The sequence below is a fragment of the Acomys russatus genome, chromosome 27 (genome assembly GCF_903995435.1).
Source record: "Acomys russatus chromosome 27, mAcoRus1.1, whole genome shotgun sequence".
In the NCBI taxonomy this organism is placed as follows: Eukaryota; Metazoa; Chordata; class Mammalia; order Rodentia; family Muridae; genus Acomys; species Acomys russatus.
This window is the reverse complement of record NC_067163.1, coordinates 13,475,739-13,547,827: the sequence shown is the minus strand read 5'-3', so window position 1 is coordinate 13,547,827 and position 72,089 is coordinate 13,475,739. Positions and strand designations below refer to the sequence as shown.

Below are 72,089 nucleotides of genomic sequence, written 5' to 3'. Positions count from 1 at the left end.
GAGTGCTTGTGGCGCTTGTGTGGTGGTTCAATTCCCAGCGCCCAGATGGTGGCGTAAAAACACCCGTAACTTCAGTTTCAGGGGATGTGATGCCCTTTTTATGACTTTCACAGGAACCAGGCACACACATGATGCATATACATACATGCAGGAAATACACTCATACAGATACAATGAATAAATTTAAAATATTTTAAAAGTCAATACCAAACCAACACCCGTGAAATGTAATTGTATATTTGTGAGGATATTTTTATATCATCATGCTAAGGGTTAAGAATGGAAATGCTTGGGAACAGCTCTGAGATAGTTTTGGTATGTGTGTATGTGTGTGTATACATGTGTGTGGACCCATGCCTGCATATGTGCCTGTAGAAGTCAGACTCTGACATGAGCTGTCTTCTTCAATGGCTTTCCACCATATTAAAAAAAAAAAAAACCCTCTTTATTGTAATTATTTATTTTATGTATGTAAGTGTTTTGTCTGTGCACCAATTGTATGCCTGGTACCCAGGGAGGCCAGAAGAGGGCCCTGGATACCCTGGGACTGGAGCTACAGATGGTTATGAGCCACTACATGGGTGCTGGGAATTGAGTCCAGGTCCTCTGGAAAACTAGCCTATGCTATTAACCACAGGACCATTTCTACACACACACACACACACACACACACACACACACACACACACACACACACTCACACACAATTTTTTTTTTTAATTCACTGGATCTGAAGCTCACTGATTGGCCAGCCCCTGGAATCCCTCTTTCTTAGCCTCCTTGGATTACAGATGTATGCCTCCCTGCCTAGCATTTCTCCTGAGTCTGGGGACCAGACTTAGATTCTCATGTTTCTACAGCTAGTGCTTTGCTCACTGGGACATCTCCTCAGGCCCCCAAACTGTCTTTAAAACAGCGTATTTACAAACATGCAAAGCAGTCTGGCGGAACAAAGGAGCCTGAAGAATATCCTGACAGAAGCAGATCAAGAATAGAAGGGAGAGAGGAAAAGTTAGGACTATTTAGCCAAATGCAAGACCAGACTCAGGCACAGGGAACACAGAGACAGAAGCAAGAAGATGGAATGTTTCCTTGGTGGGAGCCAAGAATATGAATAGCCTAAGGATGAAGATGAAAGATGGCACCTGGCACTGAAGGTTGAACTCTGCAGGAGGATGGAAGGGACAGTTTGCTGACATTTTGCCACTTTTCTCTCTCAGGCTGTAAAAGGGAACATGTCTCTCTTCTGTGGAGAGGGGAAAGAACACAGGACCTGCTGGCAGGACTCCACCCCCATTCCTGTCTAGTTAGCCACTAGTTACCCCACTCTGGCAAGTCATCTCAGAGACCAGCTGAGAAACAGGAAGATGGTGCTTAACTACTGACTGTATGCAAAGGGGAAGCCATGCAGGGCAGGGCAACTGTTAGCATCGTTAGCAGGTAACACCTGGGGGCCATGGAAAGTTAGGCCTGATCCTACTTGGTTTGGTAATGGCAAGGGGCCTTGGCTGACTCATATTCATGTTCTAAAGCAGTTTGGTCTTCTATAAAATGTGGATCGTGGTAGTAATGTTCATGTCTCATACAAAAATTAGTGTGCGGCTAACTCTAATGATATGAAGAATGCATTTTGTAACTGTGCTGTGCTTCAAGTACCTTGAAGGAACTGGCTTCACTAAGGGCAAAGGGAAAATATAAGGCTACAAACCCTTCTAGCAACATCTTTCTCACTGAGTGACTCTCTATGCCCTGCCCCAGCCCTGTGGGAGCCCTGTGGTTATATGAAGGTTCCAAATCCTAGAAAACCTTCCTCTTGCGGTCCCAAACCATGGTTCTTCCTTGGTTAAAGAGTGGCACATACACTCTAAGGGACAGGGACTTCCTGGGGTTGTGGTGGGGTGAAGGGAAGTAAAGGGAGATACTAAAAAACATGGAAAAGCTGAAAAGCCTTAAGGAAAACAAATTACTCAAAATGGTAAAGCTGTAGCTGGGGCATAGTTCCAGGACAGCCAGCCAGGGATATACACTGAGACCCTATCTCAAAAACAGAAAGAAAAGAAAAAGTAAAGCCACACTGGTAGACAGTTTGGCAGTTCCTTACATAGCAAAGCTGATCCAACAATCCAGTTTGACTCATTTTAAGAGACACTTACCTGAAGGGCATGAGGACACTTGCATACCCAGGAACTATTTAGTTTAATTTTTAAGTATGGTAGCAGTTATGTTACTGCATTTTTTTCAGAATTCATGAAAGTATATACTTAAAACTTTATTGTAGACCAATTAAAACTAACCCAATCCAGATCACACAAAGCAGTAGTCACTTTTGATAGTTTTTTCTTTCCCGTACTGTAGGTATTATCCACTCCCAATTCCTCTATGTTAAACAAAACAGAAACAGACATTCTTTCTATTTATTTATTTAAAAGAAGATATATATATATATATCGACACCGTAACACTGGCCAGTTAGGGATGGGGAGATAGACAGTGCATGAGGACCTGTGCTTTGATTTCCACACATGAGTAAAAAGCTGGGCATGGCAACTCATGCTTACAACCCCAGCACTGGGGAGGTGGAGAGACAGTGGGCTTCCAGAGGCTAGCCACTACAGCCTGATTGGTGAGCTCAGGTTCCAGGGCTAGACCCTGTTGTAAACACTAAGGTGAACAGGGCATGGCAGCATTGAGAAGGCAGAGGCAAGAGCAGTATCTGTGAGGCAAGGCAGCCTGGTCTACACAGCAAGTTCCAGAGTAGCCAGGCCAACACAGTGAGATCCTATCTAAAAGCACAAAAACTTTAAAAGACAAAGATTGACGACTTCTGAGGCAAGGACACACACACACACACACACACACACACACACACACACACACACACACACAACCAGCACAACAAAAAGTAAATAAAACGATCTAGCTCAGCCACCAAGAATCATGTTTGAAGCAGTGGCATGAGGAGGCAGAGAACACACCAACTGGAGGGTGTGTTAACACTGTATGAAAGCCCCTTCCCAAGGGAGGGAGGGGACAGCTGCTGGGTCAGGCCTGGACTTCCTCCCAGCCAAGGACTCTGTCCTATACTACTGTGTTTGCTGTGACAGAACACCATGGCCACATGTAACTTATGAGAGAAGAGCCTATTCTAGCCTAGGATTCCCCGAGGGATGAGAGTCTGATTTGGTGTCGGGGGTTGCGGGGCGGGGGGTGAAGGTGTAGAAACAGAGCAGGAAACTGAGAAATCACATCTTTTAGCACAGGAAACGGGGCAAGGCTATGCATGCTCCAAGCCCGCCACCATGCCTGGCTCTTTCCAGCCTGGCTGCATCTCCTATGTATGTCCTCACACAGCATCATCAGCCAGGGCCCAACTGTTCAAATGCTTGAAGCTACAGGAGACATTTCTCACTCAAACTACTACAACGTCTGTGGGGAAATAGCTGGGCCTTTCTGTGAAGGTAAATACACTCACTGCTTGTGTGACTGCTGAAGGGGCAGCCCCAGCCACTGGCACATGTAGCAGGAAGCCCTCCTCCTGTGGTACAACAGATGGAAGCTATTTTAAATCTGGGCTGTGACTCCTTACTGCAAGAGTTATGAGGAAGTCATTTAGGAGTTTGAGAATGAGCAGATAATAAAAGTGTCACGCTGATGCCAACTCCAGTATCAGTTCTGTGAAGTTTACCTATCGTATGCCTGTGGTGTAACGCGGTGTTCTGTAATGTTGTCACCCAGAATTCCCATCAGAAATGGTTCAGAAAGTTCCACGAAATAACACTCATTTATTTACTTTGCTTGGGGTGGTCAGAAGAAGAGCTTTAAAAAAAAAATATCGCATTTTTATTACTCTTTTAAGAAATTCACATATGTATAGAATGTATTTTGGTCATATCCACCCTCCGCTTCTCCCTATAACTCTTCTCAGACCCACCACCACCCACCCAAGGGGAGTTGTAGAGGAATGTTAACTCAGAACATGGCTGTTCTGGCAAGAGATCACACCCATAGACATTCTGGGTCAGTGTGATCCAGCTGGAATACAAACACGCCTTTAATCCAGGAAACAGAGGCAAACGGATCTGAGTTCAAGGCCAGCCTGGTATAGAGCGAGCAAGTATCAGGTAAAGAAAAGCTTGGATCCAGGCGTAGTGGTACATGCCTTTAATCACAAACAAAGGCAAAGTTTATTTGTAGAAGGAAGGACCCATGTTTGAAAGTGATATCTAATTGAGTGGAAAAAAGCTGACAAATCAGAGATTTGACAGAATAGGATACATTCAACTCTCACAAGAAGAGAGAGGGAAGGGAAGCGACTTGAGAGGCAGTTTTTCAGAGAGAGGAGGTTGTTTTACCAGAATAGTAACAGAGAGATGGGTTGCAGAGAGAGAACTCAGGTGAAGACAGAATGAGCCAGAAAATGAGAAGGAGCCAGAAGATTAGAGCAGACTGCTGAGTTAGTTTGAGGCCAAGCAGAGCGATTCAGAGGCCGAGAGAAGCCAGATTAAATAAATCAGCTGGGAGAAGAGTTTGAGCCAGAACAGCCGAGCTGAACCAGCCTGCCCAGAGCTCAGAAAGAACAAGTAAGGGTGAGCTCATTAAGGAATAAGTCTCAGAGGCTGAAAACATTCTAGGCCTAGGTTAGATTGTATGGAAGCTAGAAGCTTCCAGGACTAGGCCTAGGTTAGCAGAAGGAGGCAGGAGAATAAAAGTTACATTTACACTTTACAGTCTTTCTGTCCCCTCTTCCTCCCTAGTCTGTGAGCCTTGGAGGGGTTGGGGAAGGAATATGACACAGATGTTCCCTCTATGGCTGAGCACTCCATAGACACTTTTTCTCTGCATTCTGACTGACTGCAAATTTTTGTTACCCACTATCTGGTATACAAAGGAATTTTTCTGATGAAGGGCGAGAGCCATAGTAATGTCTATGGGTATAGACTACTTGATACTATGTCCAGATTGCAAAAGACTGGTGGTGACATCACCTCTGGGGCCATGAGAACCCCAGCAATGGGCTCTTGGCCATGTTGACAGCACTAGGCATGGGCTTCCTCCTGTGGGTCGTCCTCACAGCACTTACTTTCATGTAGGAAATGGTTGTCATGAACTTGCCAGGCTGGGCCAGATGCATGGCAATTTCAGCACTCTATTTTGAATGAAAACTACCCAGGTATTTATGCTGCTAGCTTCTAATGTTTTAGAATTTAGCTAATCTATGAGAAAAAATATTGACTGACCAAGGGTCATTTATTATAAACATGGAAAAGAGGACTATCTAATGTCCTTAGATAAGGGGGCCTTCTGAGAAAATATTGGCAGCTTCTGGAGGTGAAATAGTAATGTAGTCACTAAAATGATGGAACTGGAGTTTTTCATGACACTGGCACCTGTGAGCTCTCAGTGAACCAGTGGACACAATGGTTGTAGCCATCTGAATTTAATTGGTGGTAAGGCTGAAGCAGCTCACCTGCCGGCAGTAGTGAGCTCTCTAGGTGGTGGTTGATCTTCCCACCCCTACCCCACTCCAGTACTTCTCGAGCCCTGGGTGAGTGTCCTACTCCAGCCCTTCTTAACCCTGACCCCTTTTCACAGTAGGGAAGTTTCTACTGTAAGCAGTTATAATCACCAGAAGACTCAAAATATCACAAGGCAGTTGGATTTTTTGAGGAACGTACCTGGTGGTACACCAGCATGCACTTGTTTCTCTTTAACAGACCAAGTGAATTTACCGTGATGGTAGGAATTGTTTAGGGGTGCTCAGTTTGGTCTCAGGCTAACGACCTACAAGTACAAGAGGTAAAACTTCTTCTATTTCTTCATGCACTTGTGCTTTACTTTTAAGGGTGTCTGTCATCCTGGTAGCTGAGGTTCCCCTAGTCTTGAAGTCTCTTCCTAGGCGCCACTGTAGGACTTGTCTCTCAGTGACACTGGACCCTTCTCCCAGATCCTTCCTTTATCTTCCGTATGCTTCTTTTGACGTTTGTCCATCCAGGTTGAACTGAATAAAATGTCCTCCCAGGTGCTGCTCACTGAAATAGTACTTGATAATGTTTATGTGGGAGAGCTTATAACCACTCATTTATTCCTGTCCTGGCTCACAGAGCTAGAGAGTCTCAGGACTCTGGGATCCGAGGGAACTTTAGAAGCCACCTAATCCAGCTTTTTGCAACTGTGAAGATATGACTGACACAGGAGAAAGGGATTTTAAAGAGCAAGCCCCTAAGCACAAGCCAGTACTCAGTCAGCAAGCATCACAGCAGGATAAACTCAATAAACAATACAAAGAACCTAGGAGTGGACTTCCTGGTTTGACACTCATCAAGCCTTCTTGGTGACAGTAATTCCATCTGGGGCACTGATGGTCCCTGTGGTCCTAGAGGGGGGAGAGCTGGGGGTGAGGAGAGGACAAGGAAGAACAGGGACTACAGAGAATGCTGCCAAGGCTTTGTCCTTAGAAGCTGTCAAGGTTACTTGATCTCTCCAAGGCTTGTTCAACTCTATAATTCTACATCAACCAGAGACCACAGGATTGGGAAGAGGCCGCTTTGCCTAGAACTGGGAACCACAAGATTGTTTTGTGGGATGAGGTGGGTGGAGACTTCAGACCCATTCCCAAGCAGGACAAGGCAGAGTCTGTCTGATTTTATAGAACACGAACCAACTTACTTTTGCTCCATCTAAAGTTTCCACTTCAGAGCCTGAAGCTCTGGCTTTCCCCACTCTTTCTTCCCCAGGCCCCATCCCTCCTCCCCCCCGGCCCTTTCTCAACAGGGTCTCACTACATAGATGAGAGTGGTTCTGAACTCAGATCCACCTGTCTTTGCCCTTCCTCAGTGCTGGGATTAAAGACATGTGCCATCATGCCTAACCAAATAATTAAGGGATAAATACCAAATAAATAGCAAAGACAATTAAAATGGGATAAAAATCAAGGAGTCAAGGTGAAATGGCTGAAAAAGAAAGCATTTAGAAGGTACTGTGTGAGTCCCATGGAGACTATTTTTAAGAGTTAAAAGAAAGGGTAGTAGGTGTTTCTTTACAGATAACCAAACAGAATGGGAATGACTGTGTGGTGGGTTATTATAAATAAGCTTTTATTTTGTATTTTCACTTTGAATTTATAGCTCAGTGAATTATAAAGAAGATATTACAAGGAAAGAGGCGTCATCAATGCAGTCTGAGGAGACTGTATCAATGCAGTCTGAGGAGACTGTAGTGCACGGAAGCAGCAGTCTTTCATCTAACAAAGACTACAGTTGGGCAGGTGGCAAACATTCTGAGTGGGTGCTGTTTACCCTGAAACCAACTCCCACTGAAGATGTGGAATTATCTGTAGTGAAGGTTCACAGATTGAGTCTCACTGTGGCACAGTAGTCCAGGCACAGTGTTGTTTGAAAACAAAGGACAAAAACAAATGGCAGAGCCTCTTCATTCCCATTTTAAGGTAGAAAAAAGGTCTAAGCAGTTCTCCCTTCATACTTTCTGTACGTACTGGAGACAGAACCCCCAGGGCCTGTATGTAGACACACACACACACACACACACACACACACACACACACACACACACACACACACACACACACACTCACACACTCAGGAGCAAATAAACCACTTATCACATGAAACTTTTACCAACTAGGAGACCTGGGATGGCTTGTTCTAATTCTGTGCCTGAACTGTTGGACCACTGGCCAAGTTCCAAGAACTATATTAAGGAAGTACTGTCCTCCCAGCTGCAGTTTAAAATGGAACCTTGTGTATAAATAGATATCTTGGCTCTTACATATATGTATTTGCTAATTCTGCCCTGACAGGCTGAGGGGGTTCAATAAAAATCCGGATGGTCCTCATCTAATCTGGCTTTTGGGTTGTTGGGGAGGAGGATCAGTGCCTAAGAGTCCTTACTGCTTTGGCAGAAAACTGGTATTAGATTCCAGCACCCACATCGGGGAGCTTGTGGATGCCTGTAATTTCAGCTTCTGCTTCTAGCCCCTGTGAGTTCCCGCCATACTCTTGATTCCTGAGACACTATGGACTTTTTCTACTAATTCAACACAATGTAAACAGAATTGACAAATGGTTCTCTTTATTTCATGTTCAATTTATAGCTCCCTGTTTCTTGCTCTCACTCCTAAGATGTTTTTCCTTTTTAAATGTTTTTTTTTTTCCCTTTTCTTTTCTTTTGTTACATGTATGGGTGTTTTATCTGGATGTGTGTTTGTGCACTATGTGCCTACAGAGGCCAGAAGAGGGCACTGGACCTGGAGTTACAGATGGTAGTGAGGCATCATGTGGGTGATGGGAACTGAACTCAGGCCCTCTAGAAGAGAAGCCAGTGCTCTTAACCACTGTGTCATCTCTCCAGCCTCCTCCTGCGATTCTTGAGCACAGGTTGCTAGGCAGCAGAACAGGAAGTGAGGACAATTATGATATGGATTTAGGCACCATCTTCCTTTTTAGTATGGAGAAGCATCTGGCTGAGTTTCAGATGTACTTCATTAGAAGTCTGCAGTTTTCATCAAATGTTAGCGATAATGAGCCGAAGTGGGGACAGCATAACCAAGACAATAACTTTGTGATATTGATTGAGGAGTCAGGGGCAAATTCAGCAGCTCTTCATTTCTTTCATGGAGAGAACCCAAACTGAAATCCTTTTACTAAATTAAGAAACCGTAAGAACTTGTTTGATAGTACCTTCAAAGAAACATGGGCCTAACACAACAGCTGAAAACATAAAAGGATCAGACAATTTATAAGAAGTTTTTGAAGACCAATTCTCCACTTTGAGAGGATGCCGGCACTTGAAGCATGATCAAGACTAGCTCCCTGGCTTCAACTTCCCTTTGACTGACTTGGAGAAGGGAGGATGCTCTGTTGAAAATGTAATTAGGAAGTTACCAGAAACAACATTTCCATGACATTGTATGTAAGTTCAAAAAAGAAAGAAAATGATATATTTTTGTGTGTGTGTGTGTGTGTGTGTGTGTGTGTGTGTGTGTGTGTGTGATTTTTATGTTTTATCATTGCCTATGCCAGAGCATTTGTGCAAGCCTGAGCAGGGAGATTCAAATACCTGTGCAGGGTCACTTTTTTAGCCCGAAATACTTCACTATTTCTTGAGGGGCAAATGTGCCAGCATAAATTCTCTCTGTGTGTATTATTTGGACACTTTATTTTGCCCTTATTACTTTTGAAGGACAGTTTTGCTGGCTGGGGATCCTTTCTACCATCTTGCTGCCTGCCTTTTGGCTTTGGTGTTTTTTAAAACATGACCAGTGAGCCTCACTGCAGTTCCACTGTCTGCAATGCTGCTTTTCTCTTGGTGCTGTCAAGATGTTCTCCATTGTCTTTCAGGGATTAGATCTCTTTGTGTTGTCCATATTGGAGTTTGTTAAGCTTCTTGGATGTATAGGTGAGTAGTTTTCATAAAATGTGAGACGTTAAACTATTTTCAATCATCATTAGTTATTTTTGCAAATTTTTAAAGTTTTTTTCTGCCCCTCTACTTTGTATGTTTATGGAGGTATGCATGTACTATGTGTGTGTGTGTGTGTGCTGGGGGGTGGTCAGAGGGCAACGTGAAGTGCTCTTCCCCAGGTACGGCCACCTGAGTTTCAGACAGTGTCTCTCTGTTTGCGCTAGTGCTTTGCCAGGCAGGCAGGGATCTGCGTGCCAGCCCTTCCCGCTGTGCCATCCACTGGGACTTCAAGCACATGCCACCACACCTGGCTTTTCATGTGAGATCTGAATTAGGGAGGTCATGTTTGCAAGGCTTTAATAACTGAGACCTTTTCTTCTACTTTTTATGTTACTATCCATGTATTTCTGAGTGGCTCGCATTTCTCAACAGTTCTGTTCATTTTTCTTCATTCTTTTTATTCTGCATAAATTGCCAAATTCACTGAATAATCTGTCAACTTAAGTTCCATTTAGTTACTGTCCTTTTCAACTCCTGAATTGTGGCTGATTACATACACCATTTAATCTACTGACTTAATAATGTTTAAGCACACGACTCAATAGTATGTGCAACTATCATTGCTACTCACACAAGTCTGCATTGGTAAAACTAAAATCCTATACTCCTTCAACAACCCTCAGCTCTGCTCCCCCTCAGTCCTTTGCAATCAACACCTCACATTTTGCCCCTGTGAACCTGACCCAAGAGTCTCACATGAGGAGTCACAGGGCAAGCTCTTCTGTTCCTGACCACTGAGCTATGCCCTTGGTCTAAGGCCAACAGTATTTACCTGTCACCGTAATGTCATCAAACCTCATCCATGTTGTAGTACACGGCCGAGTTTCCTTCCTAAGACTGAATAGTATTTCCTTGTTTGTGTATACCAATTTTATTTTTCTATTCACCTACCAAGAGACGTAGGGTTGCTTTGCCTTTGGGCGATTATGAATATTAGTGCTATTAAAATGGGTATACAAATACTTGTTTGATACCAGGCTATCTTATACCTAGAAGGGAACTGCTGGGTTATCTTACAGTTCTATTTTTAACTTTTTGAGAAACTGCCAAAGTATTTTCTAGCAGCCTCATGCCAACCATACCAATTTCTCCAGATCCTCGCTAGTGTTGGCTATTTTTCTGCCCATTTCTTTTTTATATATACATACATATCCTAATAGGCTGGTTAGATATATCACTGTGGTTTTAATTTTCACTTCCTCAACGATCAGGGATATTGAACAGTTTTCAAGTGTTTGGTGGCCATCTGTTTACTTGGAGAGATGTCTATTCAAGACCTTTGCCTATTTTAAAATCAAGCCCTTTTATTTTTTTAATTGTTGAATTGTATTTTTTTTTTTTTTCTGGTTTTTCGAGACAGGGTCTCTCTGTGTTAGCCTTGGCTGTCCTGGACTCACTTTGTAGACCAGGTTGGCCTCGAACTTACAGCAATCTACCTGCCTCTGCCTCCCAAGTGCTGGGATTAAAAGCATGTGCCACCACACCCGGCATGTTGAGTTATATTTTTAAAATAATATATTCTGAATACTAACCTCATTATCAGATACATGATTGGCAATACTCTCTCCAATTCTATAGGGTGTCTCCTTACTGTGTCCTTTGATATGTAGAAGCGTTTAATTTTTATGTAGTCTAACAATAATGTCACCTGTGCTCTTAGTTTCCTATCTCTATTTGGTTTATATGTGTATATATACTGGATATATAGACATTTGGCCCTGTGGTTTGAACGAGAGCACTCTACCCCTATAGAAACTCTTGCTCCCCTGTTGGTGGTCCAGTTTGGGTAAGTTTAGGAGCTTAGCTTTGCTGGAGGAAGCATGCCACTGGGGGTGGCTTTGAGGTTTCAAAGCCATGAGTCATCCCTAGTCCATTCTCTCTGCTTCCTACTGTGGTTTAAGATGTGAGCTCTGTTTCCAGTTCCAGCCAACCTGCCTTGGCCCTGCCACTGTGAACACTCTATGCCCTGGAATTCTAAGCCCTCCCTCAACACACACACTTCTAAAAATTGCTTTGGTGGTGGTGTTTTATCACAGTAATAGAAAAGCAATTAACTAACACAGGTATATATCCTGTGTGTGCTCTGTGTGTGTGTGTGTGTGTGTGTGTGTGTGTGTGTGTGTGTGTGTGTGTAAGTATGTGGTTTCTAGCTAGCCTGAGCATGGCAAGCATGGCTCTGGCGGGCCTTGCCCTTCCCCCCATTCCCTCCGCATTATTCTAATGCTTAGCAGTGAGTACAAAAGTCTAACTCATGCCTGATTGTATGTTAGGCTCTGGGTCATTTTCTTTAAGTGAAATTCTAGGCTTATCTGTTACTTGCAAAACTAGCAGATTGCTGTGACTTAAGGAATAAGGAAATCCCGAAGAAATGTAATAAACAGAGGAGATGGCCAGAACAGGCCTGGCAGAAAAAGGCACTTGGCTGGATGCTCTTCCTTCTCAGACCTGACTGCCCAGCAGGCCAAGGCAGAAAAGCAGCACAGCAGTCACTTTAATTCCAGGTCAGGTCTACAGTGACACTGTTGTAAAACCTTTGTACTAGCTGAGCCCCACTGGAACTCCTGACTACACACGTGTGCTAACTGCGCTCATAGCTCTTCTGCTTTAAGTCTTCAGAGCGAGGCCAAACCAAACCGAACTCAAATGAACAGATAAAAAAGAAAGAAAGAAAGGCCAGACTGAGACCCATTTCCTCCTCTTCCTCCTCCAAAGCCATCCTTTTTCACTTAGCAGATACTGAAGAGGTAACATGTTTTCTCTTCCTTCTTTCCTTCCTTCCTCCCTTTTCATTTTTCTTTACTTTGCTTTGAGCTACTAAACTTACAAACACTTCTCTTATCAAATTCCAAACACCTGTTTTCTGCATGTCAATGTAGCACTTCATCCAGCTGTGTTCACCAACACAGGAGGGCTTTAGAGCTGTCTGTGCGGATGTTCACCAACACAGGGGGGCTTTAGAACTGTCTGTGCGGATGTTCACCAACACAGGGGGGCTTTAGAACTGTCTGTGCGGATGTTCACCAACACAGGAGGGCTTTAGAACTGCCTGTGCGGATGTTCACCAACACAGGAGGGCTTTAGAACTGCCTGTGCGGATGTTCACCAACACAGGGGGGCTTTAGAACTGTCTGTGCGGATGTTCCCAGCACAGGGGGATTGGGGGGAATAGTGCTCCCTGAAAGTGCTGTTGCCGCAGGTCAACACTGGCAAGATGTGCTGACAGAGGACTTACCATGTTGGAAATAGTGGTTAGGTGGCTCACTCCTACTCTTACCCTTTAGTACAGCCACTTGGCATATTTCCTGAGGTCCACCACTTCCTGAGGTCCACCACACATGGCTCCACCACTTCTCACTCTAATTCTTACCCTGAATTATGGTTCTTTCCCAAGTGTAAATGGACAACCTACTAACAGAGCTGCTATTTTAACTGGTTTTAAAACATGCTGGGTCCCACCTTCTTTCTTTTGCTCTCCAAATGCTACTGCATGTGACATCTTGGTCCATGTGAGATGGGGCTGAGCTCACGTCAGATCCACAGCAGCAAGCAGTGAGTTCAGACTCTCGATAATCACCTCTAGTGCTGCAGCCACTGCCACATACCCACTGTGTGGGTCAGCAAAGGCTCTGCCTTAAAAAGCAGGTCAAGAATTTGAAGGAGAGCAAGGAAGGGAACACACAAGGATTTGGAGAGAGGAAAGGGAAGAAAAATATTGTACTCAAAATTATAACTTCAAATATAAAAAAAATTTTTAAGTGGGTCAAATTTTCCATTAAGAAAGTAATGTGTACTTATAGAAAATAAACCAGTGAAAAATGTTTCTAACTCACTACTGCAAAATAGCCATCATTAAGGTTTTGTTCGGTGTACTAGCTTTGTCAGCGGGGTGAGGCACGACTTACATAAGCTCCTAATAGTTGTCTGGACATGCCACAGTCTGTATAACCGCAGAGGTTAGATAGAGCCAGGGGGTAGGGGGTAGGAAGCATCACCCAAGGAAGGGTGAATAGAATGTATAGTTAGGAGACGTGTGTGTGTAGCAGGGGAATTAAACAGGGAAGCTGAGCATTAAAGGAGGAAATATAGGGAGGGACAGTTAGCACTAAGGATCATTTAGGGGTCATATGGAAAGCTACTACAGTAGAATTGTCTTAAAATATATGCATATATGAAGGAAATCTAAATGAGCTCTCTCTCTCTCTCTCTCTCTCTCTCTCTCTCTCTCTCTCTCTCTCTTACACACACCCACACACACACACACACACACACACACACACACACAAACACACACACACCAATGGGGAGAGAAAAAGCCCCAACTACACATCTCTTGTCCCCGAAGTAACACCCCTGGTGCCATGGAAACCCCCAAACAATTCAGGCTATTGCCAATTATTGGTTCTCCCCACAAACCGATGGTAAGGCCCTACTGCTGAAGACAACACTTACATATCTCACTGAACACAAGGAGTCAAGCTGGTGCCTACCTAGAACCTTCATCCCACCCCACCCCTACTGCCTAAGTCCATGGTACTGGAAAGTACTCTGCATGCTGCCAGAGGAGAAAGGTAAGCACCAACCCAACTACAAACTCTTAAGTGTACAGTGGTGACCTGCCTACATGATACGCTGGTGCAACAGTGGCACAAATGTTATGGGAGTAACCAACCACTATCTACTTGGATTTAAGGCTGACCTCATGACACTGAGCTCATGCCTGACACTGTTCAAGTGGCCAAGAATCTGAGATTAGCTAGGGGGTAGACCTAGAGGAAAACCAAATACTACTATTCTGCTAAAGATGCACAATAAAATGACTGCTAGTGACATTTTGCTATATTCACGGATCAGTGTCTCACTGAGTCATCATCAGAGAAGCTTGCCCTGGAAACAGGTGGGAACTAACCCTGAGTCCCACAACTGGACAGTGGGCAGAGAGTAAAAGACCATGGAATACTCAATTCTAAATGGGATGTCTTTATCAAGCCCCTCCCACCTCAGGGATCAGGGATCTGTGTAGAAGAGGAAGCAAAAAGATTGTAAGAGCCAGAGGGGATGGATGTTACCAAGAAAACAGTGTTTTCCTGACACAGTGGGATGAATACACATATTACAGAGACTGTGGCAGCATGCACAGAGCCTGTACAAGTTTAAGCCAGACGGAGTCCTGGAACTGACAGGGGGAAGTGAAAATGTGCTTCCATCCTTAACCAACTGAAAACCACTAGCAAAATTTTCTCCAGTGGCATTTCATTGAGTATATAAAGCCCATACTTCAAAGTAAAAGGCCAATACAAAAAGAACTCAGTGGTATTTGTGTGTGTTTCTTGTACTTTTCCTTTCTTTAAAAAAAAAGAAAAAAATCTTTGTTTTCTACAGAGAAAGAGAAAGAGAAGGCATGGATCCGGATGGGTGAGTAAGTAGGGAGGATCTGGGAGGAGAAGGGGAGGGGAACCGTGCATGAAAAAAAAATTTTTCAACTAAAAATGTTGACTAGAGACATGACTGCATACATTTGGTACATAGCACCCTTTTTCCATATACATATATAGAAGTGTTTTTTAGACATTAAGAGGACTGCTGCCCATGTGAACTCACAGATATGTGGCTGCATGCATAGGGCCTGGACAGGTTCATGGCTTATACAGGGCCCCAGGCTAAGAGGGGGAAGTGGGCATGAGCTTCCATCCCTAACCAAGAAGCTAGCTACCTCCAATATACATATTGGGCATGGCCCTTGCAGAGCCCCTTTCTCATTATAATCATGAAAAGCTTTGATTGTACTAAGAGCTAAACAGAGTGAACGGATAACCCCAAAAATTTTTGTTTTCAACCCAAGACAATTCCTTCAAGCAAAAAACTATAAAGAAGGATGTAAGAAAGGGCAAAAACATGCAAAATGAAGTCAGGGGGTCAGTGTGGGGCACTGTTAGAAGCCACCTTTACAGGGAAAGGGTCATAAATAAACAGTATTTTGTAACCTGCTAGCTTTACTTACTGTACATGGAATATCATCATTTCAAATGCTACACAGTTTCACGTTACTGAGCATTTTTACAGATTAGCCTTCACATTATTATTTTGCAGCATTTTATTTAATTAATAGCTAATTCATACATTTTTTTCTAATAATAATAAGCTCCCCCTCCCCCCCGCAAGCCTCTCTATTTAAGTCTTTTAGTAAACAACTATAAGGAGGCGGGGCTTATTCCAAACCACAAGCTACTTTAGTTACTTTTTTGAGACAGGGTTTCTCTGTGTAGCCTTGGCTGTCCTGGACTCACTTTGTAGACCAGGCTGGCCTCAAACTCACAGAGATCCACCTGCCTCTGCCTCCTGAGTGCTGGGATTAAAGGCGTGCACCACCACACTCAGCTGCTACTTTTATTTAATGACTCATGAACTGGCTTTAAACTGGTTTTTGAAACAACTTCCATTTTTCCAAGAAAGAAATACCAAAGAAGAATGACTTCAGTAATTCCTCTTTGTACAGAAATGAAAATAGCCTTGTTTTGAGGGAGGCAGGCCTGAGTGAACCAGACATGGAGACGCACTTGGCAATCAGACGCTGCACTCTGAGTGGCACCCTAGTTCCAATAACAGCCCTTTGACTTCTATCATTAAGAATTTAATGATACATTTGACTTTTTTTTAACCGGCTGGGTATGCAGTTATTGAGACTTGACGGGTTTTAGGGCGACGACTGAGCCTCACTGAGGATGCAGCGATCAGCTCTTTATGGCTTCTGGGTTGGCGAGACACTTCCCTCCTGGGCTTCAGTGCTCTGAAACTGACGCAGATGTACAAAAAGCAAACGACACAATGTTTGTAGCTTGGTACCCGAGGCTTTTCATTCTATCAATACGCACCCTCCTGCTATCCCACTACATCCCTTCGTGGAGAAAAGCAGAGTTTGAGTTAAACGGTCTTTACCTCTCCTTTTCACTGTGAGAACGTTTTGATGTTCTGAAAATATGTGATTAATTCCACCTATCCTCTTCCAAGTGCCACAGCTCCCTGGCCGAGGGAGGGGTGTTCTTTTAGCTACATGGTGCTGCTCATCTGATACTTTTAAAACAGAACTGAGAGATCACGGCCTCACAAAGCCCTTTCTTCATTATAATCATAAAAAGCTCTGTACTAAAGGTAGAGGTGTTTATGTTTTCAACCCAAGACAATGATTCCCTCGAGCAAAACCACTAAGGAGGATGTGAGAAAGGGCAAAGAAATCACTAAAGGATGAAAGAAAACAGGCAGAGGATCCAAGGGGACTGCCAGGACACAAAACTGACTTGGGTGGGTACCAACTGCTACTAGCTCAAGTCAACAGAACTCAGGAAATTCAAGAGAGCAGAGCCTGGGTGGCTCTGGATATGTCACCTGGATAATTCAACCCTGAGTGTCTCTTGTGTGTACTGCTGGATTAGGTGTTACACAGAGGAGTGTCAAGCTGAAACAAGTCCTTATGCCGTACTCCGGTGGAGGCATGGTGTGGCATACTGCGCTTATGTCCCTTATAGTGCCGTCTCCTTCTGATGATGGACTTCCTCACCAACTTTCCTCTCCCATGGAAGTGGAAGAGTTGGGAAATGGGTTAAAGTTACACTTTGCCCACAGCCACCTCTCTTCTGACTTTGTGAAGCTAGAGACTGACCTGGTCAACAGCCTGTGACATAGTGGGCTAGCATTCAGGTGGAAGTCAACAACACTGCTAAACCTACTACGAACCACCTGATAGCACATACTACCCCCTCCCTCCCTCGCCCCCCCCTTTTGTATCCCCGTTTAAAACTGGTGCTGTTGGAGCAGGAGAGGTGGCGTGGCAGCCACACGGGCTGTTTTTCTGGAGGGCCTCAATTTGTTCTCAGCACCCACATCAGGCTGCTCGTTCCCACTTTTAACTCCAGCTCCAGGGGATCTGATGCCTCCCTCTACCCCTCATGGGCACCAGCATACACATGGCATACACTCACACACACACACACACATATATACAAAAACATGGCATACACACACACACAAATATATATAAAAACATGGCATACACACACACACATATATATATATAAAAACATGGCATACACACACACAAATATATATAAAAACATGGCATACACACACACACATATATATAAAAACATGGCATACACACACACAAATATATATAAAAACATGGCATACACACACACACATATATAAATATTATCAAGGTGAGGAGCACTTCAGTGGCAGAGCACTCACTTTTAGCATGATGTGAGGCCCCGGGTTCCATTTCCAGCACAGAAACCAAAACCACAAACAAACAAACAATGAAGATAGGCCCTGTCTTAATTACTGAATTCAGAAAAGTCAATGCAGTATTTTCCAGGTTAAATATTAAGTGACCAAAAGAAATCCAGAGCGAGGTTGGGGTTAGAAGGACTTTGAGAGGTCATTCATCTCCTGACTTCAGAGAGAATATTAAAAACATTTCAAATAAATATAAACCCAGGTTTATATGACTCCAGGGAGAAAAGTTTACAGTTTTCAGTATCCGTGCCCCCTCCTCCTTGAGATACTTTTCTTCCTAACACCTCCCGCAGTGACATCAGAGCCACCTTAGAGGCTTGTTAAAACAGCCCGGACTTCATCCTCATGGCTTCCCAGTCAACAGGTCTTGGTGGCCTGAAAAGCTGTGAGTTCCCAGGCAGAGCTGATGCAGATAGGCTGCAGCCATTGTGGCAATCACTGCACTTGACCCTTTACATTCTGAAGGGGAGCAGAGACCAGCTGCTCACCATTACTCTGTGATGGACACACATATGTCTTTCAACACAAGAGTCCATCAGCCATTTTTCCCCCTCCCTTCCAGGCTAAACAACAGAAGTCCTCTAACCTCTTGTTGTGGCTATAATTTCTAGCCCTTGATTTCCCCCCTCGAGCTCTGTGTTGAATCTCTCCCAGTTTCTTTCAAATGTAGAAGCCCAGGACCCGAGTCAGGGACCTGGCACAGCTGGTGTCAAGAATGGAATGATTCAGACCAAATCCTTGTGCATGCGTTCATCGGGCTCTTGCACCCACGCCTGCCCTGGAAGCTCCCCTGTGCCATGTGCTTGTGGCTTTTTGTGAGCTGCAGAACCTTCCACAGACCTTCACAATGTTAATCATCTGAGAAACTCAAGACTCTTACCTTTAAAAACCAGAACTTGGGCCCAGCGACTTAAGACAGAGCAGGTTAGTGACATCCAGGACAAAAACTATAACCTAGAACTCAAGGTCTTAACAGTTTAATAGAGCAGACTGCTTGTCACTTGTCAGGTTAGGTCTGATGCTACCACCCAACAGTAGCTTCAGCTCAAGTGAAACTTCAAGGCCTCCTTTAGTGGCCGGAAGGTGATAAGGACTAGGAGTTGACAACAGGGCCCTGCACTGCCTCACCAGGACACAAAAGCCCGTCCAATCCTATGTTGCCACTGCCCAGATAAATGCTCCAAAGACCTCAGCACGCCCCAAGATCTCATTCCCTGCTTCTCCCTTTTCATGTTGTCCTGTTGCCCACTTGTTTACTGCATGTCAGGGCCCCCCTTTTCTGTTGCTGCTGATGTCTGGCACGTGAGCGCTTTGCAAGCAGGAACTATGCTCTCTTTGTGTATTGTGTGTGCTGTGGAGGTGCTTAGGGCGTGCTGAACAACAACAGCAGCCCCAGTATTTCCCAGAAACATCAGCATTCTTCGAAGAGGTCAGCTATTGACTGCACTCAACACGGGCACAACTGAAGGCTTCAGTCTGCTCGGTCTTCTTTCATTTTACATAACATAGTGGAAACTAGGTGCACCACAACCTTTTTCTGCCAGATTGCCTTTCAGAGAGAATGTTCCAGGGATGTGGTCACCGAGCAAAGGCAACCTGTTACAGAATGCAGTTGCCTGTACCAAAACAGACACACTACTGCTCAAGTAAAACCCTGAGGTGGGCTCTGGGGAAGTTCCTCACCAGGTGAGTGCTTTGAGGGCTTGGACTCTGTTCCCAGCTCCACACAGACAACCAGCCAGCTAAACAGGCAACTGGTGAGTGAAGGGGAGCCAGACAAAAGGCTTCCTGCTAAGCTCCTCAAAGCAAAAAGCCTCACTCTGTAATTAAAGGAATGGTAGGGTAAACCTGCTGCCTCTGCAGCTGTCAGGTGTGGAAGGGCCTCTGGTCAGCAAGAGCTAAAGAAGCAAAAAGGAAGGCGAGAGGGCAGGCTAGTGAGAACAGCTTCCACTGTGCCTGCGCCCGCGCCCGCGCCCGCGCCCGCCCGAGGGCACATCTGGAGCAGAGAGGCAACAATGCTTGCGGGTCCAAGCTGGGCTCTTCCTGCACTATGGAGGCTGCCTGTGTTTCTTAGCATGTGACCTCCCACATGTGGCCACATAGTTGAGCTCACTGTAGTCTGTTACATTTTTAGTCACAAGGAACCAGCAAAGCTCCACTCATGAGGAATCTCTGACAAGTACTCCTTCATAGGACAGAGGAACTTGGAACCAGGCAACACCTGAGAGGCAGCACTGCCACTCACACTGAAGAACTCCCCATCCATTGCTAGCCCACTCTCAGCGCACAGACGTCACTAACGCCGCTTTGAAAGTGTCTGGGCACTTTAAGAGTCCGTCCTGCAGCACATGCTTCCCACTAACAGATAAACCTTTCTGTTGCATTAAAAGTGGATAAGCACTAATCAGCTTTGGGGCAGGATTAAACCTACACCAATCACATTAATCTTAGCTGAAAACTAGCACAAGTATAACACAGCGCTATCCGTGGCTCTCAGGGGTCCCAGTGGCTCTTGGGAAGGGCATCGGTGAGGACGAGAACTCCAGCGTTCCTGTGATGGCATGTACATCACAAAGGCGCTGCTGGAGCAGAACCCCGTCTGCTCAAGATGACACAAGTGACTTTTCTGTTATAATTACAGTTTTCTCTTCTGCTCAGAAAGCTAAGCTTCAAAAAATGTTTCTATCTAAAAATAGCCTAGGAATTCAGTTCTATTTTCAATTCTTACATACTTTTCCTACTAAATGCACCACGGAAACATTTCCTTTCATTGTCGACACCTTATGTCATTTGTATCTAAAATCGGGCAACACATAACAACAAAGGAACCTTTAAATACAGTTTTGCAAGATGGGGAAATGGCCCCCACTATATTAATCCTGGCTTTGTCTCTCTCTGCGTATAGGGGAAGCACAATTGGTTCATTAAAAAGCTACATTCCTAAAGCGGGTGTAATTTACATGTTAACCCATAAAGAAATTTCTTTCTGGTTCTGTGATGTAAACAAGATACTTGACTTGAAGTCATTCTACTTTAAGTGTAAACAGGGTTCAGACTAAGCAAGGTGACTTGTGTTTAACTAAAACTAATACTGAAATCTTCCATTTGCTTCAGCCTAGGTTTAAGCTGGGACTGAGAAAACTGAAAAGCAGTTAAGAGCTTCAGATGCCAACCAGAGCACACCTTAAATCACCCTCTGCAACCGCTCTTCTAATGTTATTTTCCTTAGGAAAATAAAGGTCCTTTTTAAGCATAAACGTTTCATCTATACATTAGCAAGGTAACACTTGATATTCTCATTTCTGCAATGTATCCCCTCAAGAGGAAGATTAACTATTAACGTGCATGCTTCTCCCAACAGTTATGAACACAGAAAATAAAGCTTAGAGACACATGGTAACACTCCTGCGTATAGAAACCATTTCTACTAATCTAATATTTTAACATTCAAGATAAGGGCTAATCAGCATTTTTATAAAAATAAAAATAAGTAAAAATAAAATACTTTCTACAGGAAAAGCTGAGTAAGCCAAGGTGCTCGGGGCAGTACACACGTAAAGAAAACACTTTGACACTAATTTTCCCAAGGCATATAAAATTACCACAATAGTCACTTTAGGGAGATTTAAGGTACAAAGAACAAAGAGAAGTCTTAAAAATCCCCAGCATACTCACAAGTAGCTTGAAAGGAAATCTGAACTACAGTTCTTCAGAAGTCGGCTCTCCGGATCATAAACACAATTTTTAGTCTGAAATAGATACCTATCATATTAGGCCCAGAAGTCACATTTCAGCTTACTAACTTCTACTTGGGTAAACAGTTTTACAACTCATAGAACAAACGCTGGCTAAAATTAACTGCAGCCGAGCAGCAGGCAGGAACACGCTGGTTTGCATCATGTGGGCTGGGATTTATTCACTAGGACAACACTGGTGTCCTCTTTAATGGGAATCCGGCCAAGGGGCGTGCCCTGCCGAACAATGCACAGCATCATGGTTATGTTAATTACTGAATTCGGTTGGCTACTACTAACTTACTTTAAATCAGCTCTGCAAGTACCGACAGAGAGAGAGTAATAAGGTCTTTCCCACCACAGGCAAGCCCTTGATGTTGAAGCATGTTCATATCGGACAACGTTGGCAACACGGTGGCCGTCCTGCCTGCTCTTCAGCGCACATCTGGTGAGATCACCCCACCAGCTTTCTGCTTTCCTTCTGTACTTCCCAGGGAGGTGCTAAGAGGACATATGTTCGCTCAAAAAACAAAATCCACAACTGAGAACAAACATCTCCAATTCACAAAATGCACTTTACAGTGCATTTCACTGTGCGGCTGGCTACAACTGGAAAAACTATCTTCTACTAGAACAAATGATCATTCTCAGAGCATACTGAAACCCAAGCAAACAGTTCAAGACTCCAAGGACACAGGCAACATTTAAAAGAAAGTCAGAACACAATACATTGTTTAAACAACACAAATGCTCTCTGTAGCCACAAGGCAGACTGAGGACACAGACTACACAGCGTCTACCGCAGATGATTTAGGCTGCTTGGCTTGAAGCAGTTTGGTTCTATGGTATCCTGAGCCCCGAATGGATGCTTCATCAATCAAAGCTCCAGTCACCTCACCTTCCCACAGACACAAAGTAACTCAGTGGCCAGCAGGCAACTGTAGTATGTCATCTTCCTCCAAAACCCTCTACCACATGACTCCATACTAACAGCATACCTAAAACCCTACACATCTTTTCAGAGTTAGCTTAGACTGCAGGGGATTTATTGTACTCAACACCCCAGACCCAGGCCTGGGTTTAGGGTCTTCAGTATCTCCCTCGTAGAACAGTGGTTCTCAACCTTCTTAATGCTTCAAACCTTCAGTACAGTTCCTCATGTTGTGGTGACCCTCCCCAGCATAAAAGTATTTTGTTGCTAACTTCATAACTGTAATTTTGCTACTTAAGGAATCGTAAAATAAGTATCTGATATGTGGCCACCAAAGGGTTGTGACCCACAAGTTGAGAACCACTGCTCTATAGCATCGTGTCTACAGCACGGGTCATTAAAACACAACCTGACTCTTGAAAAGCGCAGCCCATCTGTGACAAACATGCCAAAAGTTGCCAATGGCTAGCTTTCATTGCCATAAACTGGTAACTGCTATTATAATTTTCCTCATGCTGTTTATAAAAATTGCTGGCTGCACGCACACTTGACATTCTAGCCCCAAGCCCAACCTAGGCTGCTGCGGAGAGCACACATATCCACCCCTCTGTAATAGCAAGCTGCTGTGTGCTCTATGTCATTTCAACCAAAGTTCCCAGAAGTGGCACTGCCATCCTGTTATACTAATCAGAGGGCTAACCTCTGTTTAATACAATTATCTTCAGCAAAGTTACTCTAGAATCTCAATGCCAAAAGAGGACACTCTAAGGCTAGTTTTGACAGAATTATTATTATCCCAAAATGCCTGTGTTCAGGAGACAGGTCTCTTACCAAAAAGGTTTCTCTGCTCTAATCTCCTAAGAAAAGCTGAACTGACCTTTGCATCCGGTTTTGCATTGTGGGAGATCCAGACTGCAGTGTAAGGTCTACTCTGAAGCAAGAAATTCAGAGCAATTGTCTAGTTCCTCTTATGTCAAACACGCTAAGTCTGAGTCTGTTGTCTCCCTTAACAGCAGCCACACCTGCTTGAAAAATGCAAAGCCCACAGAGAAGACAGTGCACCTTCTAATTTACTTTAGACACTTGCCTGATTCCCCTTCATGTTTCTTCTAGGTCTAGAATTGGTGTATTGAACCCGGCACTGCAACACAACACTGAAACCGACAAAGTTTGTGCTGGACAATGGGCAATTGAGTTATAATATTTTTCCATACAAATCTCATAATTTTAATAAGTTTACATTTTTTTTCAAGACAGGGTTTCTCTGTGTAGTCTTGGCTGTCCTGGATCGCTTTGTAGACCAGGCTGGCTCGAACTCACAGAGATCCCCCTGCCTCTGCCTCCTGAGTGCTGGTATTAAAGGCCTGTGGCACCATGCCTGGCTGTAAGTTTACAATTTTATACTGGGCCATATTCATAGAGATTCTTGGGCTACATTTGTCCTCAAAGACTGAAGATTTTGCATCTTGAGCCTTTAAAATAAACAAAACGGCCTGTGTTCATTGCTCACTTTTCTGGGATGCTAACTTTTGTTTCATAATTTTATCAAAAAGGGGTCTGTGACCCCAATGAATAAAGAGCTCTGAGGCTAGCCTGCTACTGAGGAAGAGGCTGGAAGCTAAGGAGACCGAAGGAGCTAGACAGTCGGAAGACAGAGGAAGACCACTGAGAAAGGGTTAAAAAGAAAGGTAAGGCAGTAAGGGTCTCCTTCCTAGGTATGGTATTCAGTTCCAATATGTGGAGTAATATTGGCGGCCTCCAGCTCTGGCACTAAGTGGGGGGCAGGGATGCAAGACAGGTGGTCAAGGAATTCACATTTTAGTATCATGTGATGAGGTAGAGAGCCAAGAGCACACAAAGGGTATAGCTCAGTTCTTAAAGACTCTTTTCTGATGAAATTTAAAATTTAGGATCCAGAATAAATGAACATTCCATATTTTATTTTGGAACCCTCAAAGGGTCATGGACTGTGAAGTAATGAAATAGTTCAAAATATCTAAAAATTATACCTAGACCCACAACAAGGTTTTGATTCTGAGTTCCTCATATTTGATCCAAATATCGAAAGTGGTCGGACAGGGGAAAGAAAGTTCAGGACTCACAATGGTTTCCAGTTTTTCAGAAGAATATACAAAACATTCAAAGCCTTAACAAAGTGAATGCTTAAGGAAAAAAAGAATAATAAAAGCACTAACCCATCAGGGAAGAAACTGAACGGATAGAAGCTCTAGGGTTAAAGTGTAAGGTACCCCTCCCACCCCCCGCTGTCCCCCGCCGTGGACTATGTGACTCCAGGGACTTTGCTGACCTGTGTGTGTCTGCATTTTCATATGTTAAATGGTGACAATAACGCTGACATCAAAGGGCAATAGAGAGCCATGAGATGATTTACAATGCTGGTCCACAGGTGCGTTCAATAAACGGCTGTGGTGTCACGGCTACGTCACATCAATGGAGCACCTGCTGAAGATCAATTGGGTACTTAATGGCTGAGGATCAAACGATCCTCTTTTAAAGCTCAAAACTTCAAAATATGAAAAGTTGAAAGGAATTTCAAATTACTGCTAAGCATTCCAAGGAAACCTGGGTGTGCAAATGCTCTTAAAACCCTGTTAGTGCAGCCTTTTGAAACGTCCTCTGTCACCTAACATGCCTAGCCTTGGGGGGGAATTTAAATTTGGGATACTGGCCAGGCAATGCCGAGAGACACCAAGCTGTAGACTGTTGTCATAGTGTCGCTATTTAGTCCAGCCTCACCACTGGGCATTCCCTCCCCATGCTGACTTGGCCATAAGAACAACAGCAAACAGTGCCCAGAGCCTTGTCTTTGAGATGGTATGCCACCTTTAGTCCAGGCTGTCCTAGAACTCATAATCCTGGTGTCTCAGCCTTCCAAGTGGTCGAATCCCCAGTAAGTGTTGCCATCACCAGTGTTGAGGGCTGGGCTGGTGCTGTGTACTCTAATGCTAATTACTGGCCCTCAGGATTTGGTTGCCGGCTAGAAGAGTGCATCCTCAGGTACACCTGTCTTTGCTGTGTAAACCACGCCCTACCTAACTCAGAGCTGATTGGTTAACACAGTTGCTGCTGAAGCCTGTAACTGGGAAGAAGAGAAGTAAGTAGAGCTGAGGTTCGCAGGCTTGGGGACTTGGGGAGATCCCAAGGCTGGGAGAAGGAGAGGAGAGAGGAAGCAGAAGATGGACAGGAAGAGAGAAAGCCTGAGAGAAGGAAGTCACCGTGGGGCAGTATGGACAGTGAGCACATGGCCATGAGGGCTGGCCTGATGGAACAGAAGCAGCCCAGGCAGGAACACTGAGGCAAGTAACACGGGTGTCGCCAGGGAATAGCAAGATAGCTTAGAGGGCTGAGAGCTGCCCATCTACTGTGTTTGTAAAGCTTCTATAAACCCAAGAGGTCCCTGTGTCGACTATTTGGGAAGCCGCGCTAGAGGCTACTATCCCTGCCGCAATGCACCAGGGTATTTGAAGTTTTGTCATACAGCTAACTCTCACAAACACATAGACGTCCACTCTACCTTCCAAGTGATCCACAGAACACTTCAGTAATGACTTAAGAGTATCATTTATACACACAAACACAGAACTCTGTAAGATTAAACAGTCTTTCTTCACTAGTCATTTATTATCAGTTTAAAAAAAGATAAAAATGAGTAAACTCAAGACATTTAAAAAACTGTTGATAAATAGCTACTTCGTCATAACTCTTCACTGTACTTTGCATCAGGACTTGAGAGTGAAGGCAGCAATATTTCTGCTGGTGTTTGAATACTTATTCCATCAGTTGTTATTAAAACTGTTTACAGTTATGGGCATTGGTGGTGCACGCCTTTAATCCCAGCACCTGGGGGGCAGAGGCAGGTGGATCACTGTGAGTTTGAGGCATATATAGTGATATATAGTAAAAATATTTTCATTATTGTACCTATATTTTCATATTTAAAATTTTTTCTTATTCCTTGAGAACTCATGTACGTATACAATGAAATATGCTCATATACAGGTTAGATTTTTACATTATACTAGAATTTAGTTAGGAAATTTATACTACAAATAGTCTATACTATAATAATTATTTTTTTTTTTTTAATACAGGGTTTTTCTGTGTGGCCCTGGCTGTCCTGAAACTCTCTTTGTAGACCCGACTGGCCTCAAAATCACAGAGATCTGCCTGCCTCTGCCTCCCAGGTGCTGGGATGAAAGGCGTGCGCCACCACGCTGGCTTACAATTAATATTTTTAAGCCATGAATTCTTGCTACTTTGAAACTTCCAAGCATTTTCAAGAAGGGTATGAGAACTTTCACCTTTAAGAACAGTACAATCTGAGTGAGTCAGGACAATGTACATAAATTTTTACCATTTATAGAAGTAAGCACCCAAAAGGGTAAGAATTCACTCCTATAGGAATTTGGGGAGAAAAGAAGCTTCCACGTATGTTAACTAGAAAAGGCATTTTGGAGGAAATGACATTTGAACTGAGACTTCTACAAGCAGATCAAATTTTCAACAACTAAATAATAAGGAACACTGAACAGAAGCTAGAAACAGAGACAGCGGAGGAGAGACCACAGCCGAGACGCGGGCTACAGCCCCTTCAACTAATGTAATTCAACCACTGACAAGTCACCTGTCTGTGCCATGAAGTGTCCATTGAGAGGAGGGTCTATAGCAAGTGCCTCTGTCTCATCTCTAAAAATTAGAGTCGCCTACAGTGTGATTATGAAGGCAGATTGAGCTGTCTCTGTAAAGTGTGTAGAAGAGTGCCTGGTGTAAGCATTTAAGTGCGTGCTTACACATGCTCTACGAGACACAGGCTGTAGGTAGATGGACAGATACCCCCCCCCCCCCCCCGTGTGTGTCTTGTACATGCTAGGCAAAGGCTCTACCACTGAATTTACATCCCCAGTCACAGACAGATATACATGGATCTAGATGTGTAGAGATAACTTTTTAGGTATTTATTTTAATGTGTATGTGGGTACCTGAGTGTATGTGTGTGTGACTGAAGGTATGTGTGTGTACCAGATATGTGCAGGAGTCCACAGAGGCCAGAAAAGGCATTAGCTCCCCTGAAACTGGAATCACAGGCACTTTTGAGCCTCCGTATGATGGTGCAGGGAATGGAGCCTGGGTCCTCTACTACAGCAGCCAGTGTTCTTAACCGCTAAGCCATCTACCCAGCCTCATGCTTCCTTGGAGTAGAAGGTGACAAATGCATTTTAATATTCCCTTCTTCTTTGCCTTGCATGCGTAGATATTTATATTCGAATATAAGGTTCACATATGTTTTCTTACGTCCCAACACCAACCGCTTCAGTTAGGAGAAGTGAGGCCCTGCAAGCCCTGTTCTCAGACACGTGGCTTCCTCCTCTCTCTCAGGGCAATAATTCTTAGCTGATAATACAAGTCGCTGTGCTTGACATTGCTACACAGACACAGCATGGCCACCAGCTTCAAAAGAAGGCACATTAACGAACGGAAAAACAAACACAGGCTTACTATGCGCAATCTTAGTTTCTATAATTTATTGTTTTTAAAGTTAATGTAAAACTTTAAATCTTAAATGTAATATAATTTGAAATTCAGAAGCAAAGTCAGACATTAGATTTAAAGTCATGGTAATTCAAAAAGTAGTTTAACAAAGGCTTATTAGTTTTAGACTAATTTTATTTGAAGTAATTATAGCTTCTAACTAAAATCTTCACCCCCACCCGTGTGTGCATGTGTGTGTATGTGTGTCTGTGTGTGTGTGTCTGTCTGTGTGTGTGCATGTGTGTGTGTGCATGTGTGTGTGTGTCTGTCTGTGTGTGTGTGTCTGTGTGTGTGTGTGTCTGTCTGTGTGTATGTGTGTGTGTGTGTGTGTGTGTGTATGTGTCTGTATGTGTGTGTGTGTGTGTGTGTGTTTAGTGCTGAATATTGTGGAAATTGAATGCAGGGCATCATGCACGCTAGTTAAGTGCCCTACCACCACACTACAATCCCGGCCCTGAAAATATCTTTAATCTCCTGCCTTGAAAATAATTTTAAATGTAGTTTCATTACCTGAGTCAATCTTTGTTTTGAAGATGGATGTACTAAAGGTAGTTGACCAAGTTTATATTTTAAAAATCTGCTAAAAAAAAAAAAAAAGTACTTGGAACCATTCCTATCCCACCATGTCTAGATTAATATTATTTTCTCGCAAGCACATTTGTATCACTTATTTGCTTAGAAATTTCTTTTTCACAATTATTGCAAACATAAACTTTTACTGATCACAAATCAAACTTTACTGCTTATTTTCTGTTAGATAAAAATCTGAGCTGATGAGTTGTGCTAGATGCTAATCATGTGTCCATTTCTCAGTTTTCCTCATCCAGCTGCAGGCAGCAAACAACCAATTCCCAAATGTTTTGGTACATTAGTGCTACGTGCTGGTTATTGCATCCCTTCTTCCTCATCCTTTTTGGTGATGGGAACTGAATAAGGACCACCCCCACCGCCGTTAGACAAATGTGCTACCACTGAGTTCCACCTCAGACCCTTTCGTAGTTTTAAATTGAGACAGGGTCTCATTAAGCAACTCAGGCTGTTCCTTAAGTCACTCTGTAGCCAGGTGGACCTTGAATTTGCCCCAGCCTCCTAGGTAGCTGGAGTAACAAGCCCACGCGACTAGACACATCAGTCACACAGCTCCAAAGTCATTACACCTTCCAAGATGACTGCTATCCTTCTGAATAGGCCGCTCACTCCGACTTGGAAACTGGGACTTTTGGGTGAGTTGGAAGGCTCAGGGGGCAAAGATGTTCATCATCACTCCTGACAACCTGACTTGATCCCTGGAGGAGGGAGAGAAGCAACTCCTACAAGTTTCCCTCCAAATCTCATGCCCTGAGCCCAATCCCTGAGACCTACATGGAAAAGGAGAGAACCAAGGACTGTTTTTTACCTGGGGTGGGGAGAACACTGTGGCATGTTCTACCCCCACCTCCAAAAGCAAATGTTTTGTTTGTTTGCTTGTTTTTAAAATACCTTCCTGCAGTCTACTAGAAGTTAGTGCTTTAACAGAGCAGCACCGCTGAGCTAACTTGACAGAATTCATCCGTAAGATGACGATAACCAACCTAGATTATTACAAAGATAAGTTAATGCACAGAAGGCAAAGTAATGTCTACCAAGGGCTTAAAAATAACATGTACACGCATCTCTCTCTACATACATATGCATGGATGCTGAAGTAACCATGAGCCGATTCCTGCTGAACCTTCTAGGCAGTAGCTGGAGAATTTGGGGGCTTCAGGTTTTTGTTCCTCTTGCTATGGTTTTTTGAGGGCAGAGAAAGACTGAAAAGCTCCCATGAACGCCCCCAAGGCACCCAGTTTTATTGTTGGTGATTTTAACTTAGGTCCAACAGTTCTTGCTAGTGTGTTACTACGCAATGAACTCTAAACATCTGGAAGACTGGTCTGAACAAGGGTGCCCATATGGGTGGCAAAGGACGGGTGCCCAACGCAGTTTAACAAGAGCCTTGGGGCACATCAAGAACTTTCTTTTTCCTACTTGAGAACTTTCTTTTTTTCTTTTCACTCTATGTAGTCCTCCTGGCTGTCCTGGAACTTACATTGTAGACCAGATTTCCCTGAAACTCAGAGATCCTCCTGCCTCTGCCTCTCAAATGCTGGGATTAAAGGTGTATACCATCATGCCAGGCTAAGCATTTCATTTCTAATTTTTCTCCTTCTTTTTGCTGTGATCAGACATGACTTGTTTCCAACAAGATAACCTGAGGTGTTTAGGAAAGGCAGTTTAAAATCAACTTGAACTCATAGAGCTGGGATGTTTTAGTTGTATCTGGCTACGACCCAACAGACAATGGCAACAATGTCCCTGAATGTGTCCTTAGAAATAAAGACCTTCATTTCAAAAGCACTCCAACAACTACCCATTCCTTACAACAACAACAAGAAACAAAAACAAAACAATAAAAACCCAGAATCAGAAGGATAGGCACGTTAGCTCTAAGAACTATAATAACTCAATGACTATAATAATCCAGGCAGTTGTTCTCGTAAACACAGAATGGGTTCCTCAACAGACACTGGTTCTCAAGAACAGTGGACACAGTGTCCTGGGACAGGCTTGGTTGCAGTATATACAAAATCATAGACAATCATCTGTTTTGGACCTTAATGCTTTCATTGTAAGAGGTGGTTTCTATTTTTCTTTGACGTCATATTCCTCAAACTGCCAGGAGAGGACATGCGTCCTACTTCTTTGATTCTGTCATCAGAAAGTTCTTCTACAATGACTGAAATTTATCCTTTCTGATTTCCTCAACTGAGAACTTTTCATGTAAATTGTGCTTAAAAAAAAAAAAAAAAAAAAAGCAGCTCTTCAAAAAACCAGATTCGCGGGGCATGGTGGCACATGCCTTTAATCTCAGCACTCAGGAGGCAGAGGCAGGTGGATTGCTGTGAGTTCGAGGCCAGCCTAGTCTACAAAGTGAGTCCAGGACAGCCAAGACTACACAGAGAAACCATGTCCCAAAAAAACAAAACAAAATGAAAAGCCAGATTCCTTTAAAGCTAAAACAAATATCTCTTTTTAGATGATAGGTGGAAATAAATGCAGAAGATTAACACTTATAAAATCTAACCTTTTTTTTTTTTTTTGAGAAGAAAAAAAAATCCTGTCCTTTTTATTCATGATTATTAAAGGAATAAGCAATTACTTAGATGGCATCTCTACTTGTTGAAGAGGCCCATCAAGGCTGTGGGTGTGGAGACCACATCAGACTAGAAGTCACTGTTGTGTCAGTCTGAATCGCAACTGCCTCACATGAGTGTTTTGTGGTGGTTAGGGCTCATGACAAAGAGCTTATCTCAGCAAACGACAACTCCAGACATCCCACATCAATGTTCCAGAGTATCTGAGATGATTTACAGAATCAGGCAACTTTTCTCAGAATCAAGTTAAACTAGTCATGAGCAGTGAAAAATAAATGGAGAAAAAAAAAATTCACATTTAAGTTACTAGTCTTTAGAATATATAGAAAGAGGTGTTAAAAATAGCGAAGCTACAACACAAAGGCCAAGGATGAGATCAAAATTAGGAACACACATCTAGAGAACTGTCTATATTTGAGAATTTCAGTAACTATGTTGGAATCATCTGCTGAGCCAAGGAAGCAGCTGGCAGTACCCTGATCCCCGAGCACATTTAGAGCCCTCTGTCTCCGGAAGCATGACTATGCTTGTAGACTCACAAATACACAATGCTTGGAACATTGTAATAAATGTCATATACTTTGATGCTTCCTAATTTAAAATTATTATTCACTTGCCTGTGTGTTTGCATATGCATGTGTTTGTGGGGAACTGGTTCTAGAGATCGACCTCAGGCCATGAGGCTGGCACAGCGGCTCCTAGCACGCTCACCCTCTGGACCATCTTGTGGGCCTTGGTCTTCGTTTCTCTAGAGATATGACAACGGAAGACTCTAAGCTTGTTATACTCCGTGGCTGACTCAGGGCTGTGTTTACTTACACTTGCCACCCCATACATTTTCTGACCCTTCGTCCACTCCAGTCAGGATGCTGCTTGTCATTCTCTCTCAGATGGAGATATATATATCCACTAGGGAAAAAAATTTGGACTTCAGGGTATTCTGGGAAAGCAATCTATAAGTAGTTCTTAATATAGAGGCAAAGTAAGGGTGCAAGTCTCTCCACAGTGTGAAGGTTCTGGATCAGAAATGCCTAGGTACTGGGACAGGTGAAGGTATCTAGAAGAGGGGTCAGTATAGGTAAAGGCTGAAGCCGGAGACAGTACAGTATGTTCTGGGAATAGTTTCCGAGATTCTTTTTTTTCCGAGACAAAGTGAGACGGGAATTAAATTGCACGTTGTTGCCTCATAAAATAGTTTTTAAACTGGTAAAGAACTCTTGAAGGCTCTTTTCCCCTAAGACAGGGTTTCTCTGTGTAAACTTGGCTGTCCTGAACTCACTTTGTAGACCAGGCTAGCCTCAAACTCACAGCGATCTGACTGCTTCTGCCTCCCTGAGTTCTGGGTTTACAGACGTGTGTGACACTGTGCCTAGCTCCCAGGAGATTTTAATGTGTGTGAGAGTGAGGTGTCTCCGAGCCGCATGCTATCGGACTGGCTTTCATGGCTGGGCATGTGTACAGCACAGCAATCTTGCATGATGAGCCTAATGTGCCTCTCCTCCCATTCCTGCTCCATCTCCTGTATCTCGACAGTATCTACCAGCTCGCACAAAACTCAACTCCACATGGACCAAGGACTTTAACATAGACCCTGAAAAAAAAAAAAAAAAAGAGGAAAAGGCTTAAACCCATTTGGCACATAAAAGGACTTTCAGCACAGAATACTGATAGCACAGGCACTAAGACTAACAATTAAAAATGTGACTTCACGAAGCTGAAAACCTTCTGTATGGCGAAGGACACCATTATTCAGGCAGCACAGCAGGCTGCAGAATGTGGACAATCTTTATTCATACCTAGAATAAAAAATTTTTAAAAATCAAGGAAACAAATAACCGAATTAAAAATAAGGATAGCGGCTTAAACAGAGAGTTTTCAAAAGATGAAACAGAAATCCTTAGCCTTCAGGGAATTGCAAATTAAACTACTTTGAGATTTCATTTCACCCCATCAGAATGGCCAAAGACCAATAAAAACAATGGCAGCAAGTACTGGTGAGGATGCAGTGAAGGGGAAACACTTACTCACTGCTGGTGGGAGTGCAAATTTGTACAACTACTGTGGAAATCAGTGTGGAGTTACTAAAAATCTGAGGTTTGTTCTGTCTCAGGGTCCAGCTCCAGCACTCTTGAGCACTGCAATGGTCTAAATTAGAATGGCGCCCAGAGGTTCACTCATATATCTGAAAGAACAGTTCCACCAGAGAGAGGAACTGTTTGAAAGGATTAGAAGGATTACAAGGTGTGGCCTTGTTGGAGTGAGCACTTGTGGGTTTGTTGGAGGAAGTGTCATTGTGGGTTGGCTTTGAGCTTTCAAAAGCCCAGGCCCAGGCTCTCTCTCTGCCTGTGGATCAGGATGTAAAGGTCTCAGATACTGTTATAACACCGTCCAACCATTATGATAACGGACAAAGCCTCTCAAACTGTAAGCAAGGCCTAAAGCAAATGCTTCCTTCTGTAAAAACTGCCTTGGTCATGGCGTCTCTTCACAGCAATAGAACATCTAAGACAGGGCTATGACCAAAGGACCATCCTACAGAAACGCCTTCTCATCCATGTTCCTTGCTACTCTAATTGTAATAGCAGAAACTGGAAACAGTCTAGACGTCCATCAAAAGATGAGTGAATAATGAAAATGTGGAATATCTACCCAATGGAATATTGCTCAACTGTTAAGAAAAATGTAATTATGAAGTTTGCAGACAAATAGATGGAACTAGAAACAATCATCCTGAATGAGATAACTCAAACACAATATGACAAATGTTATATATTTTTTTCTCTTATATTAGCTTTTAAGCTTTCAACTGTGCTACAATCCAAATAAGCACAGAGGTTAGGAACCTAGTAAAGGGACTGGGGGAGGGGCTGGGGGGAAGAGGAGAGGATCTGCCAAGGAAGAAAAAAATAGAATACAGATTACAGAGAAATAAAGGAGAAACTAAAATAGAAGGATTACTTAAGGAGGGGACTAGGAGAGAGGGGTAAAAGGGAATATGACGTGAGACAACTAACACTATAGGCTTTTTGAAATACCATATGGAAACTTATTGCTGAAACTCTTTGGCATTGGTGTTATATATTCTAAGTCTATCAATTTCACTATAAACTTTCTAAGCTTCGTTTCTCCTTAGCGCTAAGCAGTACTCATAACACACCAAAACTTCATCTTCAAATAGGCTGATTCCAATTCTTTGCTCTAGTGACTACATCTTGATGCCCGCCATTCAGACTGGGGTCAGGCAGTATCTCCAAGTAGTTTTAACTTTGCATTTCCCTGATGTCTAGGGATAGCAAACACTTTCAAAAACAAGTTATTGGCATTTAATCTCTACAACTCTTTGTAAATTCCAGTTGTTAGCCCCTTGTCTGAAGTGATACATTTTGAGGTAAATTAACATCAATATCCCTAAAACAATTCTATAAAACAGAAAAGAAAGGACAGTTCAATACAGACAAATCATAAACAACAGCACATCTGGTAAGTGGCTGAAGAACAGAAATGACGTGATCATTTTAATAGATGAAGACACTAGAAATAGGAAGAGCACATCTCAGCATCATAAAGGTTACACATCACAAACCTACAGCCAATACCACACCAAAAAGGCCAAAACTCAAAGCATTTCCACTACAGTCAGAAATGTGAGCAGGTGTCCACTTTCTTCACTCCTATTCAGTACAGCCTTAGCTGGAGCAGTGAGACACAAGCAGCAAATGAACATAAACAGGAAAAGAAATCCAAGCATACTATTTGTAGATGCTATGGCTGTACAGACAAGAGACCATAAAGACTGAACCAGAAACCGTTCAAGTCTGGAAATACTTTCACTGAAGGCTAGGACACACAATTAATACAAAAACCAATGGCAGCTTCCAGCGCATCCAGCGTGTACCTTGGTACCAGGCTCTGACTCTCGCTGCTTCAGGACCAACATTTTATACTCCAGTGTTCCCATAGGTGCCCTTAGCCAGGTCACAGACTTCAAGGTCTGGTGTTACAACTCCTGCGCCGGCAGATTCACACAATTCAAAATGTGACCAGGTTTTTGCTCCCTTTGGCTACCTTTGTGTTCCATGTGCAGCCAGCCCCTGCTGCTGTTGGCACCTAAGCACGATGGGGTCATAGGATGGCTGTTCTTAGTTGTTAACTTGACTACATCTAGAATTAACTAAAACCCAAACTGCTGGGCACGCCCATAGGGTTTTCTTAATCATTTGAAGTGGGAAGGCCAACACCAACTTCTAATTTGGATCTTCTGAGGTGGAAAAATACACCTTTAATCCAGATCTTTTGAGGCTATAAGCCATTCTAATAATTAAATAGTTACACGCATTCTTATTCTCTCCACCCCCCCCCCACTGCTCCCCCTCCCACACACTCTAGGTTCTGTTCCTCTTGAGAGCCCTGACTAACGCAGATTTTGATACCAGATGCAGGTCCTAGAGCAACAGAAATATGAGATATATCAACTCTCTAGCACTCTGCCATCACTTAGTTTGAAAGGATCTTGAGTGTCTCTTCTCCAAAATATCACACTGGCTTACTTATTGATAACATTATGCTGACTGGACCAAGTGAACAGGAAATAGCAACCACTTTGGACTTGCTGGCAACCTGTACGTGTATCAGAGCCTGGGAAAGAAATACACCCAAAATTCAAGCTCCCTCTGTAAAATCCTTAGGGGTCCACTGGTGTGGGGCGTGCACTGGGCCCCTCCCACCACCAAGGAAGAAGAACAATGTTTAGTGGGCCTATTCAGACTGCAGAGACCGCACAGTCTTCAGGAGGATCTGTTGCTCTAGCCCATATACCAAGAGACTTGGAAAGCTGATGGCTTTAAGGAACAGGAGATGGGGCCTGTTGTGCAAGCAGGCCTAGTGGTACCTGACGTGTCAGTGGCAGAGAGGGATGCTTAGAGGTGAACCACAGAGGAGACCTTTGAGATTTTAGAGCAAGGTTCTACCATCATCTGCAGACAATTATTCTCCCTTTGAGAGACAGCTCAGTGGAAACTGAATATTTGACAATGGGCCAAGTTACCACCTGACCTGAGCTGCCCAGCATGAGCCGAGTGTTCTCTGACCCACTAAGTCATCAAGTAGGATGCGCACAGCACAACGCATTATCAGAAGTGGTTCAGATGTGATGGGGCCTGAGCAGGTCCCTGAAGGCACAACCAACTTATGTGAAGAAGTTGCCCAGATGCCCATGGTTTCTATTTCCATTACAGTGATGTCTGCTGTTCCCTATGGTCGGCTGACTGAGGAAGAGAAGACTAGGGCCTGCTTTACCAATGGCTCTGCACATTACACAGACATCGCCCAGAAGTGGACAGCTGCAGCATTACGATGATGCCTTTCGGGGACAACCCTGAAAAACACCCAGGAAGGCAGATCTTCACAGTGGGCAGAACTTCAGGAAGTACACGTGGACATGCAATTTGGTCAGAAGGATAAATAGCCAGATGTGCAACTGCTCACTGATTCATGGGCTGTAGCCAATGGACTGGCTCAATAGTCAGGGACATGGAAAGAGCATGATTGGAAAATTGGTGAGAAAGTCATCTGGGGAAGATGGGGACAGATATCTGCAAATGGGCAGAGGATGTGAAGACACCTGTGTCCCATGTAAATGCTCATCAAAAAGGGACTTCAGAATTAAGTAGACAGGATGGCCTGTTCTGTGGAGAGTCAGCTTCTTTCCCCAGCCATCCTTGTCAGTGACCATGGTGGCAGAGATGAGGTTTATGCATGGGCTTGACAACACTGATTGCCACTCACCAAGCTGCCCTGGCTACAGCTACTGCTGAGTGCAAGATCTGCCAAGTGTGGAAACCAACACTGAGCTCAGATGTGGCACTATTCCCCAGGGTGCCCAGCTAGCGACATGGTGGCAGGCTGACTACACTGGTCTGCTTCCTCTATGGAAAGGACCGTGCTTTGTCCCTTACTAGAGTAGACACTTGTTCTGGTTATGGATTTGCCTTTCCTGAACATGGGCTTACAGAACGCTGTATCCACTGTGACGGTACTCCACACAGCATTGCTTCTGACCAAGGAACTCGCCTCACAGCCGGGAAGTGTGCCAGTGGGCCCATGATCATGGAATCCACAGGTCTTACCATGTTCCCACTATCCTGAGGCAGGGAGCCTTACAGAAAGATGCAATAGCCTTTTGAAGACACAGTTACAGAGTCAATTAGGTGGTAGCAGCCTGGAGGGCCTAGGGCATGCTTCTCCAGAAAGCGGCATATGCTTTGAATCAGTCTAATATATATATGGTTTCTTCCACAGCCAAGATCCACAGATGTAGGAATCAAGAGGTGGAAAGGTAGCCGGGCGTGGTGGCGCACGCCTTTAATCCCAGCACTCGGGAGGCAGAGGCAGACGGATCGCTGTGAGTTCGAGGCCAGCCTGGTCTACAAAGTGAGTCCAGGATGGCCAAGGCTACACACAGAGAAACCCTGTCTCGAAAAAAAAAAAAAAAAAAAAAAAAAAAAGAGGTGGAAAGGGCAGTGGTTGCACTCACCATCACCCCCTAGTGATCCATTAGGGAAAGTTTTGCTCCCTGTTCCCGTGACCAGTTCTGCCAGGAGTCACAACAAACATTCCATGGAACTGGAAGCTCGGACTCACCCCCAGGCTACTTTGGTCTCCTGAAGCCCTTAAACTAATAGATGAAGAAAGGCTTAGCAGTGTTAGGAGGAGTGATTGATCCACATTGCCGAGGGGATACTGGATAGCTTCTCCACAATGGAGTTAAGAAAGATTATATCAGTGCAGGGCATGGCAGCACTCGGGGAGGCAGAGGCACACAGATCTCGGTGCCAGTCTGGTCTACAAAGCGAATCCAGGACAGCCAAGGCTGCACAGGGAACCCCTGTCTCGAAAACAAAACAAAACAAAAATTACATCTGGAGTACAGTAGATCCTTTAGGGTAGCACCATGGCCTGTGATTAATCAACAGGAAACTACAAGAAGCTAATCCAGGAAGGATGACAAAAGGCACACACCCTTCAGGAATGAAGGTATGAGTCACTTCTCTAGGAAAAGAACCAAGACCTGCCTAAGTGCTTGCTGGAGTTGGAGCAAATACAGAATGGCTAGTAGAGGAAGGTCATCATAAATACCAGCCTAGGCCACATGACCAGTTACAGAAACAAGGATTACAGTTGACACGACTGTTTCTGTCATACTTTGGTAAGAATGGATTTGTACAGATAATTGTGTTCTCTTTCCTTGATCTCTTTTTCATGTAATATGACATCAATTAAGAGAATATCAGTGGTTATAATATTTTAAGTTTGAGATAATAAAAGAATGTCACTCAAGGGACCCTGCTACCTAGTCTAAAATTTATAATGCATTTGTGGTTATATGAAGGTCATATCATGTTAGGCATAATTATGACCTGGCTAAATATGCAATGTTTGTGATTGTGCATGGGATAGCTATATTATATTAGGTGTAATTATGGCCTGGTTACTGTTTTCATTTGGAAATTAGGCATGGTATGAGGAGATATGATTGTGTGTCAAGGTGAAAAGGGGTTGACTTGTGATGGCTGTTCTTGGTTGTCAACTTAACTATCTATAACTGGGATTAACTAAAACCCAAGTTGGTATACCTGTGAGTGATTTTTCTCTCTTTTTTTCTTTTTTTTTCTTTTTTTTCTTTTTTTTTGAGGTGGGGGCGGCATGGTAAGACCAGATTTCTCTGTGTGGCCCTGGTTGTCCTGGAATTCACTCTGTAGTCCAGACTGCCTGGAACTCAGATTTCTGCCTGCCTCTGCCTTCTGAGTACTAAGATTAAGGTGTGTGCCACCACTCAGCAGATATTTTTTTCTTAACTCAATCATTTGAAATGGCAAGAGCCACCTTTAATCCAGATCTTTTGGAGTGGAAAGAGGCACCTTTAATCTGGCCCACACCTTCTGCTGTCAGCCTATGTAAGGACATGACAGAAGGAAGGTCTTGATCTCTGCCTGCTTGCTCTCACTTTCACTGGCAAATCCATTCCTTCACTAGCATAAAGCCTATTTCTTGGGGATTCTGATATATTCTAAAGGCCAGATAAAACTTTCAGCATCATAGGCTAAACAATTACTGGAGTCTTGGACCTTCCATTGGTAGACAACCACTGTTAGACTAGCTGGACCACAGCCTGTAAACCATTCTAGTAAATCCCGTGTGTGTGTGTGTGTGTGTGTGTGTGTGTGTGTGTGTGTGTGTGTGGTGTACACATATTCATTCTTTAAGTTCTGTTGGCTTAGAGAACCCTCACTAATACAGATCACCTCAATGATTTTACTTTACAATCAATACCAATTTCTACAAGTCCCCAAGGCTGAACTTCATGTAGATAGCGCTCCAGATTCAGGGGTGGGAGAACATCCAAGTGGAATCAGAAGGGGAAGTCAAAATTGAAAAACAAGTCCATTTCAACAGACATGCAAATCACTACAAAGTGACTCAAGACTATGATATAAATATCAACACAACTGATCAGCTCCCCTACAATGAAACCCAAAATCAGAGAGTGCTGAAATGTCTGAGAAAAAAATTCAGAGTCTCGGGTTTTTTGTTTTGTTTTGTTTTTTGTTTTTTAAAGTATTAATGATCAGGGTTGAAGGGATAGCTCAGGTGTTAAGAGTACTGGCTGCTCTTCCAGAGGATCCAGGTTCAATTCAAAACTGAAAAACAAGTCTGTTCCTATAGAAAATTGGCATTCAATCTCCAGCTCACAACCATTTTTAACTTCAGTCCTAGGGGATCCAAGACTCTCTGATGCACAGTGTACACATATACACACATAGGTAAAATATTCATAAACATGTATCATAAAATAAATAAAAAAGAAATTAATGATCATATATAAGATACAAAAGATACATAAAATTAAATATATATATAAGATCTTGACAATACAGGCAAAAGTTCAAAATATGGAGGGAAAAATTCACCCAGGAGATTGAAACACTGAAAAACAAACAAACAAACAAATTCCTGAAATGAAAGAAATGGTCAATTAAATAGAACCCACATCAGAAAGCATCAAATAAAGCCATACAGAGGAACAAATTTCAGATATGGAGGAAAAACTAGAGACATTAACACATACAGACATATAAAAGGAATATAAGGCTGAGCGTAGTGGTGCACACTTTTAATCCCAGCACTTGGGAGGCAGAGGCAGGCGGATCGTTGTGAATTCAAGGCCAGCCTGGTCTACAAAGTGAGTCTAGGACAGCCAAGGCTACACAGAGATACCCTGTCTTGAAAAAAAAAAAAAAAAAGGAAAATAAGTTAAGAAGCAGGAATATTTCTAAGAAGTCTGGGTTATCTTCAAAAGGCCAAACCTGAGAATTGATGGTATAGAAGGAACAGAGATAAAACCAAGTAGAATAAATAGATAGAATTGTTTAACAAAAATATATATCAGAAAAAGTCCTAACCCAGAGATTGAAATGGACTCCAAAACACCAAGAGACATACAGGACTCCAAATAGATATGACCAGAAAAGGAATTTTTCACGACATACCACAGTTAAGATGTTAAAAATACGAAGACCAACACTAGAAGGGGCATGAGAAAATGTCAACTCACATACAAAGCCCACAGCATCAGAATAACCTCAGACTTCCTTCAGCAATGGAAAAGCTAGAAAAACATGCAATGAAATATTTTAACCCTTGAAAATAAATAACCATGAGCCAAGACCACTATACTTATCAAAGTTATCTTTCAAAGTGGAAAATGTCACTTCTACAACAAGCCACTGACTGTAGCCTGAAGCGGTAAGCCTGGTAAACTCTTACTTCTCCTACCAAGTAAGAAGCTATGTTGGAGCCAGGCGTGCTAGTGTACATGTTTAATCCCAGCACTCAGGAGGCAGAGGCAGGTGGATTGATGTGAGTTCAAGGCCAGCCTGGTCTAGAGTAAGTCTAGGTCAGTCAAAGCTACACAGAGAAACCCTGTCTCAACCCTCCCCACAAAACAAAAACAAAAACAAAAACAAAAACAAAAACAACAAAAAACTATATTGGCTGTGATGGTTTATGACTTAAATCTCTGCACTTGGGAGATGCACAGATCTCTTGTGAGTTAAAGGCCAACCTGTCTCAAAAATAAACAACAACAAAACTCAAGGCATATAGGCAAACACTACTATATATGACTACCGTTTCACAGATAAAGAAACTGAGGCAGAATGTCTTATAACTTTACCAGTTCACATTGGAAGAGACAAGTTACCATAATTAGGATTTACATACACAGTGAACATATATGTATCATAGGTGTAACCTTGTAAGGTTTCAAGTCTCCCTTAGTCTTCTCCACTAAGAGCTGTGTGGTGGTTTGAATGAGAGTGGCATCAAAGGCTCATATACTTGAATGCTTGATCCTCAGCTGGCCGACCTGTTTGGGAAGGATTAGGAGGCGTGGTCTTGGTTGGAGAGTGTGTTTCTGGGGGTGGGCTCTGAGGTTCCAAGAGCCCATACTATCTCTGCCTCGTGCTAATATTGTGGCGTCTGCCTTCACTTACTCATATTCCCTACTCAATCATGATGCTGCACATTTATGTAAATTTCTTGTTAGCAGCCCAATTACAGCTCTGAGACCACCTTGTACTAGTGGCTAGTACAGTTCCTTCAGCTCCAACATATTCAACCACCACCAGTATGGACAAAGGGGGCTCGGGAAGATACTCAGTGAGGTGAATCCCACATTTTAGGGTTGTTTTTCAAATCTCAATACCACCATGTGTGATACATGGGCTTTTCCTGTACATTCTACACATGCACAGAAAGTTTGAGGCCAGCCTGGTCTACAAAGTGAATCCAGGATAGCCAAGGCTACACAGAGAAACCCTGTCTCAAAAAACCAAAAAAACAAAACAAAAAAAAAAACCAAAAGCAAAAAACAAACACAGAAACATCTTAACAAAACCCATTATCTTCTATAATTAATAACAACAAAGAATATACATAAGAAAAAAAGAAAAAGCAGGTCAAGACATAAATCTACAATAGCCTAAGACAAAGGTTTTGTTGTTGTTGTTGTTGTTGGTTTTGAGACAGGGTCTTGTCTTGCTCCTGGCTGACCTGGAACTCACTATGTAGGCCAGGCTAGCCTAGACATCACAGACAGCTGCCTGCCTCTGCCTCCCGAATGCTAAGATTAAAGGAGTATGCCTGGCATTTAAGGTAAAGTTTAGCTATAAGCCATGGTTTGTTATAATACAACTGGAGTTGCAGACCACAACATTTATAAACTTTCTTATGTAAGAAACTAATGAGTTGCTCTTCTTCTCGGTCCCATATTGAACTCCCATATTGGAAGAGGCGAGCCCAGTCTCAAAATGGAGGGCCATGATCCAAAGGAACCAGAACAGCTGAGGAAGCTGTTTGTTGGTGGTCTGAGCTTTGAAACCACAGATGATAGCTTAAGAGAACATTTTGATAAATGGGGCACACTTACACACTGTGTGGTAATGAGAGACCCCCCCAAAACAAAATGTTCCAGGGGCTTTGGTTTTGTGATCTGCTCGTGTGTTGAGGTGGATGCTGCAATGTGTGCTCAGCCACACAAGGTTGATGGGTGTGTGGTGGAACCAAAGAGAGATGTTTCTAGAGAGGATTCTGTAAAGCCTGGTGCCCATTTAACGCCGAAGAACACTTTTGTTGGTGGTATTAAAGAAGATACAGAAGACTGCAATCTGAGAAACTACTTTGAAAAGTATGGCGAGATTGAAACCACAGAAGTTACGGAAGGCAGGCAGAGTGGAAAATGGAGAGGATTTGCTTTTGTAACTTTTGATGATCATGACACAGTTGATAATACTGTTGTTCAGAAATACCACAATGTTAATGGGCATAACTGTAAAGTGAGAAAGGTTATTTCTAAACAAGAGATGCAGTCTGCTGGATCACAGAGAGGTTGTGGAGGTGGATCTGGCAACTTTATGAGTCACGGTGGAAACTTAGGTGGAAGAGGAGGCTATGGTGGTGGAGGTGGTGGCAGCAGAGGTAGTTACGGAGGCGGTGATGGTGGATATAATGGATCTGGAAGCGACGGTGCCAACTGTGGGTGTGGTCCTGGTTACAGTGGTAGAGGAGGCTATGGTGTGGTGGACCAGGATATGGAAACCAAGGTGGTGGATATGGTGGAGGAGGAGCATGTGATGGTTACAATGAAGGAGGAAATTTTGGTGGAGGTGTGGGAGACTACGACTTTGGAAATTATAGTAGACAACAGCAATCAAATTATGGACCCATGAAGGAGGGGGCAGTTTTAGTGGAAGAAGCTCAGGCTGTCCCCATGGTGGTGGCTATGGACCTGGTGGGGAAGTGGTAGATATGGTAGCAGAAGGTTTATAAACAGCAGAAAAGGGCGACAGTTCTTAGCAGGAGAGCGAGGAGTTGTCAGGAAAGCTGCAGGTTACTTTGAGACAGCCGTCCCACATGCATTAGAGGAAATGTAAAAATCTGCCACAGAACAAACCATGATCCACAGTCAGGGGTCGCTGTAGCTACACAGGAAACCCTTCTTGTCCAGGACTGTCCTAGCCACAGTTTGCAGCAAGTGCAGCTGTTGAAGAACGCAATGTAGTGTCAATTAGATGGACTTTTATCCGTTGTAGCTTTGCCTCTGTCTTTTCATTACATCAGGTATGTTGCCATGTAAAATATGGTAGTGGTACCAGGAATAAAAAAATTAAGGAATTTTTAACTTTTCAGTATTTGTGTAGTTCAGTTTTTCTTTATTTTAGTACAGAAACTTTAACAAAATGCAGTTTTGAAGGTGTTTCCTTGTAAGGTAGCAAGTAAAGATCATTGTTAATGACTATTTTGCATGAATTTTGCTAAAGTTAGCTGTAAAGAAACACCTACTGACCTGCAACTGAAGGGGAATCTAGTCTCCGCATTTCCAGAACCCTGATGAACGGGCCCTGCCATGGGGAGCGAACAGACATGTGTATGTTTGCATGGTGTTTTAGATCATTAGGGCTGGGTAATAAAAAAAAATAGGTTATTTGTGAATTTAATAGCATTAAGATTACCTTCAAGTGAAAAATATCTCAAAAGTTCAAAAAGAAAAAAAAAAAGAAGAAACTAATGAGTCAGTTTTTAAAACCATTTCCAGAATGTTACAATGTAATTACAAAATAACAGAGGTTAATTTTAAGACATGAAGTCTTTCAAAATAAAATGTCTGTTGTCAGTTTTTCAAAAAAGTTTTACAATTTAAAAGGAAATAAAAAAAATACCCACAATGCACTAATACACTAGTTACTAGGATTACCAATACTTTTGTTTTGGGAACCTTCTAGCTAACAAATGTTAAAAGCTGCTGTGTTCACTCTCTCCATTTCTAGAAACTGATTATCAGTACAAGTCCTTTTTCTTTCTTTTCTTTCTTTTTTTTTTTCCTTTCTTTTTGAGACAGGGTTTCTCTGTGTAGAGTAGCTGTTCTGAACTCCCTTTGTAGACCAGGCTGTCCTGAAACTCACAGTGATCTGCCTGTTTCTGCCTCCCAAGTGCTGGGATTAAAGGTGTGCACCACCATGCCCGGCTGTGTGTTTGTGTTTGTGTGTGTGTGTGTGCGCGCACGCGCGCGCGCGCGCACGTGCATGCGTATCCTTTTCTAATAGTATTTTCTTTCTTTTCCTATCTTCCCATGATGATTTCAGTCATGGTTTTGCTGTAAAATTGTTGCAATCATGCCGTGCATTGCTCTAACCTACTCTTTAGTATGTGAAACAGTAAAATTTTAGACTGGGCCTTGCCCTGAGAGACTTTTACATATGTGACAGGAGAGTAACGACTGGGAAAAAGATACAGTAGCAGCAGGGAAAGTTGGGAGTGGTGGCGTTCAAGGCCAGCCTGGTCTACAGAGCGAGTCCAGGACAGTCAAGGGTACACAGAGAAACCCTGTCCTGAAAAACCAAAAAAAAAAAAAGAAAGAAAGAGCACTAGGAAGGAGCCAGTTTGCAGAGAGGAAGCCTGGAAGCCCTCCCCTCTCTGGGTACCATCTGATGACCAAAACGCACAAAACACAACCCATAAAATACCAACAGGATCTGGGCAGAGGGGAGTTATGAAATACTGTGTGACTGGCTTTGGAGAACTTTCCTCAGCATCAGCCCACTTCCATTATTTTAGAGATAAGCTTTATTCTTCTTCCATTCTCGGGGATGTGCTCTCTTTTCTTAATGAGCTGTTTCAATTTCTATTCCACGCTGAACTTAAAAGGAGTGGCTTTTTTCCATCTCTACTTCTTGGGGCTACCAGGATTTTCATCTTCCTTGTACTATGCTTTTCTCTTACTTTTTTCTTTTCAATACTCATTTATTATTTATAGTGTTCTGCATGCATGTACACCTGCACACCAGAAGAGAGCACCAGATATCACTATAGATGGTTATGAGCCACTGTGGTTGCTGGGAATTGAACTCAGGACCTTTGAAGAACAGCCAGTGCTCTTAACCTCTGAGCCATTTCTCTAACTCCTTTCTCTTAAACTTTAATAAACGTGTTCTCAAATTACCTTCCATTTCTAATTTTTTTAATTAACGAAACTAAAAGCCCAAAAAGGAAAATTCAGTTTCCCTAACAACACCTGGTTAGCTCCACACACTTCACAGTTGGTCCAGTACCATGGAAGTTGCCCAAACTGATAAAAATGACTCATCCCTGAAGAGAAAACAGGTGCCACTCTATGGATTTCAGCAAAGGGCTGCATGAAAGTCCTACCCAGGAGACCAGGTCAAGACTGAGGAGGGTTTAGCTCCTTCATCTGAGTCCTGAAGAAGTCAGCGTGCATAACTACGATGGCCACAGCCTCGACCCATCACCAGGGACCTCATGTAGGCCTCAAGATGGACAGTCCCTCCTGCTCAACAGCCTGCCCAACTGCTGACTTCCACCATCTGCCCATCCCGGTGCCCAGATTCCTCTCACTGTTAGGGCTGGACTCAACTCTACAGCAGCAGCTTCTTCTCTGCGGCTGGTTTGGGTCCATCATCTTAACAATATGGACTCACCTGCGCTTCTATCAGCTTATTTTTGAAACCTCCAGGAAGCCTGCAGCAGCCTTCTGTGTGTATTCCGTCATATGTAGATACGTGTATGTACTTACTGTATGACGTGTTAGATGACAGACCCTCTCTACCTGCCTTTGTCTTCTGTCTATCAGGCCAGACCTCTTGCCCTATGCCTGTCGAAAGAGCTGGTAGGGCCCTGCTAGGCTGGCTAGAGCCCCGCCCTAGCAAGTGTTAAGATCATAGCTCTATCTAGTGTTTGGCTCCTTGCCAAGAGGCTAAGCTATACAGCAAGGTGGTGAGAAACTCCCATCCCTCCTGCCTCCCTCAACAAAAAGCTGTAAATCACAGCTGCTGAGGGAGTGTGAGGGCTTTCCTTTCCTTCTTAATACACATGGCAGCTGTCTCTCCTACTGCAACTCCTTTCTAGACTCGAAGGCTTGCTCTTTCCTCTCAGATCTCTCTCCCCCTCCCTTCCTCCCTCCAAGGACCCATCATGGTGTATCTGGTAGAACGTTCAATGTCTCCTAATTGCTGCTCACGTAAAGGTGTGGCACGTGGCTCCTACACCACGGCTGTAGAAGCACTGCTCACTTGTGCGTGTTCTCTCTCTCCTAATAAAGCTCAATCTGTAGAGTAACTTCACATCAGCTCCTTCCCGAGCCCTGCATTTTGTATTCTAACAGTGACCTGTAATGAGAGGTAATATTAGTAACAACTGGATTAAGATGGGAGAGATGCCTTAGAGATTAGGAACTCCGCTCTTGCAGAGGACCTTAGTTTGGCTACCAGCTCCCACCCCGGGAGACTTACAACTGTTTGTACTAGGAATTTCAAGCATTTTGACTATTATCTCTAAGAGTATAAGGGGTAGCTGGGTGGTGGTACACACCTTTAATCTCAGCACTCTGGGAGGCAGAGACAAACAGGTCTCTGTGAGTTCGAGGCCTGCCCAGTCTACACAGAGAAACTCTGTCTTATGGGGAAAAGAGAGTATAAAGGATTCAATGCACACACACACACACACACACACACACACACACACACACACACACACGGTGCACATGAACTCAACTTTATTTATACATAAATTAATCAATCTTAAAAAAAAAAAAAAAAAAAAAGAACCCGTGTTTACCTCAGCCAGATTATCAAGGAAAGAGAAATTATCTGTAAAAGTGCTGCCAGTGAAATGGCAGTACCTTGGAGATTTATTTATCCAATAGATAAATTCTGCCGTGGTGGAAAGACACAGTATGTTTGGGACATGATGTACTTATGAATAGGCAGAATGGCTGTGCCGTAAGACCATGCTGACGAGTTATGAAGCAGCATTAGCTGTCTTAGAGGACCAATCTTAATCCTTAGAATCAGAAAACACAGGATCCTCAATGTTCCAAGGAAAAGTTGATAACAACTGATTTATCTTGAATGCTCATAAAACACATAAAAAGGATCTGTGTCCTGTGCAAAGACCGATAACAAACCTATGTGGCCATGCCTCTCCGCAGAGAACAAAGGAGCCACGACCCCCTGGAGCAAATGCACCAAGACCGAACTCTCAAGAAAACAGCATTAGTTTGCAGCTAAAAAACAGACCAGACACCAAAACACCAGAGACTGGACCATGGTTCACTGACAAGGATGGACAAGAAACGAAGCTACACTCAGGAGACAGAGGCAGGTGGATCAATCGATATGCGTTTGAGGCCAGCCTAGTCTACAAAGCAGCGAGTCCAGGACAGCCAAGGCTACACAAAGAAATCCTGTCTCAAAAAAAAAAAAAAAAAAAGATAGAGCTAGAGACTAGGAGGAAGGCACAGCCACATGAAGAGAGAACAGAAGAAGGGGCTGGAGAGATGGGTGGTACCACAGTTAAGTGCATATACCACTCTTGCAGTGAACCCTTGTGGTTCCTAGCATCCCACAATTACCTGTGGTTCAAGCTCTAGGTGATCTGACGCCCTCTTCTGGACTCCCAGAGCACTGTTGCTCACATGCACATACACAGATACACGTGTATATATACTTAAAAATATAAAAATTAAAACAAAAAATTTCAAAAAGAACAAAGATTTAAAACAGACAGTTGACCCATTACAGAGGCAAAACACAAAAACATTAAATTCCTGACAGATGGTGGGGGAAAAAAAACATGTACATACACCTGAGAACAAGTAACTGGAGATCAGGCAGAGACAGAAGAGAGGAAAGTGGAGCAGGCCTCCTACAGGAGAAAATATTAAAACCAAATACTTTATGAAATTTTTTTTCAGTAAATTAAAAGCCTCTTCTTTTTCTTATGCTTGTCCTTGTTGGGTAAAATATGAATCATAAGAACAAAAATGTTCCTTAAATTACAGGAATGTATTGAAGAAATAAACTCACCTTTAATTAGGATAAGGTCATAATGAGAAGGGCTGAAAATAAAATTTACAGCACCAAGTGTCGCAATTCTAACCAACAAATGAATTTTTTTTTCTTTTCTTTTCTTTTTTTTTCTTTTCTTTTCTTTTCTTTTTTTTTCCCTGGTTTCTCCGACACAGGGTTTCTCTATATAGCCTTGTCTGTCCTGGACTCGATCCGTAGGGCAGTCTGGCCTCAAACTCAGAGTCTCTCCTACCTCTGCCTCCTGAGTGCTGGGATTAAAGGTGTGTGCCACCACTGCCACCTGACTCTAAATTCTATTTAATTTGCAAACAGACACATTAGTGACCTTAAAGACGGACTTTCACTTTTACCTACACAAATGTGTTTCCTTTTTCTTTTGTACGCCGCCCCCCCCCCCAACACACTTAATGAGAAGGGTATGAAGGTAACGTCAGAGCAACAGGCAGATTAGGGAGTCGTATTGGCCGTGCCTTCCGGGGTGCTCATGTTACTGGAAGGACAACAGATACATCACCAGCAGTGAAAGCCACAACTGAATACTGGACAAGAAAACAAAAAGACCAATATGGGAAAGAATGAAGATTACTTTTTTTTCCCCTTCCAAATTTTATAGGGCAGGGTCTTATTTAGCCTGGACTGGCCTCCAGCTAATTACAACGCGGAAGGTGACTTTAAATCCTGATTCTCCTATCTCTGCCTTCCAAGTGCTAAGATCATTGGTGTGTGTCACTGCATCTGGCTTTAGACACTGTTGTTGATTCTGGAGAACATAAGGAAGAACAGCAAGTATACTGAAGTTCTATTTATAAAGATGAAATTCTTCGCCCACCTAGCCCCACTTTGTGTAGCCCTGGCTGTCCTGGAGCTCACTCTGTAGATCACACTGGCCTTGAAATCAGATCCATCTGCCTCTGCCTCTTGAATGTCGAGATTAAAGGTGTGGGTCACTGTACTCAGCTCAATTCTTATTTATAACACCCCCAACCAAATATGATTATCAGATCTTTAATACTAAAAACTTGTTCAGGAAAAGAATGTCTTCAGTTAACAAAGAAAAACAGAACTTCCCACAAAAAGGTGTGGATTATAAACAATTGCCTTCTTCACTAGTGTGTACTGCTCTTCAGCGATGATTCAATGGGCGCCAATCTCCCTGGGGGGGGCATCAATGTCCCAATGAACGGTTCTATTTCACCTCCTACTGATGTGCTTTCCATACCCACAGACAGAACTGATCAGAAGTACATCACTAGCCACTATAGTCGTGGGAGATAACTCAAACATCATTCACCAAGTGGACGGGTTAACACAGATGTCTAGAAACAAATGTAGGAATGGCTAGAATCTTGTCACTCATTTCTAGAATGATCTTTCAAACTGCTCAAAAGCTATAAGAGGGTTGGAGTTGCTTCCTGAAACCACCTTTCTTCAGCTCTTTATCATATTTCAAATATTTTTATGAGTCAATGGGCAATCCAGTCCATGTGCAGACATCCAACATACTATGTCCAGCATGAAGAAACTTCCTGAAAGAATAAGCCTGGTCTGCTGGTCTCTATGAGGGCATGCTGCAACTAGGAATATCATTCATATTCAAAGATGGTATGGAAGCCAATCATGCTGTTTTCAAGGCAAGATTCCTTAAAAGAAGAAAAGTTAAAAATCAACCAGGTTAAAAACCCAAAATTCTTAACACAGTGCAAATTCTCACACAAAATGGTATTTTAGTTAGAAGTGAAAAATAAGTAGTATTAATAAGAAATTTTAATTTTTCACTTCAACTTTAAAATACAATCTTTAGAAAAAGTATCACAGGTCATATAATAACAATACTACAAGCAATTTCTTGAAATTAATTTTAAAAAGTAGCAGATAAAGCTACCTGGACATTGAAATGACTAACTTTTCGATTTTTATCTGCCCTAGGTTCACTAACCGACTCAGTGCATCAGAATCTCTTACACTAAGAGCCACACAGAAAAGAGCCTGAAATTCAGACTAACGTGCCAAGGGGATAAACATTCCTTTTGAGTGTGTGCCTGGTACCTCCAGAAATCAAAGAGCATTGTGTGTGAGGTGCACTGCAAATGGAGCTAATCGATGACAACTGTGAGCTGCCACATGGGTGCCGGGAGTCAAACCCAGGGTTCTCTTAACCTCTGAGCCATCTCTCCAGCCCCTTGACAAACATTTTAATATAGATTATTTCAACTCAACCTGTCCAAGTTAGTGTCTAAAATATCTAGATAGAACATGAGCTGTGAGGCCAAATGTCTAAGTGACGTCTATACAGGACACCTTAAGTATTTCACAGCAGCTCATGCCACTTCTAAAGCAGTCATTAGATAAATGACACACGTGACCGTGAAAACGACCTCTAGCACAGGATACTTTACCTTTATACAGCAGTCCAGCCTGACTGCTAATCAGATCGTTGGCCCAGCTTCATTTAAAGAGACATCTTGGTTCCTGGATAGTGGTCAGGGTCAGGTGATGTGCAATCCCCTACTGGGGCATCAATTAACGTTCAAAGACTGCTGATGCCCGGTGCCCCCAAAACAACACTATCAAGTGCTGACAAAAAGGGTAAGCATCTAGGTTTTGGGAGAATATGATTTTTCTTTATTTTGCTGGATTTGTTTGTTAGTCTTGTTCCACCATTTGAGCGGGGGAGGGAGATGGGCAGTGATGGTGCACACCTTTAATGCCAGCACTAGGTTGGGAGGGGGCAGGTGGATCTGAGTTTGAGGCCAACCTGGTCTACACAGAGAAACCCTATCTCAACCCCCCATCCTCAAAGTACTTGGTCAGAAGAGGACTTCTGACCTTTTCTAATTGAGTGTTGTCTATTGCTCAATACAAGCTGAAAAAGTGGGATCAAAATTCCATCAGAGGGCAGCTAACCTGCGGATGACGTCAGTGCTATCCACACCACAGTACGTTCCCACAATGATTTAAATCTAGCCAGTGCTTAAGAAAAGACGCCAGGAAACTGTCACGTGTCACTCAGCATTACTTTATTTGGCAAAAGTATTCTAACACTGAAGTAGGAACTTCCGAGCCACCGTCCTGGTAAATCATTACCAGGAATCCAACAGCCAAGAGCAAAATCTTCCTCAGCTGTGAGTCAAACTTACTTTCTCCAACCTTATCTTTGGTGCCTGCAATGGCCTCCGACCCTTTCATTATCACCTCTTCCACCTGGAGACGCAGACGTACTGAAGTGCTTTTGTTTGTTTGTTTGTTACCCTCAACTTTTTAAGGATTAAAAAACAAATTACAATTTTGTGTTCATGTATAGGTCAGAAGACAACTTTTGGAAGCTGCTACTCTCCTTCCACCATGAGTCCCAGAAATGGAACTCAGGTCGACAGGCTTGGTGGCAAGGACCTTCCACCTGCTGGGCCATCTTGCTAGCCCCGCTTTGAAACTTTTCAAAGAGCATCCTTAGGGTTGGGATGGAGATGAGACAGACTCACTTGATCAGCATGCATGAGGCTCTGACCACCAACACCACAAAAATAAGACAATTTAAAAGAACGTCTACTTTTCCTTACTTATTTTATGTACGTGGCTGTTCACATGCATGTATGTAGGTGTACCACACGCATGCATAGTGCCATGGCGCACAGAAGAGGACACTGGGCCTCCTGGAACTGGACTCACTATGCACGGTTATAAGCTGCCAAATGGGTGCTGAGAACCAAAGTCAGGTCTTCTGCCAGAGCAGCAAGTGCTGTCAGCCACTGAGCCAGCTCTCCGGCCGCCACCCACCCTAGCCAGCAGCACCTTTTATAACTACAAAAAAAAGTATGAATTTTTAGATCTTTCATATTATAAGATAAAATCCCTCGGCTGGAGAGATGACTCAGTATTATACAAGCAGGAGCAGTTGCGACACAGACGTGAGTCCTGATTCCCAGCACCAGTGTAAAAGCTCCTGTCTCCAGGGAGCTAAAGAGGAGGATGTCTGGCTCCTTCCTTTGGCCTCTGTGCACTGGCACCCCCCACCCCCCCTTACACCACACAAATAACTCTCCAGAGAAGCCTGGCTGGCCCAGGAGCCAGACTGCCTATGCTACTTATTAGGCACCTCATAATCTTGAGTAAGAAAGCTTTTCTGTGCATCCATTTCCTCCTTCAAATATAGGGTAATAACTATGTTCACCAAAAAATGGTTGAGACACAAATAAATATACATGTAAAAGAGACAGAGACAGTGGCTGGCACACTTAAGTGCTACATAAACATTACCTACTATTATTTTTTGGTACCAAGTTTTTACATTGTTTCATACGTGTATAGAAAGCTTGCCCAACTAATATAATACCTATGGTTTAAAATATTTTGATGCTTTCCCGTGATAACTAGTATTTACCTACTAGGTATACACAAGCCAACTCTGTAAAGGTGTATCAGATGCCAAGGCAATTCTCAAAAAATTCATGCTGTATATAGATAGGTAAAGCTTTAAAGAATGTTGTATTTGAAGTGAGGAAACAAGCTACATGAAACACTAATGTAGCAACATAAGACCATTAAGATTAAACACCAAATGGCGCCATATAAACACTTAACCCACGAACAGTAGTTGTGGGATTCAGCTATAGAGGCGAGGCTGCAGTAGCCCTACACGTAAGGGTAAGAAGGACCTAAATGAAAGGGAAATACACGCGTGTGGCACGTTGTTTGTCCCACAAATACATTTCCAGGCTCAGTTCTAGGCCCTGGGGGTAAGCAGCAACTCATCCACAGCACAAACGGACGTGCAGGCTGTGGGACAAAGGGCACCTGTACCAGAGACAAGTTTTCCATTTCAGTTTTGGCAATGATAAGGATTGAACCCAGGGCTCCAAGCACTCCAGGCAAATGTTCACACTGAGCAGCACCCCCAGCCTAGGAGCCAAGGTCTGAAGGGAAGAATGAAGCAGGCCAGCCTTCCTATCATCATTCGGGTGACTTAGAGACAGGAGCTGAGACTGTGCTATGGTCACTACAACTTTACAGCTGTGACAAACGTATAGAAATGGAACACATAAATAACTTAGTAATTTTCTGTGTCCTGATTATAAACCCACCCAATTGGTAGATTACATTAAGGGCATAGTCTCTGTATTTCTTAATATAAATGATATGACTTATAAATTGTCGCTATTATTGGGATAGATTCTGCTCATAGTTCCAAAGTTTTGCCCAAAGGAAAGCCTAAGAGGGTTCCTCCCTGCCCTCCTCCCTTCTTTCTTCCACCTACCAATGACTGCCCCCAATCTCAAAGCTTGCAGAGCTTCAAGTGGACCGTGGTAGCCAAGGTAATTCACACTGAGAAATACTCACTCAGAAGCACAACTTGCATCTTTCTCTTCTCTATTTACCTCCCTCCCACAAAGGCAATGTCCTCAAGTAAAGAAAGTAGCCCTTTTGGCAAATACCAACTAACAATGCTTTGCCAACCTTTATTTAGTCCCCCGACACACCAATGGAATTTTCTGACAGGTAAATTCCAATGTTAATTTACCCCCAAGCACAAGTTTCCAACCCCCTCCCTCAGTCTGTCTAATCTTTCCAGCCACTTCTATTCTCTCATGACACAAGACTCTACCATCAACCTCACAAATCAGTTTTGTTTTGTTTTGCACTGTTGTGGCTACATAAACCATCAAATTCTAGCTTTATAAACATTCTAACTTTCTACTGGACGAACTAGTGAATGTGTGTTTAAGATACTTAAACCCTAATTAAAAAACTAGGCACAACTACCCACAATAGAGAAAAATCTAACATTCTTAATACTCAAATGCTCAGTGAAGCCCAGACATTGCTAGCTGAGTGTAGGCACGTTTTTGAGCCAGCACTCAGGAGGCAGAAGCAGGCAGGTTTCTTGAGTTCAAGGCTATCCAGCTCTGCATAAATCCAGGCCAGCCAGGGATACACAGCAAGACCCTATTTAAAAGAAAATAAAAAGAAATAGAGACAGTCCAGCAAAATCACAGCCTGCGAACTGTTTTAATTTTCTTAGTTTGGTGTTTAAAAAAAAAAAAAAAAAAAAAAAAAAAAAAAAAAAACCAAACTCACGTGTTTGCCATTAGTTGGGAACTGTACTAACAAACACAAAGAAGGTCCCTTCAAGGGCCACAGTTGGCTCTCAGTACCTTTGTCTGGTGCCCACCCTAGCTTGATCAATTTCTGACCAGTATTAGATAAATAAGAGCTACAAGGTATTTTAAACAATTAAACACTCAAATGGATTAATTGCAATTCTATGACCTTTTAAAGCCACACTAATTTGCTGAGTTATTTTGTGATCAACACCGTTATTTTCACAAAAGAAACAATTAACTTAATGTAAACGTTCTACAGGGATGCATGCAAATCAAACTCACTTGTTGAGAAACTTAACAATCTATGCTCAGGCAAAAAGCTACCCTTGAAAATTAACTGACATAAAATATCTATAAATATCTGGCATTGTCCTGGCAAACACACAGCGAAGAGCTGTTACTACTGTTTCTAATTTTGTAGCTTTAAACTCAAACTAAATGGTTAAAAATTATACATGATTGTGTGTATAATTTACGTGAATGCACATACAGTGATACTGCAAAGAATGCTGCCAGGGGACGGTGAGTTTGTAATAGGCAAGACAACCTGCAAAAAGTTATATTATTTGCTCTTATCGCTGCAAAGCAATTCAACAGAACCGCTACACTGCAAGCAAGAACTGTAACAAGAAGTCAGCTGACCCGGGAGAACTTGCCCAGCTGGAATAGTTAAGCCCTTAAGCACGTGGACAATGGACCGCTTTACTTGCATGGCCGCACCAACCTGGGGACTGCTCGGGTTAACGGCGGCGAAGCTGCAATCCCACATACACCCATCACCTGCCTCACGCTGGGAAATGTAATCATTTAAGCCACTACGCAAAGTTGTTTTGTTTTGTTTTTCCTTTTCCCTCTCAAAAATACCCTAGCCATTCAAGCAAAGATGCCAGAGCACCCCGGGCCACATCCATTTTCAAAAAACACTTTGGATCGCCTTGGCCTCGCAGCCGGGAAGTCGAGGAGCCCGAGGACCCAGCAAGACAGCTTCTTCTCGGGGGGCACGCGCAGACACCCCAAGAACGCCCCACCGCGGAGGAGCCTCGGCGCCCGCCCTCGGGCCTGAGCCCGCCGCTTCCCGCCCGCGCCGACCCGGGGCCGCGGCGCGCGGAGAGACGCACCGCTCCGCTTGGCTCTCGCCCCACGCGACACGCGGGGCGGCGGGCTCCGATTCCGAAAAGAGGGAAGGAAGAAAATCCAATAACAAAACCTGGCTTCTTGTTCCCTCCGGAAACCGCGGGCCGGCAGGAAGTGACGAAGGATAGGTCGTCCGGTCCGCCGGGTCTCTGCCCGCGCTCCTCGCCGGACTCCCGGAACAGCCAGAGCGGAGCGGCGCGGCGCGGCGGCCTCCGCACCTCCGGAGCCGCTGAGCGCCCGCCCGTCCGTCCGCCCGCGCGCGCCGCCGTCGCGTCACCGCCCCGCCCCTCCCGGCCCCGCCCCGGCCCGGCCGCGGGCTGCGGGTCAGACCCCGGCGTGGGACTCCGCCGTCTTCCCGGGCTCCTCTGCGGGCGGCGGACCGGGCGGCCGCCTAGTCGCCAGCGGGAGCGTGGAGCGCCTGTCGCGGGAGCACTGTCCTGTAGGTCACCTGGAACAGATTGCACAGGCTCGGGGACGCGGCTGGAGGAGGCCAGGTTTGGGCGTCGGATCTGTGTGCCGCCTCTGCCCCTCCGTTCCCGGGCCCGTGTGGCCTTGGGGTTACAGAACCATCTCTGTCACCTGTTACAGAGTTGCTGTGCGTCAAAGCAGGGTGGTTGCAAAAAAAAAGAAAAATTATTCGAATGTGGGTTGTGCAGTCCACAGGCCTCAGATGTTCTCCTTCTACTAGGAAGAGGTGAAAGCCTGTGTTCCCTTCCCTTCTGTTTTAGGAGCTTTTTAATGCTTCAGAGCATCAAGAGAAAGAACCTTTCCCTCACAGTGTTTGGATTTTGTTGTTAGAAATTATGTTTAAGCTGATTTTCTGTGAGAAAACAACAAAGTTCCAAATGAGAGGAAGAAATATCATTCCGGGCACGGGGGCAAGTAGTGCTCAGTTGTAGAACGGTGTGGACAAGTTTTAAAAACTTATAATAATGCCTCATGATTACTTGAAAAGGGTTTGTTTTGTTTTGTTGGTTTTTTTTTTTTTTTTTTCACCTAAAAGTAGGTCAGCCTTAAATTAAATCCCAATGGATGCATTTTGGTGGCATTATCTCTGAATACTCATGCTTGCTTGTGACTTGATTCAACTCATTCTAGCATCTTCCTACTGTAATAATAGTTCAAGCATTACACATTACAGGAGTCACTTTTCCCAAAAGAACCCAGCGTCTATCGACCAGAGCAGCAGCATTAACTTGCCAGAAATGAACCCCTGGACATTTGACTCTAGACCAAAGAGGAAGGGTGCATATGCACACACTTGGTTAGACTACACAGTGATTAAGGGGCCCCATCTGCACTGTGATCTGAGCTCTGTGTTCCTAGCTGTCTTACAAAGTATGGCATTGATAATGTCAGGACCAGCAGGAGAGGCCTAGCTTCAGTGCAAATCTTTTACAACTGCGGGTCTAAGATAAGCTTACATCCCAGGACCAGTGGAGTAGCAATGCTATTGTAGACTACGGATGTTTTAGAATATCGGTCCTATATCTCAGGCTGACAGTTTGCCACTCTGGGTCAGCAAAGGTCAGAAAGCCTTTTTCTAAATAGAATTAAAGAGTGGCATAGTAGGAAAAAAACGAAAAACAAAACTCAGGCTTTAGGCAAAAGTACCTTATTCAGTGGCACATAGATGGGTTTTGCCAAAAACAGTAGCAAGAAGTTAATCTGGTTCACATCCACTCGGGCATTAGGAAACACTTCGTTCATTTGTCAGATAAATAAGTGTCACTCACTCCGTATCCTGATGGCATTGCCTTATGGTTCCCTGTTTCTTTCCTGATGTGTTAATGCGGCTGTTAATGCATTCTTGCCTGGTCTCTGTAGCACCTCCAATCTGACATTTTTTTTCCCAAACATGATCATGGTTATTGCCATTCTAATATCTTGGCATTTACAATGATCAAAAATGCCACAAGCTTTAGTAGGCAGAGGCGGGCAGATCGCTGTGAGTTCAAGGCCAGCCTGGTCTACAAAGCAGTCTAGGACAACCAAGGATACACAGAGAAACCCTGTCTCAGGGGGAAAAAAATTCCACAAACTAAAGACAATCTAGTGTTTGGTGTTCCAGAAGTCTCCATGTCTAAAACAGACTGGCTATTAACTATAAATCAAAACTTCAGAGAACCCCTGCCATTGAATTTTTAAAAGTAAGATTCGAACATGTGACTATGTCACCTACTCCTGTTCCTCCCACTCAACCAAAAGCCCATAGCTGTAGTCATTAATGTTGAGGAGTTAGGTGTACGCTAATATTTAGAACTTAAAAAGTTTTAAGTCTTTTATAGTTTAACTTCTGCTTATTGTCCCTGGACCAGAATATCTTTACAGGACCAGTGTTTCTACCCACCAGACACCAATATACGAAATTCCTCTTCAGTGTCTGGAGTTCAAACTAAAGGGCAGCTGGCACTGTCCACTTTACTCTAAGGTGTGCAAACAGCTGGTGAGGACTCCAGATGTGAGAAAGAAGAAAGCACGCCTCGTGGCTTAGAGCATACCTTTCCTGAAATTTTATTGTGTGTTTTATACAGACAAGTGGGAAGAGGGAAAATACACTAATTAACTCACCAAGGCAAACCACATTGTGGTATTTGCATAGCTTACAGAATAGGCTGCAAAATATTACTGTAGGCGAATTTCTGCATCGCCTTCATTGTTGAAGGCAGAAAAAAAAAACACAAAAGCTTTGTAAATAAATTTTCAGACATTTTAGATGTTTCTTCTCTTGGTATTAAAACATGCCTTATTGTTAGATGCCACAGTACTCTTAGCACCTGTCATTTGTTTGGTCTCCTTTTTGTAGGCTTCCTAAAACACTTCTGAATTGCTTTCACATTTTTTTTTTTTTTGTCATTTAATTAAGACATCCCTTTTATGTTCAACACAAGAGAAGAACTTTGTCCTTAAGGAAAAACACAGTTCTCAAGCACAAATAAGAAACCTTTATTCTTCTGCTTGCTGCTTGATACACTTGTAATGGCTGTCACTCCTGCTTCGAGGTTATGAATAAGTAGCAAAGTAACTTCTTAATCTCATAGCTTCTTTTTTTAGCCAAATTTGGCAAACAGGCAAAGCTTAGTCCGGCTCCAAATGTACGCGGGCATGTTGGGAGGCACATGAAGAGCAGCTAGTGTGGTCGTGGTTTTTTCCTAGGTTGATGTCATGAGAGAGGCTGGTCTCAGAATCCCAGCTATTGTTTGGGTCTGTGTTTTGAAGAGTCCCATTGTTTTCATCTGAATGATAGCTACAGTTTGAAACTGTAGTAGCATTTCAGATTCAGTTCTTTTTAGCAATATTTTTTTATCCTACGTTTTACATTTATGTAAGAGTTGTAATATTTCCAAATTTTAAAAAAATGGGGAGAATATTGTGTTTTGTACCTTTATGTCCTAAATCTGAGGTCAGTATACCTTTTCCTGAAAAAGCCAAACTGAACAATTTTTTTAAGATTCCATTTATACTGTGGAGAATCGAAGCACATAAGTGTTCAGGATCATAATGTGGCTGTTTAGGATCTGCAGGGTAGATTAGGGTAGAAAGCATGCTTCGTACATGTATGACCTGAGTTTGATCCCCAGCACCCCCAAAATAATAAATGGCATGTATCTGTTTCAAGGTATAACATCATTCTTAGCTGTGGGCCACGCACTGGTCAGAGACCACGTCTTCGCCAATCCCACCTTTTGTTTTTTCTTACAGATCCCATGGCTGGAAGTTATGGTGTGATGGGTGATGACGGCTCTATTGATTACACAGTCCATGAAGCCTGGAACGAGGCCACCAATGTTTACTTGATAGTGATCCTTGTTAGCTTTGGCCTCTTCATGTATGCCAAGAGGTAAACACAGGCACATAGGCTGCTGAGCTTGTAAGACTTTTAAAGGCTTGTCATATGGTTTTGTTCTTGTTTTGTTTTAGCTAAATGCATAAAATGCATAGAAATATTTCTTCAGAACTCTTGTTCCTGGACTGAAAGGTGTTGTCTGTGTTGGCATTGGTGACTGAGGTTTGATTTTAAAACCCCAAATTCAGTTCTGGGTAACAGGACCTGTTGCTCTAAAGTTTGATGCTGTCACTTCGAAAGTAGCCTGACTGTCATCACCAGCTTTGGTACGTTGTCCCCGTGCAGGGAGCACATTTTAAATTAAAGTATTTTTATCCAAGTGTCTGAAATGCAGAAATATTTCAGGCCTGTGTAGCTGGTAAACCTCTCTTCGCCCGTTTGACGTTTTCCTTGATTCCTATGATGACACTTGTATTAGTTTGCTTCTGTTGCTATGATAAAGATCAAGACCAAAAGCAACTTGGAGAGGAAAGAGTTTGTTTCAGCTTACAGGCTGAAGTCCTTGAGGGACTCAATAGGAACCTAGAGTCAGAGACTGTGGAGGAGCACAGCCTGTGGCTTGTTCTCCCTGATTTTTCCAGTCTGTTCTTTTATGCACCCTGAGACCACCCACCCACGGTGAACGTGGCCTCCTATATCAGTTGTTAATAGAGACAATGCTCCACGAACTCACCTGCTGGATAGTCTGACAGAGGCAGTTCCTCAAGCAAGGCTCTGTTTTCCCAGATGACTGTAGCTATATAGCACATTGACCAGAAGCCAGCACATTACTTCTCTCTTCTTTATTTATAAAAATATCAGCTCCTTGAGAACAAGGAGTATGTCTTTTATCTTTGTGTCATTGATATACCAGTCGGTCCAAATTCTTAACAGACACTTTTCTGCCTTGATTTCTAGGGTAGCTTAATTTAAATGCCCTTTTAACTCTTCCAGCAAAACCATAATAGAATTAAGGATGGTGGTGGTGATGGTGGTCATGGTGGTACTGGTGGTGGTGGTGGTGGTGGTGATGTTTGTGGTGGTGGATGGTGGCAGTTATAGAGATGGTGATGATGGTGATGATGATGGTGGTCGTGGTGGTGATGGTAGAGATGATGGTGGCGGTGGTGGTGATGTTCGTGGTGGTGGATGGGGGCAGTTATAGAGATGGTGATGGTGGTGGTGATGATGATGGTGGTGGTCGTGGTGGTGATGACAGTGATGATGATGGTGGTGGTGGTGATGGAGATGATGGTGGGTGGTGGTGGTGATGGTGGAGATGATGGTGGCAGTGGTGGTGATGTTCGTGGTGGTGGGTGGTGGCAGTTATAGAGATGGTGATGGTGGTGGTGATGATGATGGTGGTGGTCGTGGTGGTGATGATAGTGATGATGATGGTGGTGGTGGTGATGGAGATGATGGTGGGTGGTGGTGGTGGTGATGGAGATGATGATGATGGCAAGGGTGTGTTTTAAAGAGGAACATCAGTCACCTATTTGTAAGTATATACTTCAGAACATTCCCTACTGAGGTTTAAAAAGGTCATTAAGTATTTCATAATAATTAATACTCCAGAAGTAACTTCTGTTTGGCCTTGGGTATACCTCACCTACTTGTACTTGCCCTTGCATGCCTTGTAGCTAGCTCCCTCTCAGTGGCTGGACTACGGGTGTGGGTGGAAGTAGGTGCCACATGTCATCACGGATGCACTTGCAGGCGGCAACTTTTCTCCCAAAAGAGCTGCCGCCTCCTTCCCACTTTTCTTTTAAAAGCAGAGATGCCCTGCTCTTGTTTCTAAAAAGATATCCCATGAGACTGTGTCATTAAAGAACATTTTTATTCGTGAATTTCCCAAACCAAGGCCTGCTCACATCAGGTATGATCCCCGGCACAGGGATTTGTCTCTGTTTGGATGTTCTGAAAGGTAGGAGAAGGACGTGCCTCCTTGTTTGTATGCTGTTGTTGGCAGTACACCATTTTTCCTGGAAGTTGAGGGCAATCACAATGAAAGGGCCTCATTTTGTAATATTGTTCGGCAGTACAGCATTATATATGGTATAATGCGCGGAGCATCTTTTTACCTTATGGCACTACAGCTCTACATAGAAAGCTTTATATGTTAGTGAAAATTATAGTATTTTACAAAAAAAGGTTTGTTTCATACTTTTAATGGATCAAGAGACAATTATATGGGTATTAAAATAAATCTGCATTTGTTTTGTTTTTAGGAATAAAAGGAAAATTATGAGAATATTTAGTGTGCCACCTCCAGAAGAAACCTTGTCAGAGCCCAATTTTTACGACACAATGAGCAAAATTCGCTTAAGACAGCAATTGGAAATGCATTCGATTTGTAAGTATGTTCTGTGGGAAGCTACATACATAACATGTTTAAAATAGATTTATAACAAAAGGTGATAAAACATGTTTGCTTATAAAAACTTAGACCTTTTTCAGTTAGGCAGATTTATCCCACAGTTGTGGCTGTTAAATCCTTTGCCATCTGTTGCCTAAGGCCCTTCTGTGACCTTGAGAGATGACCTGTTCTTACAAGCTTTGCAGTACTTGAGGTTGTAATCACTGGTTGATACCTCCATTCTTCCTCTTCTAATTTTTGTTTGTTTGATTGATTGTTTGTTTTTTGAGACAGGGTTTCTCTGTGTATCCCTGGTTGACCTGGACTTACTTTGTAGACCAGGCTGACCTTGAACTCACACTGATCCACTGCCTCTGCTGGGATTAAAGGCCTACAATTTTTCCTCTTTTATACTTCTTATTTGAGATGACCTTGAAATGGTCAAACAGCTGAACACCAAAGTAGTATAGAAATGGCTTCCAGGAATTGTGAATCAAGGTGCTAAGTTAAAAGTTAAGTTTGAACAATATTAACACATCCTATGGTACTGAACACATATATAGCAGAAGAAGAAACAAATTTAAAAAGTAGAGGTCCTGAATCAATTGTACATTGAAGCCTTTTAGCCATCATTTAGATGATTAAGGTGTGGCCTCCATGGTGCATTAAGTAGGACAAGCAAGATGGTATTTATATTAGAATGCCAGGTTCATCTCACAGAAGAAACAGAGCTCTGGATGGGTCATGAGGGCGTTTCTAGGTTAGGTTAATTGAGGTGGGAAGATTTACTCTAAATGTAACATGGCATTGTGGGATAGGCTGAGTAAGGACAGTAAGAAAGGAGAAAGCTGGCTGGGTGGGAGCCATCCATCTCTCTTGCAAACTGAGGATGCAGTATGCCTCCTGCTTATCAGTATTACTGCCATGTTTCCCCTGCCACAATGGACTGCGTCCTAAAACTAAGCCTAGACACAGCTGCTTTCTTATGTTCCCTTTGTTAGGGATTTGACATAGCATCAAGGCATTAGTACATTGCTGTGAAATCTGGCAAACAGAGCACTCCTTTTATTATCCATATGTAATGTAAGTATATGCATATATGTATAATGTAAGTGCTCCATCTGATGAGGCAAGCACAGAGATGGGCACCAGCCTATTGCGCTCACATACGTGGTGATTGCTGTGTGGGGTTTACTGGAGAGTTACTTTTCTGTTTTTCTTGGAGATGGTGTATGTGTGGCTTTTATTTTTTTATTTTAGTCTTAAAACTCCTTTCTTGAGGATTTCATTCATGTGAACAATGAAATGTGATCATATTACGAAAAACAATAATCCTCACTTCGTAGTAAAAATACTGGAATCTCGGTGTAGTGAAAGTGAGACAGAATCATTTTTGGTATTATAGAAGCAAGGTATTAGAGTAAACAAAAGGCAAAAAAAAAAAAAAAAAAAAAAAATGGCTGCCACACTGGTTTGGCACAAAACAGTGACTTTTATATCTCCATTTGTATTTCTCTGTTCTTTTAGATTTTATTGGGAGAATTCTTTAGGGAGGTACAGTCTTCCCAGTGTCTAGTACTTCCCCTCACCAGATCCCTGTCCTGTTGGTTCAGGACATAGAGCCATATCTAACAAATATCTGAGACTCAGGCTCCCCCTCTTTTGATGCACAGGCTCAGTTAGGTAGCAGCTACTGAATGTCTCAGCTCCTAGACAAGCAGGCACCAGCTGCTAGAGAGGAAGATGGGCCTTGGGCCTTTTGCTTATCTGTTCTCTGATAAACTCTAAATGCACCTCATGCTGAAAATGGACCATAATGATTTATTTCTTAAATTCTATTTTCCTTTTTTATTTTTTTAATCTTATTGGCCTTATTTTTAGATTTATTTTAACTTTTAACCTTGCTCTAACATTTTTGACTCTATGATAGTATTGATGGTCTAGTATCTAAAGCATTAGATTGTGTTGATGTGTTTGGGGCATTGGCTTTTTAATTGTTACTTTAATGGGGTTTTGTTCCAGCTCTTACACAGGGAATAATGTATCGCTCTACTGTAGTTAATATTTCTTCATTGGCTATTAACTATAATTACTTAATCATAGTTACAGTTACAAAGGGAAGTTGGGAATGAAGCCATCAACCCTTTCTATTTTTTAAATCCTTTCAGCTAGTCTAAACGGACCATCAGTTTCTGAGATTTTTGTTAGTTCTGTGGCGAGGGTAGTTAACCTCCCTGGTCTCTGTTTCAGTTGCTGCCTCCAGGACCCTGCCTTGACGTCCCTTGATGACAGATTATAAACTGTAGGCTGAAGTGCACCCTTCCTTCCTGAGTTGCTCTGGTCATAGTGTTTATCACAGCAATAGAAAAGCAAGCGATGACCACCACCTCCTACCCTGCCCCTGTGTACCCCAGGTCTTCCTTTTGTGGACCATGAAAGGTGGTAAACAAGGCAGGGTATCCTGGACTTTAAACTGGATCTCTTCCTTGACATTTTTGAGGGAAACTTAGGAGTTAACTTAGCTTTACTTCCCTGTAAAATCCTCTTAGGTCTTATTTGAAGTGTTGGAGGACACCAAGGTCTGGCAGAGCAGTCCGCCCAAAGGCGGAGCAAGGTGTACCTTCTACTCTCACAGACCAAGGGCTTCTCTTTCCAAATACAGCAATCCTGGAAGATGTTACATCTCCCAGACTGTGAGAAACGATCCCCCTCACTTCATAATAAGAACAGTGGAGTCTCCGTGTAGCAAAAGCAAGACAGATCTATTTTCAGTTTGCAGAAACTGTGAGCCAGCTGTACAAAAGACAAAAATGGCTGTTATTCCTATGTGACACAAAACAGTGGCTTTTATATCCCTTGCTGCCATTCTTGGCCCCTGTAAGTCTCAATAGCTGAGAAATACCATCTTCCCAGTTCCTTAGTATTACTCTCTGCCCAGCTTCCCCATCTTAATAGGTCCAGACACAGCCTTGTCTATTGAATAACTTGGGCATTCTTAATCCTCTCCTCTTTCTGTATATGGGCTCAGTCAAGTGGCCATCTGCTTGTAACTTTGAATCCCAGACACGCAGGTGCCAGCCACCAGCTAGGAAAGGGAGATGCTTGTGCCTCCTGCTTATCTGGATTCTCTGATGAGATCTGAACAGACTGAATATGGATCATGACTAATTTCTCTCAATATGTACCTCCCATTCCTTCCCAACTCGCACAGATCTCCCTCAACACACACACACACACACACACACACACACACACACACACACACACACACGTCCTCTTCTGAAAACCAAAACAGAAACAACAAAACCCACTGAGTTTGGTTACTGCTGACTGTATGTACATGGGTATGGGACTGTGCACTAGAGCCTAGGTAACCTTCCAATGGCCATGCCCTCAAAGAATGACTCTCCCTCACTCAGCCAGCTGTCAGCTGCCAACAACTCCTCAGTGAAGGGCAGGACCTTGAGAGCTCCTCCTCCATGGATGCTTGAAGTTTATAATTCACTTGATCTTGTGTCCTTCTTGGGCAGGTAATCCCTACTACTGGGAGTTTATGGGTACAATAGCTATTTTATTTCCAGAAGACTATGGCAGGGCACTTCTCCCCCGACCCCCCATCTCTTATGTTCTTTCTGTCTTCTCTTCTGCAATGTTCTTTGGGCCTTGGCAGTGACGGGAGATGTGCTACTAGATAAAGATGTGTCACTTAAGGTCCAGAGAGACAGCTCAGTGGTTAAAAGCACTGATTGCTCTTTCTAGAAGACCCAGGTTTAATTCCCAGCATCCACATGGTAGTTCATAACCATGTGTAACTCTAGTTTCAGGGGATCCGTTTTCCACTTATGGCCTCAGGCACTGCACACGAACATAGTTCACACATACACATGCAAATAAAATACACATGCGTATTAAGTAAGTAAATTTCAAGGTATCCCATTTAGGCACTAATTACTTGTTCTCAGTTCTTTGAGCAGCTCTGAGTTCCTTCATTGACTGCTGCCAACTGCCAAATGAAGATTCTGTAACCAAGGTTGAGAGCAGCCTAGGTCTATGAATATAAACATAAATTATTAGAAGGCATTTGACAGCTTGACCAGTTAGTAAAAAGAGAATCAGGTTCCATCTTAGGGCCTATGGTCTTCTCAAGCATGGACTTTTGACCAGGTTTACAGTGCGAGGCATGAAGTAGCCACCTGTGGAGTAGACCGCAAGCCCAACCAGAGAGTAGGTAGATACTTGATAGTAGTCATGCTACTGTTGCCGGGCAAGTCAGCGTCTCAGCATTCAGGGCCTAACGTGGAGTAAGACCATTGATGTCTTTTCTGCCCCCGCAACACACATAGTATCTTTGAGCACTGTGAATGCTAGCTAGTAAGGAGGAAGTTCTCTAGTCAGTTTGAGATTTATTTCTCTGTATCTTGCAGCCTAAGTGTGATGTTCTAGTAATTGGGTCTTATTGTGTAGTTACATTGAGTAACCAAGGGCAACAACAGCAGCCCATGTTGCTTTGGAGATATAACTCCAATATCTCCAATTGGCCAATACCTCATAGAGAGGTATCCGATGCCCTGCACTGCAGTTTTTGTTTAATAACTCATGTATTCTGGGAGCATACTGTCCACCTCTGCAGAGTACCTCTGTTCAAACTTCTTTTTTACAGTTGTATTTTGAAATTATTTTACTAACTAGTATATATGTTTTAATATAATTTATTTAATTTTATTTTATGTACATTAATGTGAAGGTGTCAGGTCCCTTGGAACAGGAGTTATAGACAGTTGTGAGCTGCCATGTGGGTGCTGAGAATTGAACCCAGGTACTTTGGAAGAGCAGAGGGTGTTCTTAGCCACTGGGCCATTTCTCCAGCCCCTAACTAGTATATTTTTATAAGACTATTTTAAACATCCTTAGTTTGAGCTCAACCCACCCACTGACCCCTTCCCCCCCCCCCCCCCCCGTTGCTCTGCTCCCCACTACCCTGCCTTCTTTCACGCGTGCTCTACCTTATTTCCAATCATATTTTTAGCTGGATTGTGAGACACTAAGTTTTCATGTAGCTTTTAACATTCTGTTTCTTTATGTTAACCCCTCCTCCATCCCATAGTCTCCTCCTCTCATGCCCCTCCTCACATTAGCCTTTCCACCCCCTTTGCAGTCACTCCTTAATGCATCATCCCCAGTATAGGCTTTCTGGTTCCCTGCCTTCTGTGTTTGCTCCAAACTAAACACACGAAACAAAATATTTGAAACTAGACTCCATATATGAGCGTGCACACATGATATCTGTCTTACTGGGCCTGAGTTCCCTCAGTATAATTTTTTTTCCAGTTCCATCCATTTCACTGAAGATTTCATGGTTTTATTTTTCTCTTCTAGTTACATTCCATTGTGTAAATGTACCAGTTCCACTGTCTATCTGGTGACTGGCATCTAGGTTGATTTTGTTTTATAGCTGTTGTCAGTAGAGTGGGCATCAACATGGATGGGCAAGTGTGTCTGTAGCAGGTTATCAAGTCCTGTGGGTCTATGCTCAGGAGTTGTAGAGGTCATATGACAGCTCTATTTCTAGCTTCTTTGAGCCTGGCTGCACAAGTTTACCCAGTGCAGCAGAGTTTGCACAGTGCACCACAGTTTACCCAGTGCAGCAGAGTTTGCACAGTGCAGCAGAGTTTGCACAGTGCAGCAGAGTTTACCCAGTGCACCGCAGTTTGCACAGTGCACCACAGTTTACCCAGTGCACCGCAGTTCACACAGTGCACCATACTTTGCACAGGGCACCACAGTTTTCCTTTTGCTGCACCTGTTTGTCGTTTGTATTCCTGGTGAGGCCATTCTGCCTAGGGCGAGACAGAATCTTAAAGTAATTTTAATTTGCAATGCCTTGATGTTGAGCACTTTTTAAAGTATTTACTAACTACTTGTAATTCTTTTATGGATTTTGCTCAGTTTCATAGCATTTTTTGGGGGGCGGGATTGGTTTTTTATTGGGGGGGGTTGGTTTTTTGAGACAGGGTTTCCCTGTGTAGCCCTGGCTATCCTCAACTTGCTTTGTATACTGTCCTTGAACTCACAGCAATCCACCTGCCTCTCCCTCCCGAGTTCTGGGATTAAAGGTGTGCGCCACCACCGCCCAGATGTGTCAGGATATTGCACACATGAGCTCTCAGTGACTGTGGTTGTTTGCACAAGATCAAGCCAGTTTAAACTCTAGGCGAGATGGGTGAAGGATGGATGCATGACGCCCCACCTCTGACAGAAGAGATAATGACAATTATTAGTTGCTGAGGTAGCGTCAGTTTCCTTCAGGAAAATGGCCCCACTACCATGGACACACTGAAAACACTAATTGGACTTCATGGGTTAAAAAAAAAGGACATGAAGTTGGAAGGGAAATGTGCAGTGATGGAGTCTGGGAGAAGCTGGAGTAGAGAAGTGGTTATGATAAAAAATATCGTATGTGCGTGTATGTATGTAATATTGCATGCTCGTGTATGTATGTGATATTGTATGCGTGTGTACGTGTGTGATATTGTATGCGCGTGTATGTGTGTGATATTGTATGCGTGTGTATGTATGTAAGAAACTGCCAAAATAAAAAAAAAATTTTTTTTTAAGTAGCAATATGGAATAAGAAAGAACAAAATTTAAAAATTTAATAGCTTACTCACTTTTCCCTATATCTTAAAGTTCAGAATGATCCTGATATTTAAATAATAATTATAAATATAAGGTATATGTAAATAGTATTGAAATTAGAAGATCTTAGGATATAATTAGCTCTTTCTAGAGAAAAACAAATGTTTAATTCTAAACTAGCTTCTTACCAAGCATCGTGATTTACCTGTTAGATTTAATGACGTTAACTAGCAGTTATTTTATGCTTTATCTTTTTGTCATTTTTTTTCATAGCAAGAAAGTATGAGCATCAGCAGCCACAGAGCCAAGCTGACAGTGTGCAGCTCTCGCTGGAGTGAAATGCCAACTGAGTGACGGACATGATGGTGAAGCAAGATGGCAGCAAGCCCCTCACCCCTGCACTAAATCATGAACCTGCCAGATAAAGTCACCCTACCTGTGCCCCTCCTCCTCCGCTCTCTTGTTGCTTCTTCTAGGACTTGCTGCCTAAGTACAGAAACCCTTAGAAGGCAGACTAGAGATGGGCCTTCCTTTTGGAGGATCTTCGGTGTCTTCAGAATACAGGGAGAAATACAAGCATGTCTTCGGAAGCAAGAGTCCCAGAGTTAATATCACGTTGGAATATTTTTACAGAGTTAAAGGACAAGATTCTGGCTGTTGGGGTTGTTTGCTCTTAGGATGTGGTCTGTGATGTTTGAAGACTGATTTGTGTTGCTGCCTCTACTGTTAGTTGTCCTTTGAGTTAGTGGGCTTTACTTCAAAACTTGTATGACACACTATGGACCTTGCAGTCTCTTCCTCATCATGAAGCATATCCCAGCTGCTGCTTGTAGATACCTTCTGTCACAGCATTTGTCTCTCTCTAATGTATCCCCAAAAGTTGTTCTTTTGCTTCTGGTCCCATATTTTCCTTGCCTCCATATGGCTTCTTGAAGCCATCTCTGTCTTGCTGTTGGCAACTTGCCTTCCCATGGCTTCCCTGTCACTGTTGATGCTAGAGCTAGTGTCTTCTGCAGCTTAAAGCTGCACATTTTTGTACTCTACAGTGGAATGGCTTTTTAACCTAACGTTTCATGTTCAGTCATGTAAATGCTGGTTGGAGGTAGTGATAGAAGCAGGTTGGAAACCCAAACTGAAAGATACAGCCCTGCTGCCTTGAACACAAGGGGCCTCTAGAGAAACCAGAGCGCAGGGACATAGCTGAGAAGGAAGTGAAACATGTGGGGAGACATGTCATGCTCTGCTTGTGGGTTAAGAGTTAATGGGTAGTCCCTGAACTATGAGTCATTATGGCAGACCACCTGCAGCCTGGTAGAAAGCAAACACCTAAGAGACAAGAACTCTCCGAGCAGCCTTTAGCTGCAGCCCATCATAAACATCATGGTTTGGTTCCTGCCTAGCTGACTGTCTGAGAGAACAAAAGCAGAAACTAGCAGAGCCAAGGGGACTCTGCACCATATTGTTTTTCATGGCCATAATAAAACAAGAGGCAAGAATGAGAAGGACAGGAAAATGAGACCCATGGTCAGGAGGAAAAAGTGTTCCATGATAGAGAGGAAAAGCAGCCGGCACATAGGGGATTTCAAAACGTCCATGCGTTAAATCAACAGACAAGGACTTGAAAGCGGCCACTACTGGCATAATAGGGTAGTGAGATTGTATTCTAGAGGAGCAGCACAGGAATGTAAGAAATATGGTGCTATTAGAAGGTAAAAGGAGCCAGGTGGTGGTGGCGCATGCCTTTAATCCCAATACTTGGGAGGCAGAGGCAGGTGGATCTCTGTGAGTTTGAGGCCAGCCTGGTCTACAGAGCAAGCTCCAGGACAGCCAGGGCTGTCACACAGAGAAACTCTGTCTCAGAAAACCCAAACAAAACAAAACAAAAAGGTAAAGGGAATCCAACCTTCAGGGGTACTAGCATGAACGTAAGGTTTAAATAGAAGATTGAGGACAGGAGCAGTCTCAACACCTTCGTGTGCATGTACACACACCGCGTGTATGTGTGTGCACGCACACACACAAGATTAGGAAAACATTCCTTTTTATCCAAGTTAAAAGACATGGAGGTTCAGGTGTACTTGGGGAGCCAGGGGTCTGTAGGTGCATGGAAGATTCAGGAGCCTGAGCTGGCACCAGAGAGACTTCAGTCTAAACATCACCTACCTCTGCAGTCATGCTCTGTGTCTCATGGGTCACCCTGAGATACTAACCAGTATTAACTTCTCAGGGAGCGCTGACAGGACGCACACCCCACAAGAGTGGTTTCTGTTTTTTTTATACTTTATTTTAGTGTATAAGATTTATACCAAAAACGTATCACTAGCATAAAGGCCATAGGAAGGAAATGTCTATGTCATAATTAAAAGACAGAAATCCTTCACTTTCAATAACAAAGTAGCAGAACTATGTCTACAGATCACACCGAACACTAAGCCCTGTCAGCCTTCCCTTCTAGCCTGTCTCCACTCCTTTTTGTCAGCCATAGATTCACAGAAACACCTTCACCAGGAACCACCTGTGGCCACGCTGGGCTGGTACTCTGGTAGACAATTTTCACTATCCTCCCTGTCCTCCATTATCAGGCCTCTCAGTCCTGCAGCAGTCTGCTTGGTGAAGGAAGGGGGGGGGTTGCTTTTGTTTTTAAGACAGGGTTTCTTCTGTGTTAGCCTTGGCTGTCCTGGACTAGCTTTGTAGATCAGGCTGGCCTCAATCTCACAGCGATCCACCTGCCTCTGCCTCCTGAGTGCTGGGATTAAAGAGGTGCACCACCACACTCAGCTCATCTCCATTTCTTTCTGCCACTCACCCACCTGCAGAAGCTCTCTACCAAGGATCCCTCAGTCACCACACTCCAGAGGGGCAACAGCAACCATGAACAGAACAGCCACCCAGCAAAGACCAGCAACACCAAGAACCTCTCAAAACCTCAGATGCCTAGACTCTGTGAAACATAAAGGAACAGCCAAGACAATTTGCCTCTACTAGAAAACCCAGTATGCCCTGAGAAATGCAACACAGCTGAAGCGCAAGACTGTTTCAAAGTAGCAAATATGAGTATGGACAAGAACCTGCTGAAGTTATTTTTTATAAAACAGCGTTTGTTTCTCTTAGCTCATTTCTTGACCTGGCTCTCACACAAATAATTAAGATTATTTTATAGTACAAGACTTCATGACACAATCTTGAGCAGTTTAAGTCTATTAACCCTCTAGCCATTTTGCCTTACTCTTAGCAAACACCCCAACAATACTTAACACTTTGTGCCTTTCCTCGGCTCCAGCTCCTTCCTCCTGATCTTCCTTGGACCTCTACCCATGGCTGAACACACACACACACACACAACCATCACCTCCCAACCCCCCCACCGCACTCAATCCCCTACTTCCTCTTCTAGCCCTTTTCTCTCACCTGCTCAGCGATTGGCTGTAAACTGTCTTATTGGCA

At 43.3% G+C, this 72,089-nt stretch overlaps 2 protein-coding genes and 1 pseudogene across 2 annotated transcripts; all 3 read left to right on the top strand.

Moving 5' to 3' along the window:
- Window positions 1-36,069: 36,069 nt before the first annotated feature.
- On the top strand, window positions 36,070-37,495 carry LOC127209819 (uncharacterized; annotated as a pseudogene).
- Window positions 37,496-42,442: 4,947 nt separating this feature from the next.
- On the top strand, window positions 42,443-43,518 carry LOC127210083 (heterogeneous nuclear ribonucleoprotein A3-like). The gene is made up of 2 exons (XM_051169778.1): window positions 42,443-43,238; window positions 43,364-43,518. Exons 1-2 carry the CDS (start codon window positions 42,524-42,526, stop codon window positions 43,516-43,518), a joined length of 870 nt encoding a protein of 289 aa, XP_051025735.1. The 5' UTR covers window positions 42,443-42,523.
- Window positions 43,519-56,113: 12,595 nt separating this feature from the next.
- On the top strand, window positions 56,114-69,074 carry Smim19 (small integral membrane protein 19). The gene is made up of 4 exons (XM_051169917.1): window positions 56,114-56,321; window positions 59,530-59,668; window positions 61,882-62,006; window positions 68,919-69,074. Exons 2-4 carry the CDS (start codon window positions 59,535-59,537, stop codon window positions 68,981-68,983), a joined length of 324 nt encoding a protein of 107 aa, XP_051025874.1. The 5' UTR covers window positions 56,114-56,321; window positions 59,530-59,534; the 3' UTR covers window positions 68,984-69,074.
- Window positions 69,075-72,089: the final 3,015 nt, after the last annotated feature.

Coding starts and splice junctions, on each gene's coding strand:
- LOC127210083 (XM_051169778.1), top strand. CDS start 42,524: ATGGAGGGCCATGATCCAAAGGAACCAGAACAGCTGAGGAAGCTGTTT. Junction 43,239..43,363: donor TAATGGATCTGGAAGCGACG/GTGCCAACTGTG, acceptor ACAATGAAGGAG/GAAATTTTGGTGGAGGTGTG.
- Smim19 (XM_051169917.1), top strand. CDS start 59,535: ATGGCTGGAAGTTATGGTGTGATGGGTGATGACGGCTCTATTGATTAC. Junction 59,669..61,881: donor CTCTTCATGTATGCCAAGAG/GTAAACACAGGC, acceptor TTTTGTTTTTAG/GAATAAAAGGAAAATTATGA. Junction 62,007..68,918: donor ATTGGAAATGCATTCGATTT/GTAAGTATGTTC, acceptor TTTTTTTCATAG/CAAGAAAGTATGAGCATCAG.